The following is a 60948-nucleotide window of genomic DNA, read 5'->3' as shown; positions in this document are numbered from 1 at the left end:
CTCTTCGCTTGGCTATTTTGGCCCAATGTTGTAAAATACACTTCTAGAACCTTTTTATTTAAGAGCAGTACCATGCCCATTTGAACTCCTCACCCCACCCCATTTCTTCTGATCTAAAAAGACTCCCTCCAATTGAGGTCAACTCCGGGTTGAAACAGCCATGTAATTTTGGTAGCAACAGCGTGAAAGTGGTTTGCCTTCCTTCAGGATGTTTTTCTAACCTAGTCTGGGAAAACCTACCCACATTGCTTTTCTAACTAACCAGTTCTTGAGTTTCTGATTTGCTTAGGGGTTTTTTTCCCCCTTTCCTTTTTGGAGATCAACCAAGGTCAACTAAGTACAGCCACCCACTGTGACCCTTCCCATCTATATCAATGTAATTTTGGAGAGGGGAGTTCATTTAAGTCAACAGACCCATCATAGGAGTATGTGGGGAATGCTGAAATAACTTCTGGGCCTATATTTTAATGGGTCAGTTTTACCGTCTTGAATGAAAACTATTAATCCAGATGATTATGTTTTGAATGGAGTTTTGGGGCAGTGTTTAAAGGCACCAGGCTAGAAATTGGAGACCGTGAGTTGTAGTCCTACCTTAGGCACGAAGCCAGCTGGGGCCAGTCCCTCTCTCTCAGCCCTAGAAAGGAGGCAATGGCAAAACCTCTTCCGAAAATGTTCCAAGAAATTGAAGACTTGTCGATATAGTCACCAAGAGTCAAGACTGACTTGAAGGCATAAAATTATTTTGGACGAAATGGCCCCGCTGCCTCCTCTCTGCAATCCAACTAGTTATATCTACCCAAGCCAAGCCCGCAAATTCTATAGGTCTAGATCCAAAAGGTCTAGATCAGTGTTTCTCAATGTGTTTAAGATGTGTGGACTTCAACTCCCAGAATTCCCCAAGCAGCACGGTTGGCTGAGGAATTCTGGGAGTTGAAGTCCACACATCCTAAAGGCTCTGAGATTGAGGAACACTGATCTTTTGTAACATACTTACTGGATTTCTCAAAGCTGGGAAGTTTGAAGGCAGTGTTTTACTTATCTGAGCCAAACTTCGTGTCCTTCAAATGTGATGGACCATCTTCCCTATAACCCACAGCCAACCTAACACCGGACTGGGAAAACTGCCGCATTCTACAAAAGAAAGTATGTTTTCATTTTTGTGTGCAGTCAAATCCAGGTGTAAAACTGGGGCTGAAGAGAGAGGCTAATTTCGGTGCAATACTGCCACAGCCACTTCGCGTAAAAGTATAAATTATGCAAAACAATTGGAGATTAGGTTTTCAACAAGGAAACTCTTAAACTGGCCATTAGGTCGCTCGTCTTTCCCGATTTACTATGTTAGCACTGTAGTCTTTTCCACCAATCTCGTTTCTTCCAAGAGAAAACCCTGAAACGGCTTTTTAAAATAATCATCCTACGGCTGCTACCAAATTTTAATCCCGTCCAAGGACTCGTCAGAGATTGAAGCTTGCCCTCCCGAACGCGCTCGTTTCCCAAACGGAATATCTGCACCAGAAAAACAAACACCGACCCAGAAGTGGGGAGGCTTTGGTCAGAGTTGCCTACGGCTGTCGCCTCTTTTTCCTGTCTTGCGCCCGCCCGCTCCCCGGCTGCCGCAGCCACTTGCCAGAGCCGCAGCAGCAATTCACTTCCCGCGTTGAGGTGACGTGGGCGGCGGGGAGGTCGGGCTTGGAGCGACAGCGGCGCAAGATGGCGGCCACCACGGGCTCGGGTGAGCGGGGACCGGTAGCCCAGGCCAGCTTGGCCCGTGAGAAGGGGGTGCTCCTCTGCGGGGAGGGGGAGGGGGTTGGCGGCGCCGGCGGGGGCTCGCTTCTCCTGAGGGGCTCAGGAGGCGTCCCCGCGGGCTCCCAACCAGCCGGGCTCGCCGGCTGGGTGTGTCGGGCCCGAGGGTCGTGCTGCCGTATCTGGGCAGCAGTCAATCCAGGCGGCCGGCAGGCGGCAGCAAAGAGAGACAGGAAAGTCCTGACCCTTTACCGCCATCTAGTGGCCAGCCGTATTTTGACAGCCCAGGCGTGGGAGCCCTACCCGAGGGGCGGTGGCCTGGGGAGTCAATTTCCTGGAGGAACGGGTGGAGGGGCGACTTGGCCGAGGCTGAGGCTGGGGGAGAGGGGGCGGCAGTTGGTGTGGCAGGGGAGCCCATGGGGAGATGAAGGGGATGGGAGGGGGTGGTGGAAAAGGCACGACGGAGGTGAAGAGTGGCTAGGGAAACCTCGTTCTAGAGAGACTGACAGCCTCTTTCAGTTTGCTGCCGTTTAGAGGTGGTCGATTTCAACTCCCGTCATCCCCTGCCAGTTGGATGATGGGAGTTGGAGCCCACCCATTTGGATCGCACTAGGTCAGAAAAAAACGGGTGGTTGGGATGGGGAGGGAGATGTATATAAGCTCTGGCAGCTCTTTGGAACCTCCATGTTCAGAAGCAGTGCATCTGAGAAGGGTGGAAGGTAAGGCCCAGATAACTGCCAGAGGGCTGTTGGCCTTCTGTGACATTTGAACATTTAGCCCTGAGCTGCGTATATTCTCCACTATCACAGTTTGAAGGGTTTTTGGAGTTACCATCACATCCTAGCTGGATGAAGGATGTTACATTTAGGTGGACTTTTAGTAAGATCCTTGTAGGCTCCACTAGCAGGAAGTTACTTTTTATCTTGAGCCCAATCCATGCTGTCATTCCCAACATCATAGAGATTATCCTGAGCTGTCTCAAAAGTGATGATTGCTAAAATAATCCAGTGTTTTACACATGAATTATAAATATTTGTTGTTCATTTGATAGGGCTCGGTATTTCAAGAGATGATTGCTCGTAGCTGAACAGGGTTTGGTCATCCGTTTTCTATGTTCAAGCCCAGTTTTTAAATACTACTGGCTGCCTTCAGTTGATTTTAAGAGGCCGCTATAGTCTTTGCTGGCTTGTTGTAAACAACAGAGAGTATGAGGACAATTTGGAGACTCTTGAGGTGTTTCCAGAGAAGATTTCTATTCTACAACTGCTTAGTATCATTCACTGAATTTGATGACGGTTCGCATAACATATTCCATTTATAACTCTGTGACTTCCCCACAGCTTTTCCTGCCTCGTGTTTTTTTATCAGAGAAAATTTAGAGAGAGAGAAGGTGTAGCTATTTGATATATTTTGCACTATAAGCCACATTTCAGGGTGGGGTCCTAGCTTGATTAGGAATGGGTTGTCTCTGGGGAAGGTAGTTGCTCAGGTAGGTAGGTTTGTCTAGGTGACAAATTCATTTGTGTAGAAACTTTTTCCAATTCAAAATTTTCCAAGAAACCTACATCTTTGTCTACAATACAAAGCTATGTTATTGCCAGAAGTTGTAGTGATGGCTTAAAGGGATATTAGACAATCCTTGGAGAGTCAGTTATGGACAACATTGATGTAGATCACATGATACTATGACTGAATTATTCCTGGTAGGGTCTCTATAAGTTAATTGTGGTTTCAGGAAGAGCTGATGCCAAAAGGCATGTTGAAAGACTTGTTCTAGATAATAGTTCTTGGGAATGAGTAACAAGAATTTTTTTGGCAAATTAAAAGCCTCCATCCCTATGATGGAATTTCCTTGTGTTCTGTTGAAAAAGGGATCAAAGAGGCTTGGGTGTTGAGATCTTTCTGTGGAAATGATTGTTTCAAATGAGAGAGTAAAGGGTAAATATGATATTTCTAAAAGCAGACATTTCTCAATAATAAAGCATTCTGTAGCAATCCAGCATCTTTGTCCTGATGTCTACATAACTGAAGTGATAAGAAATGCTAACATATTAACTATGCAGTCTGTGAATGTTTACTCAGAAATTCTGTTGAGTTTATTGAGAATTATTTTCATGAAGGTGCGCAAGGACTGCAGCCTAAAAAGGACATTCTTTATTTCTCAATATTAATATAGGAAACTGACTTCTATGAGATTAGACTACTGTACTTGTCCATTTAGGTTAAGACTAGCTACTCTAATTAGTTGATTGTCCCTAGAGTCTAAGGCAGTGATTTTTCCTATCATTTGTTTACTATCTGATCTGTCTGGTATCTTCTGTGTATAAGTAATGTGCTGGATCACCAAGCTGTAGTTTATCCAGTAGCTTGCCATGCTGGGGTAGAAGAGAAGGGAAGCATCTTTTAGGGTAGGAATCCAATGCATCTCTAGAGGAAGAGGCTATTTCTGGGTCCTCAGTTTGGAGGAAATGCTTGGTCATAGACTGGAGTACATAGCATAAGTTGGAAGAGAAATAATTTTTCTGTCTAGTTTGCATTTGTTACTGATATTCATGCACACAGTAGAACAAGTAACTAATCTTTTACCTGACCACATAGACATTCTTCTTTCCTGTATTTTAGTTTTCAGTTCGTAATTTATATAGAAGAGATTAAGTATAACTGGTATTTCTTTTGATTTACAAGACTGCTCTTTGCGGTCTACTTAGTGACAACTATAAATAAAAATCAAAAGATGATTACATTACATATAATGCTGATTTGACCACTTTGTTGTCAAAGATGTCTTGGACCAGTTTAGATTTTTCTTTTCCCATTGATATGAAGGAAATCAAGAATTGTTTCATGTATTTTGATAGTAGGGAGATGCTGACATCTTTGTTACTTGATTGTATTTATAGTGGACCTGTTTGAACAGTACAGCAAACAGCAAGCTAGATATCAGTGAACACACCTGCTCACAACTATCGGCTTCCCTTGCCGCTAACAACCCAGCCAGGAAACAGCCGCCCATGGTTCAGTTTAGATGTGACGTATCTGGTTGAAGTTGACCAGTGCAACTTAACCAAACAGCATCCTAGTGATCTGATGTAGCTGTCTTTGCATTACTTCTGTCTGATAAGCCATGCTTTGGCTGTGCGTTATCCAAATGCATGAAGTTTTTAATTCATTTCAAAATCAGTTTGTTATTTCTCTGAATATGATATATCTCTGAACATAGCCAAAGTGGACTGTTCTTTAGTTTTTTACAATAAGGTAGTATACCTTGGTGTTCACAAGAATAGCATGTTCAAATCCTTCTTTTGCTTGTTAACTGCTCAGAAGTTGTATTTGCACACTGTTTTGATAATCCAAAAAACCCACTGACAAAGGAAGTAGCATACCATCCTAAACCTGTATGAACTTGTCTGAATGCTAAGTTTAGCTATGGAAGCCCTCTCTCATGTGCCTGTCAGATCTATCAGATGAGTAGGGACAAAAGACAGGATCTGCCACCCCTTATTATTATTTCTTAATTTGTTCCTAACACTTGGTTTTATTCCACTGTTTTCTATATTATATTTTTATGGACTTAATTGTTATTTTTTTTATTTGTATCTCATTTTTTAGTTTGTTGTAGTCTATGCTTTATTTTGTAAACTGCTTTGAGAATATTATCTTTTAAGAGGGTATAACATATTTTAATTATAAATAATAGAGTTACATGATCAGATATTTATTACATTTGCATCTTACCACTTTTCCATGGGTTTATCTTTTTCTATCCTTACAATACTTGTGGAAGAGGTAAGATAAGTTACTGTTAATGGCCAAAGATATGCTGAGATTCTTTACATTTCTTTAATTCAGATCCAGTGCTCTAACCGCTATATCACATTGTTTCTTAGGTTTTCCTTTCTGAGCAGATAATTCTCTTCAACAAAAATGTTTGCTGTGCTACCTGTGCCTATTTTCAATGTTAAAATCATATTTTCTATAAAATGACCCAAAATAACAGTATGAAAGGAGGAAAATAATAGGGTTTTTTTTCATTCCTTAGTTCTATTATATTTTGCTGTATTATTTCTGACAAGAAAAATAAAGTTAGTTTTAGTTTAAATTCTGCTTTGGAGTATTAGCACAGGAGCAAATTTAAACCTGCAGTTATGTATGTAGCAGGAAGGAACTAATTTTTGAATGAGGAAATGAAAATTCTTAGTTAACTCATAATTCTACTGTTGTTAGTATCAGCCTTCATTTTAGTAGTTTGTGGTGGAAGTAGTTTCACTGTTTTGGTCAAATGTCTTGCTTAGAGCTTGTATTTTAGAAATGTCTTCCTACTGTTTCATACTGTTTCAGCAGCCACATTTAAAACTGAGATTCTCATTTTCAACCTTTGTACAAGCATATTGGCCTTGATGCAATATCTTTGCAGTACCAACCTAGAGCTATAAGATGTGGCAGTGCACTACAGCAATGGCTTATACACTATCTTAGATACTGATTTACGGATGCAGAAAGATTTAAGTTTGGTCTGTTGCATAACATATGCTGACTTGGGGACCTCTGTTCTTTCATCTTGTGAAGCATTGATTGATTGATTATGTGCCATCAAGTAGTTATCAACTCTTAGGGATACATAGATAGATTTTCTCCATGACAATCTGTCCCTGACCACATAGATTTTCTCCATGATAGTCTGTCCCTGACCTGGTCCTTCAGTACTTCTAACAGTGCACCCATTGCCACTGTAACTTGTGGCTGGTCTTCCTCTTTTCTTTCATTCCAATTTTCCCAACATTAAAGCCTTCTATAGGGAGCTAGGTCTTTGGATAATGTGTCCAAAGTAGGATAATTTGATCCTGGTCATTTGTGCCTTGAGTGGGAACTCTGGGTTGATTTGTTTGATGATCCATTGGGTTTTTTCCCCCTTGGCTGTCCACAGTCTTCTCAGGAATCTTTTCCAACCCCAAAGCATCAATATTCTTCTTATCTTGTTTCTTCAAAGTCCAATTTTCCCTTCCATAGGATATCATAGGAAACACTATGGCTTGCACAGTCCTGATCTTTGTAGGGGTAGACATATCACAGCATCTGAATATCTTTTCCAAGGTCTTCATGGCTGCTCTGCCAAGTGCTAGCCTGCGGCATATTTCTTGATTGCTTGTTCCTTTACTGCTGATGGTTGATCCTAAAAGGCAGAAGCTATCCACCACTTTAATATCTTCATTGTCAATTCTAAGGCTGATTGTTCTACCTGTTGTCATTAGTTTGGTCGTCTTTATATTTAATCTTAGTCCCATTTATTCATGGTGGTCCTTGACTTTTATTACTAGAGCTTGCAGATCCTTTGCATTTTTGGCTGTCAGAATAGGTGCTGGCGAAACGTTAGGAAACAGAACTTCAAGAACACGGCCACACAGCCCGGAAGACCCACACCAGCCACTGTCAGAATAGTGTTAGCAAGCATAGTGCAGATTATTGATGTTTATTCCTCCAATTTTAAAAACTTTTTTTTTCCAATTCCGCTTCCCTTAATATATATTCAGCATATAGCTTGAATAAGTAAAGGGGGAACATACAGCCTTGTCTCACTCCTTTGCCAACCTGGAGCCAGTCTGTTTCATCATGTTCTGTCTGTACTGTGGCTTCCTGACCTATGTGTAGGTTTCACATGAAGACAATGAAATGTTTTGAATTCCCTATTTTTCTAAGCACATTCCACAGCTTGACATGATCAGCACAATCCAAAGCCTTTCTATAATCAATGGATCATATACTGATTTATTTCTGCATGCATCAGCAATAATGCCTCATGTTCCTCATCCTTTTCTAAAGCCAGCTTAAACACTTGACTTCTCTTTTTCCATGTAGGGCTCTAATCTGTGTTGGATGATCCTAAGCATTATTTTGCCAGCATGTGAAATTAAGGATATTGTACAATAGTTTTCACACTCTGTTCAGTCTCCTTTTTTGGTATTGGAATGTAGTTTGACCTTTTTCAAAAGGTTGGCCACTGTGTCGTTCTACAGATTTGCTGGCAAAGCTTGGTTAGGACCTTTATTGACTCTTCTTCTATTGCTTGCCACATTTCTGTGGGTATTCCATCAGTTCCTGTAGCCTCCTGACTTGCTAATGACCAGAGTGGTGATCTAACTTCATCTTCTAGTATTAAAGGTTCTTGTAAGTAGGGAATATCTTCTGAAGTACCTTGGATGTTGACATCTTTACTGTACAGTATTTTGGTATACTCCTTCCATCTTTGATCTTTGAATTGGTTACTCTCTATCCATTGGTGTCCATACCAATTCAAAGCTGGAACCTCTTTCTGAATTCAGAGATTGCTTGGAAGACTTTCCTTGTTTTTCCATGTCTGATTCCATCTTCAGTGTCTTTACAAATGTTGTAATACTGCTTCTTGTCTTTTGTAACAGCTGTCTGAAACTCTTTGTTCAGTTCCTTCCTGAGATTTTTGTCTTTCTTGTCCTTGGCCTTTCTTCTTTTCTAGGTAATTTCCACAATTTGTTCTAACATCCAGTTTGCCTTCTTCTGCTTCTTGGTTTTTGGCAGTCTGTTTTCATATTCATCCTTAACAACTTATTTAAGTTCATTCCACAGTTCCTTTGGTTTTCCATTAATGAGATTCAGGACTTCAAAGCAATTCCTGACATTCTTCTTGAAAATGGTGGGTATATGCTCAAGATCATATTGTGGAAACTGGTTGGCTTTCTTCTTCTTCTTTAACTTAACTGGAACTTGCACATGAGCAGTTAATGATCTGTTCCACAGTCAGCACCTGGCCATGTGTTTGATGCTATAGCTGAGCTCCTCCACCTCCTTTTAGTAATAATAAAGTCAATTTGATTTCTATGTACTCCATCTGGTGATGTCCATGCACACAGATATTGTTTTGGTTGCTTGATGACAGTTTTAGCTATGAAAAAATAATTGGAGTGGCGGAAATTGAAAAGTCATTCTGCTTCATTTTGGTTTCCTAAGCCATACAATTCAATACATTTGTGATACTTTCAGCTTCTGACTTTGCAGTTTCAAGTTGACTGGAAGAATGAGGCAAATTATTAATACACGTAGTGCTTGTTTAGCAACCATAATTGGGATTAACAACTTGGTTGTTAAGCGAAGCAGTCACTAAGTGAAACTGTGACTGTGCTTATGATCTTACTTCAGCTTTCCTTTCCTTTACAGACCTGTGAAGGTCATAAATGTAAGGATTGGTCATAAAGTTACTTTTTCATCACCATCATAACTGTGGTCACTGTCTGAAGCAGTCGCTAAATGAGGACTACCTGTACCTTTTAAGAATGGTTTTAAGGGCTTTTGCTAAGAGGAGCTATAAAAACCACATTACCACATTTCAAAGAAACTTCTATCTTAACACGTCAGCCACTGTACATTAAAGGAGTTGTAGAGCACATCTGCTTGCCAGTTTCCCTGCTTATAATATTGGTTCTGCAAGTTTTTCTGCTTACAAGAATGTTTTTGTGAAGTTAAAAATAGGGATCCATGGTTTCCAGGGTTTTTTTTTCCATAAGAAAATAATTTCTGCAATGATAGGATACTTATACTACTTAAAGTTAGAAAAATAAATAATGGTGGTCAGGCTTATAAATTTGGAGTTAATTGTCACAAGTTAACTGTGGATTTCTGAGAATAAGTCAGATTAAGATGTGGCTGTACTATTGTCCTCTGTCATAATTTCATTTTGTTTTAATTTTGTTTTGTTTTGCTTTCCCTTATAGTTTCTGTGTTGCCAAAAGATCAGGACAGATATAACATGTGAGAAGTAATGTAACCTCTGCTTTTGTTTCTTTTGCTGTTGCTGTTGGAATAGCAAATGTCAATCAGTGTAGCAGCAGTAGATGTATGGTCTGATCACTGGCCTTTTTCAGCCAGTTTATTTACTGTGCTTGAAACCACATAGTGAAGTATTGCTGATGCAGGCTCAGAAAAGAACAGAATTTAGAATCACTTTATACAATAGGCTGGGGAACTCAGCTAGACTGCTGCTTTCTTATGCAGATAACTGGATTTTATGCTAATTTTAGATGAGAAGTGCAGTGCGGATTAAACCATTTTATAACAGTCAGAAAACAGAACTATGCATATCTGTTCAGAAGTAAATATAATTAAGATTAAAACTTATTCCAACAGAGTTTGCAAAGGTGTCCAGAGTATTGGAATCCTGTACTTAATGACTTTGGAGTAAGCCCAACAAAACTCAGTGGCAATTACTTCTGAGTTGATATTGTGCTGGACATGTCCATAATGATCATTCAGCTTCAGATATTTTCAAGTCTCAGTGTCCTCTGTTTAGATTTAAGTTGTGGCAGAGTTATAAAAAAATACCCATATCCTTCTAAGAATTGGTAAGACAATGGATTCATACAACAAAAAATGTGTTAAGCCTATCTGTCAGCAGGAGGGAATGCAGATTATAAATTATTCTGTAATATTGTGGGGGGAGGGGAAGAGAGAGACATATTCTGTCCCCTAAATTACATTCAGAACTAAACTTAATAGAAGATGTAATTATAACATTAAGAATGCTTGAAGATTTGGTTCAGGCCATACTTGGAAATGAACTTACCAGATGTGTGCCTTCTGAATTAATATACAAATCAGAATTCTCCCAGTTCTGCATTTCTTTGAATCTGGCAACGGCAATTTGAAGGTGAAAAATACACATTTTATGATAAAATAGAAAATATTTTGTCATAAATTTGTATAAAATTGTATTATATGAAATTATTATAAATGTTGTATAGGTTTCTTTTTAAAATGTAGATTGTGGAAACAGATTGAGTGGCTTTTCAGAATTAACATGTGCTAAATTAATAGATACCATAAATATTCTAATTCATTTCTGGTTTAAATTATGTTTTTATTATACACAATATCTGTAACATTTGTTTATTACCCTCAATATTACCATGTATTGATCATATAAAACTGCTTAGTCTTTAATGAATTGATTTGTTCAGAATGTCTTTAGCTGGAAAATTTTAGTGCATGATCAGTAAAGCTGAGCAATGTTTTGGTGGCAAAGGCAAAAAGTGCTTCAGAGCACACTGGAATACTAATTTTGCACCTGTCCACAACTCCTTAAAGCAGCGGTGCCTTTTCCAGGGATCACCCAGCTGCTCTTCACAGCTGCTGCATGATTGCAGGGGAAGAAAAACACATTTGGTGGAAGGAGTGACACAGCTTCATGCCCTTGGTGCATTCTGAAGCACTTTTTTGCCTTTGTATCTGAAGTGCTACATAGCCCTATTAATCAGCATTTTAATATGCTCTCTAATGGATTGTGTCAATAGCACCACCAACTTCATTACTTTACATGGTGCTTAAAAAAAAAAGAGGTGGAAGTAAAAACTAGGCAAAAGCTAAATGTAGTTTGAAGTTCTGTACATGCATTCCTAGATAACTTCCCATTCAAATCCAGACCTCCTTAGCTTCAGCAAGGTTGCTACATCACATGCCTTTAGACATGCAAACAAGGAAGCGAAGCTAGCAGAGAAGCATCTTCAGGCAGCTGTTCTCCATTTGTATATTTGCTAAGGAAAAGGACTGGCCAGTAAGGGCAGCCAAAATTACTGATCACCTGTTTCTAGCTTTGAAAAGGCTGTGAACAATTGCTTTGTTTCAAAGCCTTGCTCTATTTGTCTGAGAAATAATGGAGGGACATTAAGAACTATGGGGAGTGTTTGGTGACCACCAGATTTTATTCTGCTCTGATTCAGTGCTTTAAAAAAGCCCAGTTTGACTTAAGCTGAATTAGAAATTTCCCTCTTCAACTTGGGGACCAAGGCAGAAATATGATTTGTGTCACCCATTGACTAGCATTGGATAACTTCTGAAGTCCATCACTTTTTTTTTTTTTTTTTTACTGTTTAACAGAATAGATTGACATTTGCAAGCCCAGATTATTCTTCTTAAGGAACAAATTCTGCCCAGTTTTGAGAAAAGAAATGCACAAATACTGGAGCTAGGTTTCTTTAAATTCTGACTTTTTTTAATGGAAGCACTTATAATTTTATTTTTTTGGGAAGAAATTAAACATATTGGTTAGCATAATTGTTTTTGTTGTGGTAAATGCCATCAAGCTTCAGATAAATAGATGGAGAGGGGTTTTTGTGCAAAGGGAATGTTTATAACTTTGGTGTAGTTAAAAAAAAATCAATCATTATTTCCTAACCTTATTTATTGGGAATGTCTTTGAAAACTGTAGACATATATGAAATCCCTTTCACAGGAAATAGTGCAGAGATGCATTTCTCCCTTCAAGAGACACCGCATTTACACTAAAAAAAGTTGTCCTGATATGTTTTGAAATAGGACAGGATTAATCTGGGAATTCTGGAGTGGAGTCTAAAGCAGGGGTTCTGAAATGGAGGCCATATCCTGGGATATTTCAAGAGGGCCACAAGTGAAAAATATGTAACATGAGGGCAACAGCACCTGCTGAGGGGGCCACAAAAAAGCAAAGTGTATTATACTGTCTTGTTGATGCCAGGAAACGAACCAGTTTCTGTACAATGTCCATATCCAGTAATGAGACCTGGACAGGGGGCCACAGGAGAAAAGCAAGGTTGGAAGGGGGCCACAAGTGAAAAAAAGGTTGAGAAACACTGGCTTAAGTGTGGGCCTTGTCCTGTTTAGGAGGTGAATGCCATATATACAGATAATAGGTGAAGAACTACTATAAAACTGAGAATGTTTATTTAGATCAGCAAACTTTGGCAAAGGAGTACTAAAAGGATCAAACAGTTTGAATTTTATTGCCAGCTTACATTTGTATTGGTCAGTAGAGTAGAATAATGGTTTAGTTCAACTTTGGGCAGTGAGCAATTAAATATTAAATGCTTAACTGCCTTTTTAGGCTTTTAATGTTGTAGCTAGGCCTATAACTCAAACAGGCATGATACAACCAAAATGTAAAGTAGAGAGTAATTCTCACTTTTTTATTGAAGTAACAATCTTGCCAGGTTATATTCTATTCCTATTACTGTTCCAGTAAAGCATTAATATACACATACATCTTCTGCAAATCAACTTCAAGATGGGTAAATCCGTTCAGCCCTTGGGCACTATAATAGCTTTTTTTTAATGCTGAGGCGGGCCATTTTCTCTTGTTATTTTCAAGGATATGCCTTCTGACTTAATTTTGGGCTCTTCCCTTTTCATGTGTAGTCATGCTCTTAGCAGACATAGCTTCCTGTTGCTTTTAAAGGATAAGTGGTAGCTTATGTTTCAGATCTGACAAATGTGGCCAGAAGAGATCTCCCAAATTGTATATCAAGCCTTCCTAGAACTTAATATCTTACAGCCCTGATATTTCCATTACTATGAAGCTGGGAAAAGAATAAGGGCATGCAAAATATTTCATTTTGAACCATTTTAAATGTGAAATTTTGCAGAACTGCTTTTCAAGTTTAAAACTACTGTTTTTGAGTATGAAATTATCTGTTTCAAACATTTGGAAGTGATCCACACTCAATACAGCAGTTTTAGACCAAAAATGAGGCGTTTCATGAAATTATGTACCAGAAACAGTTCAAAATGAAATGTTTTGCATACACCTAGAAACAAGACTTTACCTCTGTAATCAGTCTGGGACTTTAAGGTACTTGAGAAACCTCCACAGTATCATTACATTGTGGGTAAGGCTTCTCCCCACTCTTCTGGGGACAGGCAGATTAGCAGTAAGAACATAAGAGGTGCCCTACTGGATCAGATCCTTGACCTATCTAGTCCAGCGGTCTGTTCCTTCAGTGGCCAACCAGCTGCACAAGGAAGCCTAGTCTCCCTGCAGATGGCCTTCAAGGCAGTCACACTGTTCTCGGGGCTAATAGATATTGATCCCTATCACTTTTGGGAACGAATCTTATCTAGCTACATCTATGAATTCATTCATTAGATAAGGTGTAGGGTACATTTTTGTCAAGAGCTGTCAAGTTCAAATGTATTTAATTACAGGCAATGAAATGCAAGTTTTAAAAAAATACAAAAGCAATGACCAAATACCACAGAACAGTATAACACTAATATAAAATCTAAAAAAATAAACTGGAGAAAGGAAAAAATTAAGATGCAATAAAATGTTCTTAATAAATAATAATTAGCATTAAGATAAAATAGAAATGGAATAAAATAAATAATTTTAATTTTTAATAATAATTTTTCATAATAAAATGAACGAGTAAAGAAAGACTTTGTAATGTCATAACTCCAAGATTAGGACATTTTATGCCTTCTTATAGAAATCACTGCAGATAGATACTTAGCAACTCTCTTGGTGATTATCGACTTCTAATCTGCAAGAAGGAAACTAACCACCTCTCCCACAAAACAGATTCATTTTTTGTTAGCAGGAGGTAAATGTATGTTTCCATGTAAATTGGTATAGAAGGAGCTGCAGAAAAATATGTGTGATAGGGACTCAGATTCATTCTGACCACAAGGACAGCATCTCTCAGTAAATCAAGTCCTACTGTACCTCCCATCTAGTACTGCTGAGAGTAAGGCATTGAAGTGAGCCACAGAAAAGGCACTACAGTATGCTGAGCAAACAAGGTTGAATATGTGGTTTGCGGGTATAGAATGTTTTCAGATTGGAACCCGCTACTGAAAGTTGGCTATAGCACCCAGATCCACCTGCCATGAGATTCTTCAGTGGATTCTGTCTTTAGCATTGTCTAAGCCTAAGGACAGGAGAGAGTAGATAGAAATGCCTCAGTGACACACATCAGCTGAGATTTTTCCTTTCCACATTGATGAGAGACCATCAAGGAGAATTAATAGAACTAGTGAGCCATTGGAAAACAGGAGTTACGCCGGAGAGAGAGTTGGCAAATGTGGATGCTTGCCTCCAGTGGAATGATACCAGTTTCCATGCAGCTTAAAGCTTTTGAAACACAGCATGGGATGAGGAAGAGCGCCTACAAAAAAACTAGATTGAACAGTGTCTGAGGGTTTTGAATCATTATAGGTTCATACCTGTATATCATACAGCATTTGGAATAGTTTAAATAGCTTGATGGGAGCAGCTATGCATTTGCTGTCTTTGGAATGAAAAAAGAATTGTCTTGGTGCTGTTGTTAGCTCTGTCAGAAATGGTTCTAATTTGTTCCTCCCAAGCTCCAGAGCTTGAAAAATTATGCCAAGGTATTTAAAAGCTGCAATTTATTCAAGAGAAGTGTTCCTGGGGATAATTTGTGGAGCCATAATTTAGCAAGTAAGGCAGTACCTTTTCTCACTCATTCTGCTATCCCTACATTATTCTTTTTCCTCTTTCTCTCTGTCCAGTGAACTATTAAAGGACAGGTGAATTCTGAATCAGTCACTTTACAGAGAGATTTTGAAAGGGCTGCTTGTATTTAGGTTAAGGGCCATAGATAATTCATACTAGATAAACTAGAATAAAATTGGAGGGGTTATAGCTCAGTAGTAGAGTATTTGCTTTGCATGCAAAAGGTTCATCTTCTTTCTCTGGCATTTCAGGTAGGCAAAGAGTAGAATCTTCCTTGACACCTTGCATACCATTTCTAGATATTGCATACCATTTCTGGATATTGCAAATAACAGTAAGTGAGATGAAACAATAGTATTCTTGCTAAATCACTGCCAGTTTTATGTACTTGGGAATCCTGGATTTCTTTATTGTGAAGATCCTAAGTTCTGGGAAATAGTAAACCACCCAGGTGTTGTTAGGGGAGAGAGCAGTAAGTGCACACTTGGATGTCTTCAAGAATTTACTGTAGCAGTTTGTGTCGCTTCTGAAACCCTTAAAATCATTTAGGAAAGAAAGTCCAAGGAATTGGGATTTTCATTTTAATTATTTTTCATCTCTAATGCTGCTTCTCAAGTCTAAAAATCCTCTCATGGCTTGTCACATAATTTTGTACTGCTTCACATAACATCGCTACAAATACTATTTAGTGGATTCATAGAATGAAATGCTAATATTTAATTTTTTAGTGATCTCTTAGACTTAGGCCCAAGTATTAATGGTATCTGGAACCATTATATATTCCCCAAATTTCCTGAATTTTGAATCTTAACTTTTATAATTTTTCATTATGGCTATTATGGTTATCCCAAATTTTTAGATGCTGGTAGAGAGGAACCTTGTAAAAAAGTAAATTTATCATAATCAGACTTCCTCAATCTGGGTACCCTTCAGATGTATAGACCAACTTCCAAAATTCCCCAGATACCATGGTCATTGCTGAGGATGCTGGGAGTTGAAGCTCACGCATCTGGAGGTATGTAAATCCAGGATTTAAAAGTTTGTATCTTGGAAAACTTTCTAGAAATTCCTCAAATCTATCCATCAGCTTACAAGTCTGTAGTCTTATTGATTATAGTGTGATTTCTCATTAAGTATTTGTAAAATCCAGCTCCATGAGTAGCTGTTCTTTTCCTTTTAATAGATAGATTCTTGAATAACAGAAATCTAAGGTTGCTTACAGAACCATTGACCTTTTTGTTTCTTGTCTGGAATTAAAATTAGTTTTAGTTTGCTTACTCTGTTAATGAATCTTAAAACAAATGCAAAAAAAAGTTTAGTTCAACTGACATTAATACTAAAGATGAAAACATCTAAACTTTTTTCCCAAATTAACAGTAATTAAGATTTAAACTAACCATAATTTAAAATCTTCAAATACAACACTAAAAGAGCAACACAAGCTAACATAAATTGTTCTAATGTTATTAAAATGGTAGTAATGAGCGAAACAATTTCCAATCAAAATGTGATTTGAAATAAAATCACAGCAAGACTCCTATTTGATTTTATTGACATTTATTAGATTTATCTACCACTTCCCTTTGATATTGGTAATGGCATAGGAGGGGAAGAATAATTTTCCTCTCCCTTTCACATTGTATGAACAAATGAGGTCTTTTGAACTTGACCTTTTATTATTCTGGAAAGCAACCAAATTTAGTCATGTGTGTTTTCTCCTATATTAATATAATGGACCCCAAATATCATGTCTTAAAATAATGGATGGTGTGCTGTTGTTTTTTTTTCCAGGTTAATGCCTGCTTTACTTCAATAGCAGTGTCAGTGGAAGTATCTTCTGAAAATGCTCAGAAGACACGAAAGAGACCCTCAAAATGGCTGTGCTAAGTCTCTGAAAAGTTATGGTGCCTCAGTACTTTTGTCACTTCATAACCCCGCCCCCAATGTTTTGCCCGGCTCTTTGCAACATCTGGAGGGCCATAGGTTCTACATCCTCGTTTTATATATTATTGATCTCCTTTTTTGATGCTTCTGCATCACTCAGGGACCATTTAGTAATGAGTAATGCTCATGCAGAGATTGCTTACAGTCAATACAATTATCATAAAATTATATCAATTTTTAAAAAAGCAATAAGATGTAATGCAATGTAAATTAAAATAATAAATAGTAAGAAGAAGCTACTATTTTTACTGAGGACAAGAATGACAATTAAATGGAATCTGAGGCCTGCTTAGAAAAGCCTAATTTTTTAGCCCAAATTGCTGCAGTAACATTTCAGTCTCCTTGAGAGATATTAGGCCAGTTCAAAATGTTTAAGTTTTTTAAAAATTAAAATGTAGTATGAAAGATAGCATGCAAGTTAAAGATCTGTTTTAGTTAATTCTAATATCAGGCCTTAGTTGTCAGTTTTAATGCAGAATCAATTCTACTTTGAACAATGTGTGATTTGTTAGGGATATAAGTGCAGAGAAATGAAACTTTCTGGAGTGGAAGGTGGAAGATTTAGAATTGGAAATTGAATAGAGTCAAAAGTGGGATAGAAAGTTTATAAATGAGGAGAATGTGAAATTAGAGAGGTGGTTGTGGGAAGTTTTCAATGGGTAATGCTGATATTGATTTTAATGACAGACCTGCCAGAAAGCTACTGCAAATGAATCTTACCCTTGGACAGCAATATGTGCAGTGGTGGGGGGTGAGCTGTGTGGATGGTGCCACCACCATGGATGGTCACTAGAGGAGAAAAGAAGCATCTTGGCTACTGTTGACATCAGTGTTGCAATATGGAAAGCAGCAGCTGAGCCAGGATTCTGGAATATAGGAGTTTGCTTCTGGTCCTTTGGTGACTGCCACAGTTAGTGAGAAAAACAACAGCAGAGTCAAAAGTGATTTGTGTAGATCCCAAGCAACAGTGGCAAGGCTTTCTGGTCAAATTCAAATTGTTAGTCGTTACCTTTAAAGCCCTATACCACACAGCACTGGGATATGTTAAGCAGTGCCTTGCCAGGATTGAATCTGCACTTCTGTCATCGAGAGAGGACATGTTGAAAGTCCCCATCCCACCTCTTCATTGGGTTCACAGATATGGGCTACACAAGAGAACTTCTTTCAGACAGTCTCTGCTTTATGGAACTTCCTGTTCCTGGAGATACGCGCAGTCTCTACCTTGCTAACTATTCCATAAGCAAGTCAAGTCTGCATTGTTTCAGCAAATCTTTGGCCCCTCGTGATCCTAATTGAATGTGTTCATCTTCTAGATTTGATTTTTCAGTTTTATGATCATGTATTTTTATTTTATGTATTTTTGTACAACACTGGGATTGGGATGGATTATAAACACTGTAGTTAGAGAGATGGGGACATATGCTAAATACTAGCTGTAGTTCCCAAGGACTCTTCCAGCTTAATCTCATCAATTGTAACTTACTGTTGTTGATGCTAGAGTTACCAAGGAACAAAATAATGTTTATTAAGTTCTTGTTTTTCTAGAAAGGGGAGCAGCTGGTATTTCAGGTATAATTGGAGACAAATACTACTTATAGGAGTAGATTTAGTATGTTGCCTTTATGGCTGACATGCTTAATTTTGTTTATGTCTGTGAATGAAAAGTGCTTTAGGAAAAAATAGGCAAGTTCAATTAAAGCCCCCAACCTATGTATATAAATTCTTCCTTGAGTCAAGCTCATCTCCTGGGGATCATATGGACCTATCCATGTACTTTTCTTAGCAGTAATATTACTTGCTATGTTTTAACTAAAGGAGGAATCCAGCAGGCTTATGAAAAAAAAAATCTCCCTGTTGTGATTTTTTTCCCATTAGACTTATGAAGTAAACAGGTTAAATACTTGTTAGATAAGCATTCCAAGACAACGTTGGTGGACAAGTTTTAAGGATCATATCCAGTATTGTCTATAACAGCATTTCCCATTCTGGTGCCTTTCAGGTCTGGTGCCACAACTTCCCAATTCTAGCCAGCACAGCCCTTGTTGTGTAACACATCTGGAAAACAGATTGTGGAACTTGGTGAAGTGTTGCTCCATTCTGTGTAGCAGTGTAATGAGCGAAATAACCTATTGAAAGAAGTTGGTGTAGTTTATTGACATTTCCACAAACTTTTAAATAGACTTTTTTTCTTTTTCCAACTCTTGATTGCCACAAGTTTAATCTGTGAATGGGTAGCATCCTCTGAATTTGGTTCTCTTCTCTCCTCACTGCAAGTGGCTTTTTAACTTTTTGTTATAATAAAAAAATGGCCATGCTATATTTTATTTACAGTTTTAACTCAAGAGATTTTGTTTTGGTTTATAACACCCTGCAGTGACATAATAGTTTCCCTGCAGCACAGCGTGGTTAATTTGCCATGTAAAATGAGTTGTAGCTGAAGTCACTGTTGTCCAAATTCTTCTTTAATGCTTTTCTAAAGTCTTGTAACTTAAGTCAAATGGATATCTTCCATAGAAAATAATCTTGGATGCAAATTGTTAACAAACTAATTATAAATATAATTACTTTTGCTAATTATTTATTAAAATGTGTTTTGATGTTTAAACTAATAGCTTCTTTTAGCAGCAGCACTGTTTTACACATGGAAGTGAGTCCTTTCGATTTAGTGGGACTTAACTTGGATACACAGCATTATATTGTTAATTATTAAAATGTTTAGCACATTTATCAAAAGCTTTGGTCCAGATATTCAATATTATTTTGCCAACAGCCATTCTGATCTCAAAAGTTCATTCTGATTTATTTCCAGGAGTAAAAGTTCCTCGTAATTTTCGACTGCTGGAAGAGCTAGAAGAAGGCCAGAAAGGAGTAGGAGATGGAACAGTTAGCTGGGGTCTTGAAGATGATGAAGATATGACACTTACAAGATGGACAGGCATGATTATTGGGCCCCCAAGGGTAAACATCACTTTAAAGATAGAAAACTATTGCTTTGTTTAAAAACTGATTTCTGCTATTATAATAAGTGCCTTATTTATTTATTTATTTATTTATTTAGTTAGTTAGTTAGTTAGTTAGTTAGTTAGTTAGTTAGTGATTGATTTTGTAATATACAGTAGTTCATAGTGTGAGATTGTGGTATAATGATAAATCCCATGTTTAACTTCTCTCCTTTGCCTTCTTAAACAATATGGAAATCCCATTTCAGTTTCTATGTTTTTAGAGTATAACATTTATTGTTGTTCAACTGGTTATTTGATTTATTAGGTAATTTAACCACAATTTCTTTTTTGCACATACTAATGAATCAAAATCTACTAAGGCAAAACTCAATGGGGAAAGTTCACCTTTACAGTAATAGGGGAGAGGGTGGGATATGAACTTCCTTTTGAATGCCATATAGTGTGCATAAATTGTAGATTTCTTTCATAAATGGGGCTTTGAACCAAATTTACTTTAAATGAATCTGTACATCTTGTTTTGAGGACCCATGTCTGAACCAAGATTGCTTTAAAGAATCCATGTAGGATTTCTCAGTCTCTTCAGATGAAAGATGGCAAACTGCAAAAATAAAAGTTGGTATGTGAACAGGCTCATGGAAGGTTAGACAGTAAATCACACAATTATTCTACAGTGTAGATATTCTATGCTACTTTGAAATCTGAAGGAGTAAAGATAGTGCCCCTACTATTCCTCATAATTAAAATTGACAATTTAAAACTATGAGGTTTATGTTTGTTTATAGCACCCCCATCTGACCATGAAGGAATACAGAGCATGATAACTAACAGTTACAAATAATGTCAGGAATAACTTACATTGCTGTTGCTTAAATATATTTAAATATGTTATTTTGTGTCATCGTAATGTTATTACTTTTCTTGTATAGTTATATCATAACAAAGCATTCTGCTAGATAGAAACAAATTTTGTGATAAAAATGTAGATGAACTATTCATTTCAGCTTTAGTTTCTTAAGGTGATTTTTTTATGTCAAGAACATGGATGTGAGGAAATCTGGCTGTGACATCTGCCACCCCACTGATTACCAGGGCTGTTCTGGCTAACTAGGGGTGTGTCTTCTTCCTCCCACAGTGCTCCATGTGTGTCCCTCCCAAAACTGCTTTTCCATGAAAGAGAACAAATATCTCAGATAGAAGGAGTATACCATTCTTCAGTCAGGTCATACAATAGCTGTGCTCCTCTGCTAGAACTTCCAAACAAGCTCATCGCCCATTTGTTAAGATGTCAAGAGCAGGACACTTGGATGGACAGACTTATGACTTGATTTATTGATTGGAAAATCAGGATGTGAGAAATCTAATTAGGAAGCATAGAATCAAAGACATAAAGTTTTGATCTAACAATCCATTAAAATAATGTTAGTTTTAATTGGAAAGCCCCAGGATGTAAGCCCAACCAATAAGTATCCAAGGAAGTAGCAACCAGTGAAATTTTAGGATAACATCACAAACATAGCAGCCAATCAGAACATGAGATGTCATATCTATGGTACTAAGAGGTATGCTACATGCTGATATAGTCAAAGGGGAAACTTCTTCCTGGATACTAGGCTATGCTGCCAGATTCCTTCTAACTCTAGATCCTTAGCTTACTTTCAAGATGGAGAGACAGGACATTTTTGTTTTTGAATTTCCTTAGTTGAAGCAGAAAAAAAGGATAGTCCTCTTCAGAACTTTTCTTAACTTTCCTAACTTTTCTCTGCAATCTTGGCATTTTCATCTGAAGCTGAAAATCATCTAAGCATTTTAAACTTTCCACTGGAATGCATGGACATGTCATAAAAACACTACTAGTTGAACTCAAGGAAAGTTTATAATTTGGCATGATAGATACAAGTATTTCCCTATATGTTGAATTAATTATTTAGATACTTAAGTATGCTTACCCTAGAAATTTTGGAAGTTAACACAGTTCCACCTGATATGAATTAATGTGCTTTTTTGCCACTTGTCTTAATTCCTAATTTACCATGTATTATATTTTAGACAATTATATTGATTTTATCAGTAATTCTGTTGCATGAACCTAATTCTTACATTATAAAATATATGGATCATTTTGCTTATTTTTCCAATAAATTTTAAATCGATTTTTTTTTTTTGTGGTGCAATCTTAATTTATTAGTCACCATCAGCTTCCCAGAGCAGCGTGGCATAAAGAGGATAAAAGAATCCAGCTCTCAATCATGACCAACTATTTAAATGAGTCCACTCTGGAATCAACTCCCTATCGCATTATTAAAATATCATCATGTATTTCTGTTGTGTCTAGTTAAATTTCTCTGTTTGTGTTTGGGACTAGTGCTCATCTTTATGTGGTTACTAGTTTTGAGAAAGCATTAAAGTATTTATTATTATTTTTATCAAAGTAAGTTGCAACCCAAATTATATCCTAATTACTGTCATACTGCATTTGTGATATATCCATTTATAAGCCAGAATGTACTTGGGAGAAAAATGAGGGCATATTTATAACAAATGGAATTTGCAAGTCAATAATTTACACTGAGGGTCTTAGAATGTATCTGATGGAAGATATTTTGTACATATCTTGGCTTTTGTAATTGTAAAAAAAAAAATTGTAAAAGATTGCAAAAAAAAAAAAGCTCAGTATAAATGTAGTTATTTAATTGGATTGTGCCCCTCACTCCTCAAGGGTAAGCAGAAGGCACTTTGCTTGTACAGGGAGGGTAACTGATACCACTTTCCATCATCTGCCCGAAGTTCTCCACATTCTCCAAAATCAGATCTTGAATGATGGAAAGGATGTCTGAGGCAGTGATTTTGAGTTCAGAGGAAGAGACTATAGGCCATGCAAGTAACCAAGGATGAATACAAATGAAATTCCTTCTGCTTACCAAGTAGGATACTTAAATCCAAGCCATGGTTTAGTATAGTGCCAACTTGTAGGTTCTTCTCCTCCAGCAGCAAGTCCAAATGTTTTGACATCCTGTCAATGTAAAAAGACACCACTTGTTCAGAAGCATATGGATAAATAACAAGTAAAAAATAATAATTAAGAGACAAGGCAGTGTATCTTTGTATTTTTTCTTAGATGTACTTGTCCATCTGTAATGATAATTTTTCTACTGTATTATGAAATGTGCATGCAAATTATGTTAATTTGGAGAGTGGGGGAAAAGAAAGAAAATAGCTTTGCTAATTTGAAACTTGAATGTGATGGTTTTTCAGTTTTGGATTCCTTGACAGAAATATTTCTTTTTCCCCCCCACAGACGATTTACGAAAACAGAATATACAGCCTTAAAATAGAATGTGGCCCTAAATATCCTGAAGCACCTCCATTTGTAAGATTTGTAACAAAAATTAATATGAATGGAGTAAATAGTTCTAATGGAGTGGTAAGTTTTTCACCATTTCTATCCTAACAGTAATATTCTGTCAATTTTTCAAGCAGAATAGGAAAGTAATACAGGTAGTCCTTGACTTACAACCACAATTGGGACTGAAACTTCTGTCGCTAAGCCGTGCAGTCATTGAGTTGTGCCTGATTTTACGACCTTTTTTGCTGCAGTCGTTAAGCGAATCTGGCTTCCCCCGTTGACTTTGCTTGTCAGAAGCCCCTGGGAAGATTGCAAGTGGCGATCATGTGACCCCAGGACACTGCAACCATCGTAAATACATGCCAGTTTCTAAGCGCCTGAATTTTGATTGCATGACTCTGGTGACACTGCGAGGTCATAAGTCACGTATTTCAGTGCTGTCATAACTTCAGACAGTCATTAAATGAATGGTTGTAAGTCAAGGACTACCAGTAAGTCTCTGTAAGCATGCAGCTAATTATTCTCTTTTGCAATTTTTCTATTATAAACTTTGAATAAAATATATATTTTGAAGTTGTTTATTGATGAAGATATAGGTTTTTTTAAATTGAGTCATTTATTTTCAGTCTGAGACCAGTTTTTAAAAACATAACAGTACAATAGTATATCAAATATAAAACAATTAAAAAAACTTGTACAGGAAAGCCTGAAACAATTAATAGTGTGAATGAGAACCAGTTGACTTCTATGAGCCATAGCTGCTGTTAGAAATTTAGCAACCTTTTTGGAAACAGCTGAGATTTGATCTCATAGGAGAAAATTAATGACCTCTGAAGAACAATTAAAATTTCTAACAATTGGTGTTGTAAGTCCTGTCCTTCATTTAGTATATAGTGGACACTCTTAACGGTACATGAGATACAGACTCTATCACTGTATTGTAACATATACAAATACAGTTTTCATAGGGAATGCTGTTGTATCTGCCAGTTGTTGCCCTTATAGGTGACTGGCCAATTTGGGCCAAAGTGAAAAGTCTTCTATGTGAAAAGGTTAACTGTTTTAAAAATATCTGGGAATAGACCAAGGCGGGGTGATTATTGAGCTATAGGGCAAGTGGGAAACTCTAGTTCTGTTGAAGATCTAGGTCCCAAATCCTCTGTTTGAGATTAGCTATGGCTTTGTCAGGGCTCAGAGCAGATAAAGCCAGGAAGGAAAAGCTATAATAGGCCAAAACAGGTTTAAATAATTTTAAATAATAGCTCACTTTTGATAAATATGCCTCTTGAGGTGTTAAAAGGAGTGAATAATTTAAGCTATTGAGAAAAGAAGAATTTTTTAGTATTTTTTCTCACTTCCCTCTGACAGTAAATTGCAGTATAAAATGGTCCAGGGAGGAAAGACTATGTATTTATTGAAGACGTGTTTGTTTATTCATAGTTATTACATGCATACCCACTGCTGTCCGCAGATTCTTGGTGGTTAATAATGGCCTTATAGCAAACAATAATAAAAATACAATAAAGCATCCATATTATAAACTTTAAAATTGTAAACTAAAATAACAGTAACAACAGCAATAATAAACCAAGGTGTATTTTATTCTCCATAGACTCTCTATTCAGTTTTTAAAAGCTTGCAAACAGCCAATAATATGAGAGTCAATCAAGTACATAAGAGGGTGATGGCTGATCAGCTTTGTGTGTTCCTAGAGGATCTGAATTGTCTAGACCCATTCCAGTCTGGTTCCATTCCAAGGATGGCTAGGTTGCTCTGACAGATTACTTACTCCAGGGAAAAGACAGGAGGATACAATTCTGTTGATCCTTCTAGATCTAAACAGCTGTTGATATCACTGAACATGGAATCCTTCTGAGTTGACTATCTGGATCAGGAGTAGGAAGCCCTGTTTTTTGTGGTTCCTCTCCTATCTCTGCAGTCAGCTCCCTATGACATTTTTAGGAAGCTTGTGGGGGCTTCTTTCTGACTCTGTGACTGCTAGGAATCTGGTAGGGGTCTATACTATCTACCTTATTCAACAGTTATTTGAAGCTTCAGAGATCATCAGGGAGTATAAAGCTTTTATTATACTGTATTGTTTGTCTAACCATAGTTTTTTTTATATATAGTTACAGTCGTGTGAAAAAGAAAGTACACCCTCTTTGAGTTCTATGGTTTACGTATCAGGACATAATAAAAATCATCTGGTCCTTAGCAGTTCTCAAAAGTAGGTAAATACAACCTCAGATGAACAACAACACATGACATATTACACCATATCATCATTTATTTTACAAAAATAAAGCCAAAACGGAGAAGCCATGTGTGAAAAACTAAGTACACCTTATGATTCAATAGCTTGTAGAACCACCTTTAGCAGCAATAACTTGAAGTAATCATTTTCTGTATGACTTTATTGGTCTCTCACATCATTGTGGAGGAACGTTGGCCCACTCTTGTTTACAACGTTGCTTCAGTTCATTGAGGTTTGCAGGCATTTGTTTATGTACAACTCTCTTGAGGTCCTGCCACAGCATTTCAGTCAGGTTGAGGTCTGGACTTTGACTGGACCATTGCAACACCTTGATTCTTTTCTTTTTCAGCCATTCTGTTGTAGATTTGCTGGTGTGCTTGGGATCGTTGTTCTGTTGCATGACCCAATGTCGGCCAAGCTTTAGCTGTTGGACAGATGGCCTCACATTTGACTCTAGAATACTTTGGTATACAGAGGAGTTCATGGTCGACTCAATGACTGCAAGGTGCCCAGGTCCTGTGGCTGCAAAACAAGCCCAAATCATCACCCCTCCATCACTGTGCTTGATGGTTGGTATGAGATGTTTGTGCCAATATGCTGTGTTTGGTTTTCGCCAAACGTGGCGCTGTGCATTATGGCCAAACATCTCCACTTTGGTCTCATCTGTCTAAAGGACAGTGTTCCAGAAGTCTTGTGATTTGGTCAGATGCAACTTTGCAAACCTAAGCCATGCTGCCATGTTCTTTTTAGAGAGAAGAGGCTTTCTCCTGGCAACCCTTCCAAACAAACCAGACTTGTTCAGTCTTTTTCTAATTGTACTGCCATGAACTTTAACATTTAACATGCTAACTGAGGCCTGTAGAGTCTGAGATGTAACTCTTGGATTTTTTGCAATTTCTCTGAGGATTGCACAGTCTGACCTTGGGGTGAGTTTGCTGGGACATCCACTCCTGGGAAGGTTGGCAACTGTCTTGAATGTTTTCCACTTGTGCAGAATCTTCCTCACTGTAGAATGATGGACTTTATATTGTTTGCAAATGGCCTTATAACCCTTCCCAGATTGATTGGCAGCAGCAATTGCTTCTCTAAGATCATTGCTGATGTCTTTACTCTTTGGCATTGTGTTAACACACACCTCAATGCTCAAAACCAGCAAACTCCTAAAACTTCGGCTTTTATAGAGGTAGTCACACTTGCTGATGATCAATTGATCAAGGGCATTTGATTAGCAGCACCTGGCTGCTACTTAGCCTCTTCATACCTATGGAAGCAGTAAGGGTGTTCTTAGTTTTTCACATGTGGCTTCTCCATTTTGGCTTTCTTTTTGTAAAATAAATGATGACATGGTGTAATATGTCATGTGTTGTTGTTCATCTGAGGTTGTATTTACCTATTTATGAGAACTGCTAAGGACCAGATGATTTTTATTATGTCCTGATACGTAAAACCATAGAACTCAAAGAGGGTGTACTTTCTTTTTCACATGACTATATGTATAAATAAAGAAAAATATTTACCATACACAAAGCCAAGTAATGGCCAATGGAATTGAGAATGTTGAAACAAATACATTATTTTAGGATGTATAGTTACTCTGACTACAACTCTTCTACTGACCAGTGATAATGAAAGCTATCACCATGGCTTAAATTTGTTTTAATCTGGTGCAGAAGAGGTCAACATTTATTAAATGTTGAGTTAGTTTTTAATCTTTTAAGCCTTTATAATAATTACTTCTGAATATTTAAATCCCCTTGGACTAGCATGAAACCCTATATGTTATTGAAATTGTTTCTGTGCCACTAATTAACATAGCAGAAATTTTATCAAAGCTCGTAACCTGCTACTGCAGGAATTTATTGACATTGCAGATGAGTTATAACTCTGTTTAACTGCCTAAGAAAAATAAGCATGTCATTTGCGAACGTATTAATTACATAATGTTCTGGTTCTATATTAAGCTCTTGAAAGTTCTTATTCTTCCTATATTCTGAGCTAAAGTCTGTAATAAGGTCCAGCAAAATAGGTTAGGGTGGATATCTTTGTATCATTCCCTTATTTTGATGAAAAACATATGTAACTAATATGCAGATGCTAATTATTGCTAATTGCTGCTGGTTACTGCTGATGCTCAAATTCCATTTCCAATAATAATTTTAAAAGAAATTTACTTTTATTTTTCATGTTATGGTGTATGTGGTTTCACTTGGTTTTTTATTTCTTATTCTTTATTTTGCTGATCTTACATATCACTAGAAGTTGTGACATTTTGCCAATACATAAATTCAAGAAATAATGAAATAATATAAAGAAAGGTTTTTCACTATATCCTGGAGATATTGAAGGGAATATGAGTTTTGGAATGCAACTAATAAAAGCTATTGATAGAAGAAAAAGGCATCTTTAATTTTTCCTCCCACTTTTATATGACCCTGCTTTCCAAAATCAACAGACCCTGCAAAATAAATATGCCTTTAATGCCCAGTTTCTACAAATTTGAATTGGCCTCTGTTGATTGATTCAATAACTTTTTCATTAATTTACTGCTTATTAAATATTATAGCCCTTGTATATGATCCAAAGAGCTGGTACTGGCATGCCTAACACCTGAGTATCCCTGGTATACCCATTAATATTTAGTTTGAAAACTGTCTCATCCTGCAAAGTGATGCACCATGTAGATTGAGGGTATTCTTATATTCAAGGAATACAAATGAGGAACCTTTTGTGCATGTGAAGTAGTCTAGCTCTTTAATTTTAGCCCTGATTGTTTTAATTGTTGAAGTAGGGGACATGAAGCTATATGAGACTAAGTTTGTTCATTGTTTTCCCCCAGGTTGATCCAAGAGCCATATCAGTCCTAGCAAAATGGCAGAATTCTCATAGTATCAAAGTTGTTCTGCAAGAGCTCCGGCGTCTAATGATGTCTAAAGAAAATATGAAACTTCCTCAACCACCTGAAGGACAATGTTACAGTAATTAATGAAAAAAAAAATCATGCCCCATCATTCAATTTAAGCTCTCTTCATTTTCCACAGTAGTAAATTTTCTAGATGCATCTTGTAGATCTCCAAGTACTGGAAAGGAAGTTCCCATTGCAAAGAAAAGTCTATCTTGAGATACTGTAAATGATACTAATTTTTTTCCATTTGAAAATAAGTTGTGCTATAACAAATAATGCTGTCCTGTGTAACCACTGTCCACATAGTTGAACTTCTGGTATCAAGAAAAGTCTATTTAAATTTATTACTGTCAAAGACCAGTGTGTCACGTTGAACTCAACTGTGAAAAAGCATAAAAAGCATACATCACACAATCACATTGCTGTGTGTTTGGCCTGGGTTTATATCTTTTCTCCCGTCTCTCTCTTTCTCTTTCTCTCTGTGTGTTTGCAATAGAGTTGATGCTCAGGGCTATTTATTAGAGTAGACAAGGAAGGCACAATCTGCAGATCATGATCTTGCCCAAGCCCTTTTGAAAAGAACAGAGTCTGAGCCAGAATATCCTTGTACTCTTACACAGTTCTCTTTTAATCCAAGAGGGCTTGCTCAAGACCAGTGTTTCTCAACCTTGGCAACTTTAAGTTGTGTGGACTTGAAGTCCATACACCTTAAAGTTGCCAAGGTTGAGGAACAGTGCTCAAGACAACGTCCCCTAAAGATTGTGCCAAAAGGTTTCAATTACCAGCTGTGGCTGGGTTGTATGGACTACTAATGGGATGTTTTGGTATCCTCAGTCATCCCTCCCTTTGTGCAGGCTCTAGTAAAATGCTGAATGTCTCTAGGGTTGGTTTTTATTTTTCTGCTTTTAAAGAATGCTTATATAGCCATTTGGGGCAGGTTCTTCTTTCACCCAAAACCTTTGCTAAGGCATAGATTGTATTTCTGTCCCATCTCTTCCCCCAGAATGTGGGCCTTGGGATGATAGACCTGGGGGATCTTTTCGGACTTTCCTCTCTCTCTCTTGTCATAGTTGGGGTGCTGCTTTCTTTTTGCCCCTTCTACGATGCTTTCCTTTATACTTGGCCAAAAGAGGTAAGTGGCTGGCAAACTGCCTGATTTTATTGTTGTTATTGTTATTATTATTGTTATTATTATTATTATTATTATTGCTTCATGCTTGTCAATTTTGGGGTGGGGCATGAATAGGGTCTATAAATTAATCTTCACCAGCTGAGAAAATAAGAATGTCTGGTTTTGCTCGCAAATAGCCTCCCCTTCCTGTTCTCTGGCAGCTTCCGCACTGGCAAGCTGGCCATGGCTGACGTATGAGGCAGGGTTTTGATACGGTGAAAAGAGCGGTAATTTACCAGGAGCATTTAAGTCTGTTAAGAATGGCCAGATATTCTGGAAAGATCTCTACGTAGATGTTTGAAACAAACCCTCCAGCTTTCTGAGCTGAAGGTTACTACCTCTGCTTGAATGCCTTGTTACCTGCTCATCAGCGTGCATAACTTCGTGGCCCTGTAGCAGCCTGCCGACATAAAGACAAATCCGCTTTGTGAAGAGGAGATTGTGTTCTGACACCTTGCAGAGAGGGAGGTGCTTTTCTTTCCTAAAGAATCAGATGGTGCTGCCGTGCATGGTGGGTTAGGCTTCTTGGCAAATCACTTCTTTTTCAGACTCCTTGTTTTGGACCACTGACTGCTGAAACGTGGATGCAAGCTTAAATGCAAACAATCTAATGTATCCTCTTTAAGTTTTATGAAATTAAAAATGCAGTGTTCATGTAAAACAAAAAGCAGAAGTCACGTTTAAAAGCAGAAGTATCAAGTCAATGAATAATTGATGTTTCCATTAACTCTTTTAAGGAGCATATTAGTTGTAAGGATTTAACATCCTCTGTAATTAAAAAAAAATTAACAGTATTCCATAAGCAGCCTTTTTATTGTATCAGACCATTGCCTGATTTTAATATAATAAAAAGTGTGCATTAATATTACTGTGCTGTAATTGTATTTGTTTAGAGTGGAGATCTCCAGAGAGTTGGGGCAGAGAGGAAGACACAGTGTGAATGTCTCATTGAAATAATTACCAGGATCTCTAGAGGACACTAGTAGTGCGTAGGCAACTTTCATGGATGTCACTGGAAGTCACCCTATTCCTTTTGATTTATTATTGCTGCTATTAAATGTGATATTGCTACAGAGTTCAGAAAATATTTTGATACTGTGATCTGTTATTTAAGTGTAATTTGGGAATGTTCTGTAAACCTTTGGAACTGGGACTATCGTAGACCTACATGAAGTTTCCAATTTGACTTGACAAGGCGTTTTGCATCACAGATGACACCGTTTTATCTCGGGACACTTTACAATACTCTCACTTAGGCACATTCAGTAATTGGAAGAGGCTTCTGTGCAAAACATGCTCAGAATCCTCTCTCAGCTGCTGGCTCTGCCAGAATAGACACCAGAGTGATGTATAGCTCTTTGCTGTATAGAAGAGATGGGCAAAGGGGGTACTTCACCTGAGATATTGAAGCAAAACAGTCCTTAGAATCTTTACATGGCTCTAAAACATCGTTCTTTATGGCGCATTTTCCAACTCATTACAAGTGTGAAAAAAAATGGTCCAAGAAACTTGCAACCACATGATTGAATCAAAACAAAACCACTCCCATAATTAACAGTCTGCCAGTGATTAATGCCATATACACATTTGCTATAGGTATTTTATTCCAAATATGAACTCTTGGGATAGGCCTCTGCCAGTAAATCCATCTAGGACATTTACTTTAATTAGTTGCCAGTTTTACATATCAAGCAGTAGAAATAGTGTCCTAGATATATATATATACACACACACATACATACATACACATATGTACCAGTGTCTGAAATAAGAATTGAGAAAAGTTGCTCACAGAAACTTTAAAATGTAGTTTTGTTTGGAGGACTATAGTAGTTTTAACCTAGCTGATGTGGCCTGGACATGACACTGCAGTTTGCGTTGCATGCTGTCCAAAAGGAGCCATGCTGAGCTGTGTGAAGCCCTGGAAATCCTATTTCAAGAGTTTGGGGCATCTGCAATGGAAGGTGTGTGACAAAAAGTCGAGGCCACAACTGTGATTGAAGCCCAACGGTAATTGGGACCAGGAACTCCATCACTAAGCAATGCGGTCATAAAGCATGACATCACATGACCATGCCTATTTACAAGGCAGTTCCAGCAGTCCCAGTTGTCATTGTTAGGCAAATCCAGTGTGGTTGTAGCATCTCGCTGTCATGTGACTGCCATTTGTGACCACCTGCCAGCTTTCCCATTGACTTTGCTTGTCAGAATCCAGCAGTGAAGGTTGCAAGTGGCGATCACTTGACCACAGGACACTGCCACCATTGTAATTGCAAGCTGGTTGCCAAGCACCCAAATTGTGACCATGAGGACACTGCAATGGCTGGAACTACGAGGAATGGTTATAAGTCCCCTCATTCAGCGCTGTCATAACTTCAAATGGTTGCTGAACGAGGACTACCTGTGTCAGATGTGCTGCCATCTTGACTCTCCACTCCTGGAAGCCCCTGCAGGAGCCCTCTTGGATACAAGAGATGAACAAGTTTCTGTTCCATGTTTTTTCAAGCATGATCATCTGTGCCTTTTCACAGCACAGCTTAAGAAAAAAAAATACAGTGTAAGTAACCCATAACCCAACTAACATAAAAGGCTGTACATATGTAGGCTCATCCCAAACAGGGAAGATTATGCAAATTTCCTTGATATGCTTACAAAACCAACCCAAATATATTACTGGTACTGTAGTATAACAGCATTAGTAATTTATTGGAATATGCTAAAAATATTTTTATCATTGGAATGCAAGAAGAAATTTGATTGTGGCAGTTATTTCCCATTTACCGTAGCAGTTATAACTAGGAAATACATTCAATTTGATAAATGTTCTTGATCTTGGTTTCAATGGCACTGGTCTGGTAGCATTTAATGTAAATACAGGCTGGAGAAACCTGTAATTTCTAAAACTTGCCAGGAGAGGGTAGTAGCAAACTTTCCAGCAAAACCCTGCAAAGATCACTGTGTATTGTCACTGTTACATTTTTCTGTTTTAATAAGCAATTCAGTAAGTTCAATGCCACTTTTAAGCAGAAGAATTTGAATCCCCACCCAACAATTTTCTTTCAACTTTTGGTATTGTTTTTCCACTCTTTCCAGATGACTTGGAAGGCCTTTGTCTCATGCAAAGTATCTGTTACTGCTTTGGGCAACACAAGTCAAAATAGCCACAATTGTGCTGCTTGCTAGGCCTGTGCAAGTCACTTTGGACTCACTTGACAAAGAGCTTTGCGATATGATTGTCTTTCTTCAGGCACTGCAATTTGACTCATCCAGCACCTTATGTTGCTTTGCTTGGCTCCATCAGCGTTTGCCAAAGCCAGTAGGGCAGCAAAGCCTTTCTGAAATCCTCTGCCAGCTCTTGCAAATGCTGGATGAAATGAAGCAACAAGGCGACACTGGTCTGGTGAGGGAGTTGTGCTGTTTTGCAAAGCTTCGGGAGCATGCTTCACTCTGGCTTTCACTCTGTTAGCTGTACAACCTTGTCCCTGTCACAGCCTAGCCATGATTAGTTTGCCTGAGATGATTTGCCTGGGGTTTGGATATGGATTTCTAGAATGGATAACTTCTAGAAATGTTGCAGTGTAACTCCTATTCTCTCCAGCTAATAGGTATATATTTTTGACTTGAAAATGGTCGAAAATTAAAATTCAGAAGTAAAAAAAAGGGGGGGGGCTGATGCCTTGGGAGGTCAAGTTTCCCAGCGCTGATCTACATAAATTCTGATCATCTTGAAAAGCAGCCCCTTCCTAGAAATGCCCATTCTTACATTCCTGGTCCAAGGAAGGAATTTAATGGCAATCTCAGTGGCACTTTTGGTGCTCTTTCATGGCAATGCTACTTTGGTATTCATCGTGACCATGATGATTGTTTTGGGATTTTCTGACTAATAGTGACAATTTTTTTAAAAAAGTGCGTACACTAGTGTACAAATACAAGAAATACCACAACAAATTTGGCCACCTGCGACACCGGGTCCACTTGAAGGCCTGTGATAAATGGCGAAAAGAACATACCCTCCTGCCACTATTCAGTCAGCAAAGAGCTTGACCAAGTCACAAGGACACTTTTACAAACCAGTTGTAAGCTGAGGGAGGAAAAGGTTGCTGGCATTTGTTTATAAAATGAAATTGCTGTTATTATCTGCTGGAGACCTCTGGGCCTAGAATTTCCTCTGGAGATGTTTGATTAAAGCAGCGTATGTCTGTCTCTTGCTTCCACGCCGGATACTGAATAATGCAGCATGATCTCTGCACTGAATTGTCAGAGAGATCCAGGTGTTGGCCCATCTCCTGCAGTGAATTCCTCACCTTCTAAAGACAATCTCTGGAAAAGCAAACTCCTAAACCCATCAACAGTTCTGAGCAGGAGGCATTACCATTGTGAAGAAGAAAAAACACATCTTCTCCCCGGCTCCTTTGAAAATGTGTGGATTCAGCAGACTCGGTCAATGATGCTGCCCTAACTAATACACCTGAATGCTGTAAATTATATCATTGCTTTTATTTCTTATTTTTCTTTAATCTGCATAATCTCTGGATTGGAAGATTGGCACAGTTATGCTATTCATTCATGCCAAGACATGAAGCTATGGGAAGTGAGGGTACTGATGAGGTTGGAGATTTTACACTTTAATCTACTCAACAGATTTATTATATGTGTATGTGCACTTTTTTTCCCTGACTGAGCTTATATGTTTTGTTCTTTAAAAAAGAGACATAAAATGGGGGGGGGGGGAGCCCTTGTACAGGTAGTCCTTGACTTACGACCACAATTGGGATTGGAACTTCTGTCACTAAGTGATGCAGTCATAAAGGGAGATGTCACATGACCGCATTGCTTAGTGATGGCAATCCTGGCAGACCTGGTTGCCGTTGTTAACTGAGAATTGTGGGTTGTTAAGCAAATATCCACCTCAATCCAAGCCATTCTGGGCTTGGTCCTTCCTAGCCCCAAACCTCAATAAGGTAAGGGACTGTCTCCAACTCCCCCCACCTGCCTATCTCTCCCCCATCTCTGCCTTCTGGCTTGCCGCTGCAGCTTGCCCTCACCACCCTGCACTCCAAGACCCCTGCTGCCCTGTGCTCCACCGCCCCAGCTGACCTTCGCCATCTTCTTGCTCCTGTTGCTGACAAGGTGTGCTGGGCCTGGCTGCTAGGCTTTGCACTGCAAAAAAAAAAAAAACAGCTTGGCCCAGAAGCATAGCACAAAGGGGCTTTTTGCTGCACCATGGCTCTGGGGCTGCTTTCTGCTTTTTTTTTTTTTTTTGCAGTGCGAAGCCCAGCCCCAGCCTGATCCAGCAGCCAGGCCAGACGTGCCTCAGCAGCAGTAGGAGCAAGAAGACAGCAAAGGTCAGCTTGGGCAGCGGAGTACAGGGCAGCGGGGGGGGGAGGGTGGTGGAGTTGAAGCACCCCTGCAGTCATAAATGCAGGCGAGTTGCCAAGCACCTGAATTTTGATCATGTGACTGCAGGGATGCTGCAACGGCCGTAATTCCGGGCACAGGTTGTAAGTCCCTTGGTTTAGTGCTGCCATAACTTCAAATGGTCATAAGTCAAGGACTACCTGTAGATTGGTTTCCACCAAACACACAAAGCCTTCCTTGAGCTGTGAGATTTGAATCTGATTTTCATCCAGCAATACCGAGTGAATGGATTTCAGTGGTTATGATAGAATACAGGAGGTGAATACCATTTGCCATCCTGTCACATAATCAGTCCTCAAAACTCCTAACAGCAATACAGGGATTGTAACTCATCTATACACCCATCTACTAAGCTTTAATATTTCATCTTTTAGTTGAATCTTCACAAAACATAATTTGTGACATACACATGATTTTGAATAGTATACATTATTTTAATCAGTCAGTAAGAACCAAATCCTTAGCCATTTGGCCTTACCTATTAAAGCAGTTATAACAATAATCAACTTATCATAATTATGACACAGTAATGTACATAGTGGTCATAAGTTACAGAGCTGGTATTACTGCACTTGGGACTGGGATGGGGAACTTTTTCCACTCAAAGGCTACACCATTTTGGTGTGTGACCATGGAAAGTTAGACCAAAAATACGCTAGCAAGGATAAAACTAACATTTTTTAATTTATTTAATTGCTTTTTAATTAATAACAAAGAAAGGGATAAAACTAATAAAACTAGCATGATACTCGCAGGGACTAGGGTATGGACTGGATCTCCAAGAGGTGCCACTCCCAAATTAAAAATAAATAAATTATTGACATTTCATGAGACTTTATGGAAAAATGGCAAATCTCTTACAGAGATTGTCTTACCTGACTGCTGAAATATAATGTAATCTTACCAAAATCTTGCTTGAGGTTTCAGAAGGCATATCAATAGTCATGATGATTTGGCCATTTTCTATTATTTTATGGAGGTTGTGATCTCTAGTGCCTGTAAGTGCCATGTTGCTGACTCCTAAAGTAGACAGAAAATGGAGACATTTAGAACATGTTGAAGGATACAGTAATGTCAGTCTGCTGAGCCATAAAATAATCACAGGCTGGGTTCACATTAATGTGCTAGGTTAAAACATGGTGGACTACTTTGTGGTCTACAAACAGGAACACTGTCAGTTACAAGTGTTAAGAGTTGAGGATGAAGACCTCACTTCTCTTGCAGGACCATCAGTACAATTGACTTCTGACTTTGTCCAATAGCTAGGAGGAGACACAGCAAGTCAGAGGAGTTTGAGGGAAGGAAGAAAGTCTCTGCTCAAGGCCTTATGCACTGGATTGGCCAGAATAGGCCTGAAGTCTAGGGTGTCCCACACCTCGTATACAAATTAGAGTCTAAGAAATACATTCTTATCGTCCTCTTTACAAGTTTGTATTCTTTTTTCACCCTTCTTCTACAGGTAGTCCTCGTTTAATGACCACTTGTTCAGCGACCATTTGAAGTCACAACAGCGCTGAATGAGTGGTACTTACGACCAGTCTTTGAAGTTCTGGCCTTCCTAACACCCCCGTAGTCACATGATTGCAATCTGGGCATTTGACAATCAGCTTGAACTTATGACAATTGCAGTGTTGTGCAAACATGTGATCACCATTTGAGACCTTCCCTACTGGCTTCCTACAAGCAAAGTCAATGGGGAAGCCGGCAGAGAAGGTTGCAAGTCACTCCAGTAAGTCACTCACGCTCTCCCCTGCCCAGCAGCAGCCACCCCCAGCCCCGCTGCAACTCAGGCCATGCAGGCTCCCCACACACCATCCCCACCCAGATGCACTCGCACCGTGCCTCACAACCACCCCACATCCTCCCCTGCCTGGTAGCAGCCACTTACCTGTCTTTTGGCCTGCTTGCAAGCCACCTGGGACTCACTTAATGACACGTGATCCTCGCTTAATGATGGCAACAGGGAGTGCCAGGATTGCTATCGCTAAGCAATGCGGTCACATGACATCACGCTTTATGACCACATCACTTAGCGACAGAAATTCCGGTCCCAATTACTGTCGTTAACCAAGGACTACCTGTAGATAGTTTTCTCAGGAAGCTACATATGACTTTTCCTCCTGTCCTTTATAGCCTCACAACACTCCTGTGATGTAGATTAGATTGAAAGATAGTAGTTAATACATGGTCATCCAGTGGACTTCAAAGCTGAAAGGAAACTACCGACGCCTATCCTTTTATTCTTTCTACATCATGTGTATGTATGTGTGTCTAGTGTTTAAACATTTTTGCTACAAACAGGATGCACCATCCCTACTCCAAAGCAGCAAAAGAAACTCTGACAGCTGCAATTGGTGCTTAATAATCCATGAGGTCAGAACAGAGATTTCCTTCCTTACTCCCCTCAAGTAAAAAAGCCCCTCACTATATTTTCATTCCCTCTGGAGAAGTCTCCAGTCCTGGGCTACCAGATTAGATGTTGTCTAGGGTTAATGACCAGATGTTTTTCAGCTGCTGGACAGATTTCCAGCTGAGCCTGAAATGAGTGGCTATCCAGCGAGCAAGTATTAATATAAACATCGTAGAGGCCTAGCCTTAAGCGAGCCATTAAAAACTTCCCACGATACTTTGAGGGACGCCGGTTTCCTTAGAGACCTGTCCAGAATTCTACGGCACTAGAATATCTTGTGTGGTTCAAGCTGGAGCTGCCACCTGCTAATGTAATGCTGGGGCCAAGCCTCCCCCTTGGTTTAGTGGCGCCAGAGCCGTGTGGTCGCTGGAATTTGATTATTTGTGTTAGCAGATAATTTAGGCCAGAAGGCTTAGAGCACTCTCCTTGTTCGCTGGATGCCATCAGGCTTCCCAGCAAACAGTCCCAGAATCATCCTCTGCTTCCCTACAACCCACCGTGCAAAATATCACAAAATGCATTTAGGAGGGAGAGAGAAAGAGAACCCCCACTTACGCATCTGTACAAAGGTTGAAGCTAATTTTACATACACTCAAAATGTAACACGCAATATGACTTCGCCAGAGCTCTCCATCTTCTCTTTTTCACAAAGCTTCAGCAAAGAAATTCTGTTCTGGGCTGGAAAACAAGGAGACGTGATGAATGCCGTGTGTGAAAATGCATCGTCATATTTTTCATTTAAGATAAAATGTCTAATAGGGAAAGGCTATAATCTTGCTCTCCACTCTTGAAAGAAAGAATAGGAAATGGGGGCAGTGGTGTCATCTTAATTCCATGTCCTTCAGTGTAAAGTTTTATTGGGGTGGGGCATGCAAGTACAAATATACACTTGTGTCTTTGAAACAACCAATTACAATCATTTCCACCTGGATGATTTACACTTCTTTTAAAAGGCTGGACTTTTTGCCACTAAACAACACTGAATGAAATGCATTATGATGGACGTGCTATATTTATTACAAAATCCACTATCTTCAGAAGTGGTTCCTAGCTTCGTTCTTTGCCAGGTGGATTGTAAGGAGCAACAGAACCAATGTACAAAACAGAACAGTAGCAAAACGCCACCTAATGTAGAGGAATGATTGCCCTTCCCTTGGTAAAGTCTTCATTTAAACCAGTGTTTTTCAAACTTGGCAACTTTAAGATGTGTGGACTTCACCTCCCAGAATTCCCCAGCCAGGGGAGCTGAAGTCCACATATCTTAAAAGTTGCCAAGTTTGAAAAAAACAGATTTAAACATTTTGGTGCAAGAGTATCAGAAGGTAATTTTGATTAATGAAATCTCCCTTTCTCGGGTAGCTCTTCGGTTTGCTATTAAGTGGTCTCCATTTTTATTACACCCGTTTCAGGCATAAGTTAGTATGTTACATGTTGCTATGGGATTTTTAAAAAGCTTGTTTACATAGTCTGTGCTTGATCTGCAGATTGAATCCATCAGCTTGATAGCCCTGTGACATTTTTACACGGGTGAACATTTCCTGTTAAAATGTAAATACTGGTGGGGTGGGCAAGGAGCTTTAAGAAAAAGTTAATTCTTCAAGCCCATTTTCAGTCCACTTGTAGTTCAATCAAGTAATAATTTTAAAAACAGCATTAAAACAAATGCCCTCTGTTTATATGCTGACAACAAGGGTGGGGAGAAGGGGGAAGCCCCACTATATGAAAAATGTGTGCTTTGGTGATCTTTCTGAAATGCAGTAAATAATATAGAATTCCTTCCTGTCTGTTGTGGGATTATGAAGTGGACCCATACTTTATGAATTGGAAGGCTAGCAAATGAAGGCTTTACTTAAATCTTTTGTATACAGAACAGAGAGCATTTGCACACTAAGCTTTCATTAACTCGTTTTGCTTTCTGCCATGTTCCTCATTTGCCCTTAAAAATATTATCCTCCTTTTTTTGCCTAGGTTGCAACACTGTAATAGAAAGTAATGCAATCACTGTCTTCAGAAGTCTGTGCGTGATGGAAGATATCTTCCAAAAATGGGTATCTCTGTGAACAGATTTCTTCCAAGAGGCCTAGGAAGGAATTAATAATCAATTTGTTATTGCCTTTGACTTGTGATCTCATCCCCTGTCCCCCCCCCCCTTGGGTTTATCTGTACAGCAGGCAAAAAAATTCAACAGGGTCTCTCTCCCCAAACTAGTTAGGTACAACCTTAGAAAAGCTGCATCAGATGAAGTTTTGCCCATGGTACAACTATTGAAGCATGGTGGGGAATCTTTCTGTAGCCTATTTTTCGGTGGCTGAAAACAGGAGGAGGTGTGGTTATGCCGTGATGATGACTCTGGAGAGGCTACCATGGATATTCAGCCTTTCCCTCCCCACTTTCAAGAGGGCAGCAATCTGATAAAAAGTAAAATAGGTTTGGAGAGCTTTACTGGGTAATTATGCACCTATCATACTTTTAATTCTTAAAACAACAACAGGACATTGAGGTACTATCATTTGGTGCCACAGTTTCCAGAAGCTGCAATAAAGGGACTGAGAAGAGTGAGTGTAGTCTATACACCACTGGGTTAATGGAATGGCAGTACTCCTCTAAAGAAGTATCTGAACCCAAACTTAATCAGATCAGCCTCCAAAGACCTATCCAAAGCCTGCTGTGCCTTAGGGGCCCAGGGGCGGAGTACCAATTCCAGATTGGCTCAGCTCTCTTATGTGGAAAAGCTTAGAGATCAGAATCAAGTATTCCTCCACTGATACAAGACATCTTTCACAAGAAAGGTCCATGGGGATGTTTTCCATCCAAAAAAAAATTATTTGTGTTCTTTTAAAAAGGATTATAGGTTAAAGGCAACATGAATGTTCATTACTAAAAACTCCCTAATGTTTTTCTGGACTAAATAGATTTTAAAATGTAATCTGTTGTTTAACCCATCTGAGCAGTTCTGAAGAATGGTAGCCATTCATTTAAACCAGTGCACACCAATGGCTTTAAGATATGAAAATACCCTTTACTGTCAAACATTCTTTGATAACATTACTAGTTGGAAAGACCTCAATTATAATACTTTATCCTGAACATTGTATTGCATACACAGTCCTTTCCTTCCTCCCTCCCTCCCTCCCTCCTTCCCTCATTCTTTCCCACATATAATCCCTAACTTGTTATACACTGGAATCACTATTAGTTGTATAAGATACCACATCAATTCCCATGCTTTTCTATTGAATGGACAACTATAGCTTTGTCATCAAACATTTTTGCAGACATTTAAAACATTTTTAACATAGCTATGTCTGACAAAAAACATGTCTGTCTCTATCTAGCTATCTAAAGAGCTATTAAAAATGCAACAATTTCTAATAATATATTATGCCTATTCACAAACATAATGTACTTAACCTAGTAACATTTACTTGCTTTTTGTGAAGCAATTTAGGACTAACAAGGGATTATACAACTATGCCAAATCATCTGCAGTGCCCCATGGCTCACTGTAATCTGCAGACCACAGGTTAGATCCCTCTGAATGATTGTATCCATTTGCCTAAGGATTGGGCACAGTAGAGCATTTAGTGGAGTTCATTATGCGTGAGCAAAAGAACAGGGGAATGATCTTTATTTCTCCTTCTCACTTGTGACCTTTCTCCCGTGTCTCCTGAAAAATTCTCGAGGCAGTCTAGGAACTTCCTAGACCATAAAAGTTATCATCTTCATACAATTTGCTTAACCAGGTCAGATAAAGACTTAGCAAATGCATTCACACACTGTCAAGTTAGGTTAATTTTAAGTTTAAGGGTTTGAGTATATTTTGGGGTGGGAGGGCTTAGCTTGTTGTATAATGCCAACTTGTTTGGTTAGTTAATAGTTTGATGTTGTGCAAATCCAGAAAATGGATTAATTCATCGGCAACTTAAGTTTGTTGTGTGAAGACAAACATATTCTACAAAGTCTCCCATTAGATATTAGTAAAGAAGATGACATTATATGGGATGGACTAATGCTACCATTAGATGGATACAGAGCTGGCTGAACAATCATTCCCAACACATGTAACTCAGTGGCTTCATATCAAGATGGAAAAGTGCCAACTAGCATACCCCAGGGCTCTCTTGTAGGCCCTGGGTTGTGTTCAGTGTATTTATAAAGGACTTGGACAAGGAGTTAGAAAATATGATTATCAAATACAGATGATCCAAAGTTGGGGTAAGGCAAGATAGTATTGGCAAGGCAGGCTTGCAAGATTGATGTCAGCCTCACTAGGTAGACCAGACTGGAAAATCAACTCCACTGGAAGACTAAAATTACACTTTATTGAGACAGGCTAAAATATAGAATCTTGCAAGTCTGATTGTACTGTACCTCCCCTCCTTCTTATACCCAGGTGAATCAGGGAGGAGCCTGCTTGAGTTGCTTTCAAATACTATCTTGCTTCTGAGGACTTAAATAATTTTTCAGCCCTCTTTCCTTATGTAACAGTCCTTGCATATTTCTGTCAAGGTTGTCTCCCTTATTATCTACAATAGCAAACACTTTAGAGGGCAGTATCAAGATTCCAGAAGAACTTGACAAGTTGGAATAATCAACAAAACCCAAGAAGATGAATTTCCACAGAGACAAAAGTGAAGTCTTACATTTGGGTATGAAAAATTAAAGGCATGAGTATGGGATGGAGCAAAATCACATTGGGCAGCAATGCATGCAAAAAGGATCTGGGTGTCTTGGTGGATCGCAAGTTGAACATCAGCCAACAATGTGATATAGCTGGAGAAAACAGCAGATGCAATCCTAGGCTGTATGAACAGAGATATAATATCAGGTTCAAGAGAAGTCATTGTTCCCCTTTATTCTGCACTGGTCAGACTGCATTTAGATTATGTGCCCAACGCTGGGCACCGCATTGACAAACTGAAGCATGCCCAGAGGAGAGCAACCAAGATGATAAGAGGCCTGAGGAATGATGGTGGAGTTGAGTATGTTTGGCCTGGGAAAAAGAAGACTGTAGAAAGAGTTGATAGCTGTCTTCAGCTTTCTGAAAATGGGGTAGTATTGTTCAGAGTGATTCAGAAGGCAAGACAAGAAATAATATTTTTAAACTTTAAAGGAGTAGATTTTAGTTGGACATCAGAAAACTTCTAACTGTAACAATGTAGCAGACTTCCTCAGGAAACGCAGACTTACCTTTGCTATAGTTGTTTACACAGAGGTTGGATGACCACTTTTTGGGATGCTTTACTAGTGGATTTCTGCAGTGGGCAGAGAAGATAAACTAGATGATTTCTAAGATATGTACCTTCAAACCATAACTCTGTGGAAGAGCAACGATGACTACAGATGGAAGGTACAATCTCTAAATTCCCTGCTCTGTTCTTCCAAGGGGAAATCCCTGCTTTAGCCTAGTGCCTTAGAACTGCCAATCTGGGTCCTGCACCCTAGTTATATCAATGGCTTTAATATAGATTAATTTCTATGAATTTAGATATGAATTTCTTATGAATCTGACTAATCATACAAATGACAGAAAAGAGAAAGAAGATATCATGTTTTGAAATACCAAAGTAATTCTGTATCTCCGTGCCATTCACATCTTCTCCATATGTTTGAGTAGCTTCCATATTGTTTCACAAGATTCAACATTCATTCATTCATTCATTCATTCATTCATTCATTCATTCATTCATTCATTCATTAAATTTGTATGCTGCCCATCTCCCCCAGAACATGAGAAGATATGAAAGTAAGCCAGAAAAGTTGTGTTACCTGCCTAATTAGGTATATTGATAAGGTCACCGCAATACTGAAATCAGAGCTCTGGCTGCCTACCTGCCTTGGATACAGTCCCCCTGCCTTTTTAAATGCTTTCTTTTCTTTTCTTTTCTTTTCTTTTCTTTTCTTTTCTTTTCTTTTCTTTTCAAGAATAGCAAGCATATTCCAAAACCAAACACAGCTTACTGCATCCTCTTTATTTCAATAATGGTCTGGGTCCCATTTGGCCCCAAGGCATTCACAGAAAAAGGAACAGCTGGCTGTAGTCCAGTGCTTTATTTGGAAAGATGCTCATCTACCCCGCAAAGAAGGCAATGTAAGCAGAAGTAGTTGAGATGCTCCAGGGAGACTTGTGGGGAGGGGTATTGGTGTTTGCTCTTTATAAAATGGCATGAGACTTTCAGTTGAACAATACCAGTATAATAACTAAAATTAGGGACATGCTGTGCATCACTATAGAGCATGTGTCTTTTGTGGACCACGCCTATTGATATCACAGGTGTCTTTTCTTGACCACACACAGTTGCAGGAGAAGTTGACTACATGCCCACACCACTCTAAAGAACCTCGCGGCACCCTGTTACTGCCTCCCCAACTCAAACATGTATTTGCAGGAAAACTCTGTTTCTTTAAAGAGGCACTGCTGGCGTGCACACCCCACTCTGAAGCTTTTTTTGTTTTTGGTTTTGGATCCAAAGCACAGCATATCCCAAACCCAAATATCTGAACTGGTTACTTTTTTCAGTCTACTTTTCCTAACAGAAAGCTTCATTCCCAGCTGACTCCAGCTTCTGTTCTTTCCGGGTCCTTCCTTGCCATATTAGTATCAACTCTTGTTTCTTCTATTCCCTTAGAAGATCACATTCTTTAGAATGGAAAGCACCCTTATTAATAAGATAAGTAGCTGTTTTGTGACTGACCATGCACACCAGGACTCTATGAACACCTACCTCATACTCCAAAAATGCCAAATGTGCCTCCTTTCTCCAAAAGATTAAGGGCACTTAATTTAGGTCTTGGCAAGCTAAGGGCCTTCCTCAGTTCAAATCTGCCCAGTTATTGAGGCCCACAGCAGATCTTTTTTGAGACAGTTCCTGCTTCCACAGCCCATGTCTTAGGTAGTGCAGAGCATCATTTTCATGTTTTGTGATCTACTGATTGACATGCTTTTTTAAAATTCTTGCACAATAGCTTTATAGTTTTCAGAAAGGCAACATAAAAATATTCTCAAGTAGCCTTCCCTAGCTTGATGACCTCGTTATGTTGTACTGTCTCCTGTCCCATTATCCTGATTGTTCCAGAGCTACATGAGAAAGACTGCTAATGAATGAATGAATGAATGAATGAATTGATTGATTAATTAATTAATTAATTTTAAATGCTCTCACTATATTCAGAATGCCACTTTGGAGGAAGCATGGAGCTGAGATTCTTGCCACCATAGCTTAGTTCTCTTCAGAGAGGGAGAATACAATGGGGGAACAAGGGGGAACAAGGGGGTGAATAGCATTAATTAAAAATTACCATGATAACATCGGAACATTTACCAATGACCCTGAAATTGACCTGAGTTGGTTGTCCCTGCTCTAAAGTAACTTATTTTAAGATCTGGTGGTGGTGATGATGAAAAAGAAGAAGAAAAGTTAATGAAGGTGCCATCCCACTCACTTACCCCTCTCCTTATTTTCAGGAAAAAAACCTTTTTCCATACAGAGAAGACTTCTAGCCATTTCATACCAGACCAGGATGTACCTAGCTACAATAGCTAAGATTCAGTTCCCATAGTTCCTGTGGTTATAAATGCACTAATTGATGGCAGTCATATAAAGGAATGTTTGAGCTTCATTCTTTTATATTATTCCCCAAGCATTTCTGTATGATTTCACATTTCCCTTATGTTGATTAAACCATCCTGCACATCATGAAATTGCTCTCCTGCAGAGGTGGGAAAAGAAACAAACAAACACAAAAGTTTACTTGGAAAGTTATTCTTGGTGTGTTACTTGAAATTCCACTGAACCCTCACACAGTAAAGAGCTGGCTGCACCCACTGTCCCATTTGGAAAAGGATTGGGCACACTTTGTGAGGGGAACATTCAGTACCAATGTGCTGTAGTGGTTCAGGCGTTGTACTAGGAGCAGGGAGACCCAGATTCAAGGCCACTCTCAATCATCGAAACTGACTGGGTGACTTTGGACCACTCACTCTCTCAAAGCCCAACTTTCCTAACAGGGTGGTGGTGTGGGGATAAAATGAAGAAAGATCCCCACGTAAACCACCTTGAGCTATTGAAGGAACAGTGGGATAGATATCTAATAAATAAAGTAAACACTTGGCTCATTAGCACTGAGAACTTATTCTCAGGAAGTTCTAACACAATGGCAAAAACATCTCACTAATTCCATTAAGAGGTTGGAGCATCAACACTTGAAATTTAAACTCTTGCAAAACTGAATTGAAAAAAAAATATCTTAAATTATTTCCATCAGCTCCTCCTTCATCCTGGTGCTCTCTAGACATGTTGGATTTCAACATCCATAATGGTCATTGATCATGGTGGCTAGGAATTAGAGGAAGTGAAATACAACCCATCTGGAGGCCATCAGGTTAGGGAAATCTAGTTTATATTTTTTGAATGTATTGGGACAATTTTAGAGAACAATGAAATCAACACAGACTTTAATCCTGGCAATTGTTGCTGGTGTTTTGCAGACAGACTTATTCTGAACATAGACATTCTACTGAATTATCATTACCAATAAACACTTAGCCCATCAAATCTGGAGGGCTAAGTGGTGAATTTTCAATTTTAGAAGCAAGTGTTTTTGCATTCTGGCAAATGGCTGCCATGAATGTTGCCCAGTCCCAAAATAACTGCCATAGGTCACCAAGATTGGGAACAAAACATTAGGGTTATGCAGCAACAAGATGCTTTGGTGTGCACAGGGGTATATAGAAGGCAACTCCTTAACCCAAATGCCTCTTTTACTAGAGGTTGTGTTGCAGCTACACATCTCACCCTGGGAAGAGACATGGCTGCTTTAAGGAATTGCAGCAGATGCATCATTCACGCTTCCCTGCCCCCCAGGGTACCCTTTTGCCTTCCAATTCAAAAAGCCGCACAGCCTTACAAAATATCTACTTCCTAGAAGACACATAAGTGTGAATTTCCCTACCAACACTCTATCCTTGCACAAGACTTCTACCACCACTCAGTTTACCCTTAACTGTTTTTAGAATCACAACCCCCTCCATTTTTATTTTCCAAGGATCCAATTAGCTCAGATTTTGGAAATAAAAATGAGGCTGGACGGGCACTTTTTTCCCCCCACAGCATGCTAAGCAGCTCCCCACTTAATTTGGTTTTAATCAGAAAGAAAAATGTCTTTAAAGTCAGATGGGCAAGAGGCCTGACAGAATTGAAAGTGGATGTCCATGGTCATGGGTGGCTGTGGATATTCGTGGTCACGGGTACCATTTCATTTATTTATTTATTTATTTGTTTGTTTATTTATTATTAAATTTATATGCCACCCATCTTCCCCAGAGGGTGACTCTGGGAGGCTTACAATTAAAAACCAAAACAATAAAAATATAAATACCCCCCGATTAAATTACAAATAACCAATCAGTAAAAGCAGCATACAAATCTAGATGGGGGAAGCAGGGCTGCATCTACAGGATGGGGGAAAGAACGGTAACGACAAGAGAGGCTGCAAACAGCTGTCTGCCCAAAGCCATTCAGTGAGCTCACAGATGAGGCCCAACAGCTCCTGTGCCGACCATGGTTCTCCCTCTCACACATCCACGTCCGTGTCAGGCCCTTCTCACCCCAGTCCAGCCTTTCGGCTTCCTCTCTGTAGTATTCTCAGATATCCCAAAAGGACAGGCTGCATCTACAGGATGGGGGAAGTAACAGTAGCAACAAGGGAGGCTGCAAATCTCGTCCCCACCGATAGTTCCTTTCTGGTGTGAAATCCTGGCTGTGCCAGAAGGCCTGGGGGCCAGCTGGGGGCTCGCACCAATGGAGGTGGCCTGTGGGGTGATTGACTTTGCCCCCCACCCCCGTCCTCTTGAATGTTTTTAGTATTTATATATAGGGTTTGTTTTTTATAATTGATTTTAATGGATTAATTCATTTTAATTATTTATGCAGTATTTTAAATTGTTGTCGGGGTTTTGATTTTAAATGTGAGCCGCCCAGAATCAGCCGTTGGGGGAGATGGGCGGCATACCAATTTAATAATTAATTAATCAATTAATCAATTAATTAATTAATAACATCCTTCAAAACATCTTTATTGGGATCGTGACTGCCATTCTCTCAGTCCAGGGCAAGCCCGGAGCTTTAGCCTCAGCTTTAGGCCAAAGGAAGGGTCTGGAGATGCCGCAAGGAAAACGGGACGGACTCGCCGAAGAAGGAGACCTCCTTGGCAAGGGATCCGTTTGGGCTTCGGTCCGAAGTGATCTTTTCCTAATGCTCTGCCCAAATTGGCCGCGCGTTTCCTTCAGCCAACTAACACGCTTCCCGTGGCTGCAAAGGCAGCGCACCGTCCCGACGGCTCGAGCGAACTTTTGCGCAGCGGGCCGGGCAGCTCAAGCGCGGAGGCGGAGCGCTGCAAGAGTCGCCGCGGAAGAGCAGCGCGGAGGGCAGGGGAGAGGGCGAGCTGCCTGGGTCAGCTGTCGCCTCCGCCAGCAGTGGGCGGCGGTGGAGATGCTGGCGGCTTCCCAGGCGATCGCTGCCGGCCGCTCTTTTCCTCTTCTCGCCCTCCTGCTCCTCTCCCTAGCTTGAGAAAACGGCAGAGGAACAAATAGGCCAGTGTTTCTCGAGCTTGGCGACTTTAAGATGTGTGGACTTCAACTCCCAGGATTCTCCAGCCAGCATGGCTGGCTAGGGAATCCTGGGAGTTGAAGTCCACACATCTTAAAGTCGCCAAGCTCGAGAAACACTGAAATAGGCATTTAGCCCTGGTCCATCTCTTTTCCCCACTCCCTAAACTACAGAAAGGAGATACAGAAAATGCCTGCTCTTGGTGGCATCCAGCATTCATTCTGGTATTGACAGCTCAAATATGGTGACTTCTCTCTTCCTATTCTCCAACTCTCTTTCAAGGGTGAGTGTGGGTGTTGTGGGGGGGGGGGTGGACATCTGGGTCTGATTCTGTCACCACTGGGGGACCCCATCTCAGAGGTTCGCCTGGGGCCCAGTGAGCTGCTCTTACATCTCTGTTGCTGCTCCTCCCCTTTTGCTATAATGGTCCTGACCCCCTTGTCTATAACCATCCATAGGAAGCCCTGAGAGGCAATGAACCTATTTCAATTCCCCTCCCTTTTTTTTTTTTAGTAATAAAAGAGCAAATCCTTCCAAGCCTGGGGAAACTTGTTGAAGGACTAACTTTGGTCCAGAAAAATATGATTTGGGCATCACCACTGTAAAAACATGCAAGATAGACAGCATTTCGTAGCTTTGACTTGCTGCCAGCTTCTCAAAACAAAACTCCCCTTTGTGTGGCACCAACCTTTTTGTCTTCCAGCCCCTACCAGAGGGAAGTCTAAATAGAAAGCAGGTTGATAGGCTGAAGACAAAATATTATTGGCTTGACTAAGTGGAACACTTAAAAGCAGCTGCATGAGGAAATGAATGGGAAGTGTATACTGATTTCAGAATGCACCTATCAGAAAGGAAAGTCTGTCTGTGACTGTGTATTTTATTTGATGTCTACCTTCAACTGCATAGTTGCAGCCACCATCCTGCCTTTTTGGATTCCTTCCTGGCAAGGTGTCCTGTTTTCTGTTTTAATTATGCTAATTATTTCTGTATTTCCATAGTCCGCTTTTTTAAAAAATGCGTGTCAATCACTTCCATGAAACAGCAGTTGAGCAGAATGATGGGAGTAAGCAGTGGCAGCTGGAAGCTAACCATAGTAAAGATTTATATTGGTTATACAGAGCAGTGTTTCTCAACCTTGGCAACTTTAAGATGGGTAGACTTCAATTCCCAGAATTCCCCATGCTTGTTCTACAGCAAGAGGTCACTTGGCCAGTACAGCATGCTGGGGTTTTAAGAACATGAAAGAGCCTTGCTAAATCAAACCCAAGGCCTCTCTAATCCAGCACCCTGTGGGAAACCACAGGAATAGCCAGACTGGCTGTGGATAATGGGAACAATTCCTGGACATTTGAAGAGCAGCAGATGGAGAGTTTCATTAAGAATGTCAACAGCTATTTGTAGCTGTTTAGCAACTTAGAAAGACATTTGCCAAATAAACCCAGTGGGAAATCTTAGGCAGGATTGTAACGTTAGTTCAGCAATGGAAATCTAGAGAACTCTGCATTAAGTCATAGGAATTTGCCTCAAAGATATATACATGTTCTGTAGAAATGTTTTAAAAATTACAACCTCTAAAAAAATGTTCCATCCAAATCTCTGAATGCTATTATGGTTCCATGAGCCATGGAATATCCAATATTGGTTTAATAGTGTTTTTCACCTTTAAGAAGTGTGGACCCAACATGCTGGCTGGGGAATTCTGGGAGTTGAAGTCCACACAAGTTGCCAAGGTTGAAAAACATTGGTTTAATACAGAACACTAGGAGGTGTGTAAGCTAAGCATGAATACTGAGACAGTGAAATATACAACTACAGTTGTATACAGACTACAATAGTATAGCACACCCAGGACTGTCTCAATCAGGAGCTAACAGAGTTAGAAATGCTCCCAAAGGCCATCTAGTTCTATCTTTTGGTTCAGGACATCTGCTGCTTTGGTATCCGTGGTGGTTTGTTAGCCAGTCACTCCTTAAAAATCACAACCAAAAAAGAAGTTGTGACCTTCCCAACAGCCTGTTTTCCTCTCAAGAATTTTTTCTGAGTCCATGTCAAAAGTCCCTTTGGCTATTCCCTCATCCCCCAGAGCTCTAAACCGGCAGGTGTCAGCCTTCCCAGGTAGACCAGACAGGAAACAAGACCAGATGAGTTAATTCTACTTTATTGTAAGACTACATTAACAGAATCTTGCAAGTCTGAAAGTACAAATCTTTTGCAGTCTCTTTTTACAGCCTGAAAAGATAGGGAGGATCCTTTCTGAGTTTCTTTCTGTGCCTGTTATGCAGCTGCAGGCTACATCCCCCCCCTTATCTGACCCTAGGCAGCATCTATTCCCCCCCCCCCCATCTCATTCCCACATACCATTACAGCTGAGACAGCTGTCTTGCAGCCTCCTCGCAAGGAGAAGCTGTCTGGAGCACTTGTGTGCAATCTCAAGACCTCTCCCTGTCCTGAGAGGAATTACAGAAGAGCCAGTCTACTCTCCAGCTCTTCATCCTGCCATGGTCATTAGCTCCACTTTTTGTGGATTCGTCTTCAGTCCACCATTTCTTCCTCCAGAAGAAGCCATGCCTTTGAAAGGGCACTAAGTTCACATGCTTCCTTTTCTAATCACTTTCAGACATTGCTTGTTAACTGCTTTTCAGCTATTACAAACCTTTTGATGGACAGGTTTGACAGCACTGGGTGAGTTTCCTTCAGTCCTTAGAGAAAGAAAGTGTTAGCTACAAGTTTAAGAACTTAAAAAAAATTTTTTTGGAATAAACAGCAAAAGTGTGATTAAAACTTTGATTTTAGAAAGTTACACATGGACTAAGGGTCCAGATAAATTTGAAATAAGATTTTGGAATTAGTTATAAAGAATCCTTCCCATGGAAAAATGCTTTTGTTTTGATTTTTTAAAAATAAAGATTTTAAAAATTGGACACTAGAGGGGACTAGAGGGAACTAAAGATTACAACTAAAGGAGAATAACACATAAACTCAATTTACAATTACTGAATAAAGCAAAATATTCTGACCTTGGACATATTGAAGGATATTTTTGAACAGTGGACCCAGAAGTTAATTTTAATAGTGTCAACAGAGACATCTGCCTCTATGGAGAGACTGTGTCTAAAAGATGTTCTGGAAGAGGAACAAGTTCTACCTGGCAAGATTGAAACTGAGTTGAAAGTGGATTTACAAATGACAGGCTACAAGAATGACATGGAGAAAGATGTTACACTGGACATACAAAGAAACCAGCTGATGTCTTAATAATTAAAAGGGATATACAAACAATAAACCAAGAGAGTGACCTGGATAATTTTCCTATATTGGATTTACAAAAGAGACTTGTTGAAGTTTTGAAGAACCTCATGAGAAGGGACAAAGAAAAATTTTTAAAAAATCAAGTTCTATGACATTATTTGAAAGGACTAAAGATTAAGACTGTTAGAAGTAAAGGAAGGAATATAAAGTTGGTTTATTTGCTCAAGTTTAAATAGGTATGTTGTTATCTCTGGTAACCCTTAGTGGGCTTTTGCTAACACCAGGAGTGAAATGACAATGCTTTACAGATTTGTTCATAGATAAGAGATGGGACATAGGAAGAAAAGATCATTGGTTGTATTTTAAGAGGAGGTGATAAGTTACTAAAACTGTTTATACTTGTTGTGATGAAGGTGGGAAGTCACTTCTTTATATATTTCTTTTTCTTTACTATATTCTTTCTTTTTTCTCTCTTTCTCTTTCTCTTTTTTCCTTTCTTTTCTGCACTTTCTACTCTTTTTATTCTATCTTTTTTAAAGTTTGTATTAGTTTTTACTGTTGTAATTATAATCTTTAATAAAATTAGTATGAAAAAAATCAAAAGTCCCTTTGGTTGTCATTTAATGTCTTATTTTGCTTTGCTTCTTCAAGGTGACAGCCATTAAGATGCATGAAAGTGGTTATAGTGTCACCTCCTGGTCCTCTTTCTCCAGGCAGAACATACCCAGTTTCTTTAGCCTTTCTTCGTAGGGTTTGGCCTCCAAGCTGTTCATCATCTTTGTTCCAGTCTTTCAGACATATCTTTAGAATGGTATAAACAGACATCTTCCTCTTCTTGAGCTATGTTTTGATTGGTCAAGATGTTCTGAGCCACCCAGAGCCACTGAGAATCAGACAGTATACAAGTTGAATAGATCATCATCATCATCATCTTTGTTAAACTACAGTGCTTGATATCTTAAAGCAAGTTAGAAGAAAAGGATGCATATTTCTTACATCAATGTGTAGTGTATGCATGTGTTGTCTCTATATATTATTATAGAGAGAGAGACTTTTCCCCATTGCAGATCCATAGCTTAACCCTTTTAACCCAATTTCTGCTACAATGACATTAAGACTTTCTGTCTCAGTAAATCTGTGGCACACTGTCTTGTCTGCTAAATATCTGCTGTATATTGAGGTTTCTGAGTAGTATTTTAGGACACATGTTCAGTTCAAGGTGAAGATTGCCCATGCTTATTGAATGTATGGTTGTATTCACTCAGACCACCCACATATTGCAGGAGTGGTGGTAGTAGAAAAAAAAAAGTATTTCTGTAAAGCTGGTATATCATTATTGATCTCATTGAGAAACATCTGATAATTCTTGAATGAATGTCATGGAATATTGTCCTCCTAAAAACAAAACTAAGGTCCTTTTCACACAAGTGACTTATCGTGTCATTTTGGCATCACCCAACCATCACTGGTGATATAAAGCTTATTGTTAGCCTTACCAGGTAGACCAGACAAGAAACATGACCAGATGAGCTAATTTTACTTTATTGTAAGGCTGCATTAACAGAATCTTGCAAGTCTGAAAGTACAATTCTCTCCCCGTCTCCTCTACACCCTGAGAACTTAGGAGGGGGTATCTCTTCTGAGCTTCTTGCCCCACCCACTATCCAGCTGCAGGCTATGTTGTCTCTTATCTGACTGTTCCCTAGGCAGCATCTCTGGGTCCTGCCTCCCAAGGTCATTCCCACATATCATCTATTCACATTACTGTTTTTATGGTATAATGATGGTTAGATTACTCTAGAGACACTATGAATTACTTGGCGGAAATGACCTAGATGCATATAACTGCATTTAGCATATTTTTCCTAATTCTCTTGCCTCTTATCTTTTCTCCCTTCCAGCTCTAGCCAAATGTACATTATTACATTAGCATTTCAAGTAGTCCTCACTTACTGACAGTAACTGGGACTGGGAATTCTGTTGCTAAGCTACACAGTTGTAAGACGCAGTATCATGTGACTGCACCTACTTACAATGGCAGTTCCAGCAGTTTCTGGTTAGGCAAATCCCATGCAGTCACAGCATCCTGCAGTCACATGATCACCATTTGTGACCTCTTGCCAGCTTCCCCATTGACTTTGCTTGTGGGAAGCCAGCAGTGAAGGTTGCAAATGGTAATCAGGTGACTGTAGGACACTGTGACATTGTAATTGTGAGCTGGTTACCAAGCACCTGAATCGTTATCACATGATCACAGAGATGCTGCAAAGGCCACAACTACGAGGACCCATCATAAATTCCCCTCATTCAGTGCTGTCGTAACTTCAAACATAAATAAATAACGTAAATAATGTAAAACATAAATAAATATAACGTCTACTGAACGAGTGGACATTAAACAAGGACTACCTGTATTACAATCATAAACATTGTAAGCTTTTGAGGAGTAAAGCCCTATCATTTGGGTTATGTTAGCAATAATGTTTGCAATGCACACTGATATTATTATAAAATACAGGTAGTCCTGGGTTAATGACTGCCCTGTTTAACGACTGTTTGAAGTTACGATGGCACTAAAAAAGTAACTTTACAACTGGTCCTCAAACTTATGACCATCATAGCATTCCCCACAGTCATGTTATTGCCATTTGGGCGCTTTGCAACTGGTACCCATTTCTAACTTGTGATGGAATGCTATGGTGAAGGCCGTGCTCAGGGAGATAAGCATTTCCTTAGCCCTCAGAATGAGTGTGGGAAGGTGAAGAGGATGAGACTGGCACCACCCTAAGGAATTCGCAGTGTTGCTTGCTGGCTTGGGAAGTTTAGATTCAGTCTGGCAAGATTCTGTCTTGTAGGTGGAAGCTAATAAATGCAATAGAACTGTATCTGTACTGTCTCGTGGAGTTCTTTGGGCTGAACCTGACATCTGGCGAGATTCTGTCTTGTAGGTGGAAGCTAATAAATGCAATAGAACTGTATCTGTACTGTCTCATGGAGTTCTTTGGGCTGAACCTGACATCTGGCGAGATTCTGTCTTGTAGGTGGAAGCTAATAAATGCAATACAACTGTATCTGTACTGTCTCATGGAGTTCTTTGGGCTAAACCTGATATCAATCTTGCCAGACTGAATCTAAACTTCCCAAGCCAGCAAGCAAACACTGTGAATTCCTTAGGGTGGTGCCAGTCTCATCCTCTTCACCTTCCCACGCTCATTCTGAGGGCTAAGGAAATGCTTATCTCCCCGAGCGCGGCCTTCACCATACCATTTAATCACACAACCATTGCATTGCCCCAGTCCTGTGATGTCTCTCTTAACAACCGTGAGTCAGGCACTTAATGACTGCAATGAAAGTGATATATGTCCAGCATGGTCACATGATGTTTCACTTAACAACCATGTTGCTTAGCAACAGAGTTACTGGTCCCAATTGTGATAATTAAGTGAGGACTACCTGAATAGCATGCCATCATAGTAGCAATAATGTTGATTGGAAAAAAATGCAAGGTGTCATAATTATTTCTCTGATTTCTGATTCCCAAGAGATCAATTACATCAGCAAAGGCCTCCAAAAGTCTAACTGCATTCTGCAGCTAAAAACGCCAACTGTTTTTGGATAAAACACCAGGACCTTATTTAGCCAATACAGAACCTCTCTTCTGTATATAGATACAGATTTCCTCTCTTCCTGGGAACTACATGGGAGTGGACATTCTTCTATCTAAATGGCCATGATTCAAAGATGCGCCCTTCACACACAACGCATAGGTTGGTTTCCAGAGTTGCTTTCTGACCATGACAGTATCCTGAGTGGAAAGAGGGTTCCTTCTCGCACATCCAGTTGGGTGCTTCAGCAACAGAGGAGTAGGAGCCCAGAAAGAGAAAGTTGACATCTGGATGTTTAAATTAGCTCATTTTTCCTCAGAAGCTGAGCTGAAGGCAAAAATAATTTCAGATAACCGACAGGACCTTTCCCTGACCTGTGTTCCTTCCAGATGTTTTGTACTGCAACTCCCATTATCTCCAGCCAGTGAGGTTAATAAACAGGCTGGTTGAGCATAATGGGAGATGTAGTCCAATACAAGGGGACCCCAAGACAAAGAGATCTACTTTAGAGGATGTTACAGGAAGATCAGCCTGTGTTTATTCCAGAAACTGAATGCTAACCACACTAGAACACTGGAGAAGATACTTCTGATTTCTCAGGTGTAAACTGTGCAAAAAATAAGTGTTGTAAGAATACTGTTTTACTATTGGAAGTCACTACCAGCAAGTACTGGAGGACAATTTAGCTGTTGATATATATAGTAGATATCTTTCTTACATTGTCTATAGTAGTATGTCTTCTAGAGAAGCTAGCATTCAGACATTACCTTTTAACTCCAGTTTGAGGGATGTGGAATAGGGGGAGGGGGGAGATGCAGTGAACATGGAAGGTAATGTATCTTCAGCCAAATTGATCTGCGGTCCTCTGAATCCACCAGCATGAATGGATTGGTTCCATGCTGTGAGATTACTTTTTTTTTTTTTTTTTTGGCAAACTAGTTTTAATCGGTGTGATAGGCCTGGTCAGCAGGAGCCAAGCTCCTGACCTCCTACTGTGCCAGCATAAGGGTCACAGACCTTCCAGGAAATTAAAGGACAACATGCCTTTTATTCAGATCCCACGATTAGCAGCAGTCCTTTTGAAAGAAGAGGTGGTGGTCGGTGAAAATGATGTTCAGTTCCTTTGTGAGCGTTGTTTGGGTATCAAAGGAAATGCTCCATTCGATCTTGAGAATGTCATGCAGCTTGTGGGCCTCTTTAAAAGGATCATTGTACATGTTTAGAAGCTCCATAGATATCCCCAAGCCACAATGGCTTCCCACAACTTCTCAGATATAGCATAAACCGTCAATTGTGCAGTTTTCATGAGTTAGATTCCTCTCCTGCAGCAGAACCAACAAAGAGCCTCCCCCCACCCCCCCACACACACACTTTTCTTTTTTGGCACCTTAGAATCCTAGCAATGCGCTGTGGCCTGAGACGGCCTAGTCTGGAACTCCCATTAATTGCATTTATTAATTGCACAGTTATTGATGTAGTTCCGCAAAGCCAGAATCATACTTTTTCCTTGCAGCATAAGGGTTTGCTATTCTCAATGTTCATGGACTTTTAAGACAAAAGCAAAACAAAACAAAAACAAAACAACAACCCCAAAAATCAAGGTTTCTGCCCCAAGAGGTTTAAAATTAGAGTAACAGTAGATGAGATAAAAGAAGAGTAAAAAAATAAGAGACATGGATTACACAAGATGAATGTGTGCAAAGAGAAAACCAAGACTAAGGGACAGCTATAGGACCTTGAAGCTGTCTATCAACTAATTACTTGGGCAGCCAACTGAGGTCACTATCTTTTCCCCACAGCAAGCTTAACTGCATTCTGTTTAAATTATAGCAATGCCTTCCCATATCCTTCCATTGATATAAACTAACACATGGACATTTTGTGCAAATTACCATCCTTTTCATTAGTGATACATTTCCTTTTTCGGAGGCCACCCTAAGACTTGTCCAGCATTCACCTTTCCTCTGCAAGCATATGGACTAGAAACCTGTGTAATTTAAAGGTCTTTTAAACAAGAGACTCTCAGAACGGCAGGATGAATGTTGGTTGCTCTGTCTCCGGCGGCCTGCTTCTCTTCCCATCTATTAAGGCTGCTAAAGCAAAACCCACAGAGCGAAATGCAGAAGGCTTACTAAAGAGACGCCACTCTTCAAACCATTTGAAATGTAGACACTCTCAAGTGAGCTTTTGCAGCAAGCACTTAATCGCTGTCTTGTCTGTCAGCAGAGCTAGCGCTGAGAGTTAACAGGCTAATGTGCGGCCTGAGAGATGGAGGAGGCCCTGTGACAGAATGACAGTCGAGGTCACTGTGCCAGCAACCAAGTCCCTATGTGACCCTCTGGGAGATAAGTGTGTTTGGTGAGGGTGCATCACTGCACCCTTCTAGTGATTACCTTCCTATTGCACAAGCACACACCCCTCCTTCCTTTCTGGTCAACTCTGCATAGCAGGAAAAACTTTTTGTCATCTATTGGCAGAAAAAATGGGAAAAGCTTTAAGTTGAACTATCAGAAAGAGTCAGGGTCAACCCTTTTGCTGCGTAGAATTAGAGCAGCAACTGACATGGTGATCTGCACACACACTGGCCAACCTACTCAAGGCCAGCACAACCAAAGTAATAACAAATATAACAAATAACAGGTAACACACCCTTGTTTTTAAGCAACGCAATGTGTTTGAGATCTACATATGTGGGGTTGATTGGAGTGAATTGACGGGGTGATATAGAAATATGATTTGTATTTTCACTTACATGTATACCTACTTATACTTATTACTCTATTTTTATTCATGTTTTATTTAATCTGTTTGCTATATTACTTTTGTAAAGAGTTTTATTAATTATTTACTGTCTAATTGTTATTTTGATAAGGCCTTAGGGCTAATCAATAAACTTTGATTTGATTTGATTTGACTTGACAGCTGGGTGTTTTGCACAACTCTGTTACACATTAGTACCCACAGGTACTGAACCCTCGAGGGTGGCTTACAGGTTTATGCTTAGGGCACATTATTACAGCCCTAAGTGAATGTCAGCTTTTCCACTGACATAATGCATGGAGCAACCCAACTGTTGTGCCTTCAAATCAAGAATCTGAAATCAGCCTACATTCTACAAACAAATGACGTAGGGTCCAGGAACTGGTTGGTACCAAATATAGGAGTCAGCTCTAGGTTCATTAACGTAGGGGATAAAATACATGCATCAGCAAATTAGTCAGCAGAACTGAGATTGAATGGAATGTACATATTGTAAATAGAAGATTTTTTTGGTTACCACATTGACCAGTGTCTGGGCCTGTCTGAAGGTTCAACAGTTCAATCATATTCTGGGGGAATTCCAGAAAAGAGTCATGTCTTCTTTTAGTGGATTGTATTGTGATCCCAGACCTGGAAAACCGCCACCGAATTATCTAGTTGAATTTATGCTCTGCAAGGATGACATTTCAGTCATGATTTCACTGGAAATAAATTCTCCCAGAGAAGCAGGAGTTCCAGTAGGTTACAGAAAATGCAAACATATCCTCATGAAGGATTTCAAATATGGTATGCTTAAAGTTCCCACAGCTTCATGATGCTGCTCAGCTTGCATTTTTGATTATGAATCAACTCAAAAGCTTGTCACGTTCCCACCTCCAAACTCACTTACATTGGATTCTCACAAGACAGTGAGCTAATGTGGTCTGGCTGTGTTTTCGAGTATAGTGTGAATGAAGCCATTATGGATTGTAAATCATAGTTTAATGTCTTGTGTGATATGTGAATCTACCTTCCCTTGTCTACATTCCCAATTGATAAAGGAAACCAGTCCTACTGCAGGAGACCTATTCACAAAGTCACAAACCCAGGAGCCATATATATTTTTTATCATGCCTTTATTATTTTTATAAATAACTCAAGGCAGCAAACATACTTAATACTCCTTCCTCCTCCTATTTTGCCCACAACGACACCCCTTTGAGGTAAGTTGGGCTGAGAGAGAGTGACTGGCCTAAAGTCACCCAGCCGGCTTTCATGCCAAAGGCGGGAGTAGAACTCACAGTCTCCTGTTTTCTAGCCTGGGGCCTTCACCGCGAGACCAAACTCCCCCCCCCATTGTTTTGCATAACATCATCCAGTGCGTATTTGGAAGTAAATACAATGTACAGATACATACTCTCAAGAAAAACCCTCGTGGATTTGACTAGCAACTCTTTCATTTGAGCAGCCTTTTTCTATGGTGGCCAGGCCAATGCACTTGTATGTGTGCCCGAAGAGTAAGCCATCAATAATCCTTCTCCACAGGCACACCCAATCTCAGAACAGTGTGGATGGTGGATGCAGAAACTAGCACTGGATTTGAGTGCACATGCTTTCAGAAATGCAACTTGTAAAATGGGTCAGTGTTGAGTATGAGTATTTGTTTAAGGCACAGCTGTGAACATTCTGTGGGCCTATGGTTTGCCCTTGGTCTTTCAGTAGCACTTTGAGAGAAGAAGTGTCCCCAGAGAGGTGGGTCAGGATAGAACATAACCTAACTTTGATTTAATTTAAATTCAATTTTATTAAATACAGTTCATAAAGTACTCCACAGGTATTTTTTTTTCTTTTTTGTCGCATTAGAAATACAATTTGATAGCAAGGTTGGAATAGTCTCTGAAGAGCATGCCAACAGCTTCAAGGATCACATATGGTCCTGGGGCAGTGGTGTGCGAGGGGGGCTGTCAAAAAGTCAGAATGGTGGCTGTGACCACATAGTCAAAGCCCTGTGACTTTTCAGTGCCTGTTACATGTGCAATGCAAGTAAAAAAAGGGACAGGCTTTGACTATGTGGCCGTGGCTGCCATTTGCCCCTGGGCAGATGCTCCTGTCCTGGGACCTCATCATTAAAAGCTCTGCTTTAAGGGCTCTTCAAATTCAGTTAAAATCCTGCCCCCATCGAAAAATTCCATAAGGGAGATCAACCAAGGCTTTGACCTTTCCTAAAAGGAATTAATACTGAGCAAATACACAGCCCAACCTGCTTAAAGTCTTCCTGACAATGGTGGGAAGTATTCTATTTCTGTTTAAATTAAAGCAACTATTTCTACATTTATATCTGTACACACATAAGTGAGTTTTATGCAAATATGCATAATCAATTACACAATCCATTCTATTTGATGGTACATCAGTGGATACCTTATCCGTATTACATATGTTCTCTGCTATATGCTGAATGTATTTTCTCTGTTTGTCTTGTACTGATTTTGGGACAGGCAACGTATTAATAAAGAGTCATTTTCTAACAAGATGGGCAATGACAAATTTGACATATAAATAAATATTTTAAAAATTGACCATAAGAGTTTCCATCTTTCAGGATTTAGGTATGTGTGATCTCATCAGACTGTGCTGATTATACAGTGGTTGAAATTCAAAATACATACAGCGTTTCCTTCCTCCATATGCATGCTTCAATCAAGCTGCCATTTTTAAAATCCCATTTTGCAAATTGTAGTACTATAATCTGCAAGGATTAGCAGGTGATCAAATGAATATACAGGAAAAGCATCAAGCAATTTCTACAGGCTAACGGCAGAGCAACACACCAGACCAGCTAGATCTATTTGGAAACCTCACTCTGAAGAGGAAAATTAAACCATTTGTTTTAAAGCTATTTTAAAAAATAAATAAATAGATAGAAAAAAAATACAAGCCTTTAATTCCTTTTCCAAAGCTTATCGGTTTTATCAGTTCTCTTACTGAGCTGGTTTCCTCCCTGATTCAAAGTTAGATGTAGATTTTATTTTGACTGTGAAAACTGAGAAAAAGCAATAGGCCCCTTTCCCACAGTGCAGTATTTAGATGGATAGCAAGGATTTGTTTTCCTCCAGCTGCTGAAGTTTTCCTCTCAAGCCACTAGAAAGATGATCATGGATCATCCATGTCAATTCAATAGCTGGTCCTTCTCTCCACCAAACATATTTAAATCACTTTTATGAGGAGGACAAGAAGGTACTCTAGCTAAAAAGGAAAATAGTAATGCATTTTTCCTGTATGGAACAAAAGAAAATTATGTTAAATCCCAGGGAATCCCAGACGAATTAATAATCCCAAAAGAAATTGAAT

The 60948-nt window shown here is 39.3% G+C and overlaps 1 protein-coding gene across 3 annotated transcripts; it reads left to right on the top strand.

The window, feature by feature from the left end:
* The first annotated feature begins 1603 nt into the window (after window positions 1–1603).
* On the top strand, window positions 1604–28815 carry UBE2V1 (ubiquitin conjugating enzyme E2 V1). Of its 3 annotated transcripts, XM_025163296.2 has the most exons (5): window positions 15936–16007; window positions 16784–16890; window positions 19746–19894; window positions 23195–23320; window positions 28333–28815. In XM_025163296.2, exons 2-5 carry the CDS (start codon window positions 16836–16838, stop codon window positions 28477–28479), a joined length of 477 nt encoding a protein of 158 aa, XP_025019064.1. In that variant the 5' UTR covers window positions 15936–16007; window positions 16784–16835; the 3' UTR covers window positions 28480–28815. The 3 variants fall into 3 exon arrangements, with proteins under 3 accessions (XP_007423106.1, XP_015747055.1, XP_025019064.1); XM_007423044.3 differs by lacking the exons at window positions 15936–16007; window positions 16784–16890 and adding an exon at window positions 1604–1732; XM_015891569.3 differs by lacking the exons at window positions 15936–16007; window positions 16784–16890 and adding an exon at window positions 1696–1768.
* The last annotated feature ends 32133 nt before the right edge of the window (window positions 28816–60948 follow it).

Source organism: Python bivittatus, unplaced genomic scaffold (genome assembly GCF_059951505.1).
Source record: "Python bivittatus isolate LINGU-HERP-01145 unplaced genomic scaffold, Pbiv_v1 ctg000700_np1212, whole genome shotgun sequence".
Lineage (NCBI taxonomy): Eukaryota > Metazoa > Chordata > Lepidosauria > Squamata > Pythonidae > Python > Python bivittatus.
Note: the sequence above shows the minus strand (reverse complement) of the source record. Positions and strands in the feature narration are given on the sequence as shown.

Coding starts and splice junctions, on each gene's coding strand:
- UBE2V1 (XM_015891569.3), top strand. CDS start 1,711: ATGGCGGCCACCACGGGCTCGGGTGAGCGGGGACCGGTAGCCCAGGCC. Junction 19,895..23,194: donor TGATTATTGGGCCCCCAAGG/GTAAACATCACT, acceptor TCCCCCCCACAG/ACGATTTACGAAAACAGAAT. Junction 23,321..28,332: donor TAAATAGTTCTAATGGAGTG/GTAAGTTTTTCA, acceptor GTTTTCCCCCAG/GTTGATCCAAGAGCCATATC.